General features: G+C 47.2%; 3 protein-coding genes across 4 annotated transcripts; 1 reads left to right on the top strand and 2 right to left on the bottom strand.

Moving 5' to 3' along the window:
• Positions 1 to 43294: 43294 nt before the first annotated feature.
• ctsl.1 (cathepsin L.1) lies at positions 43295 to 45820 on the bottom strand. Of its 2 annotated transcripts, XM_076017998.1 has the most exons (9): positions 45688 to 45820; positions 45312 to 45412; positions 44951 to 45093; positions 44644 to 44841; positions 44355 to 44546; positions 44065 to 44230; positions 43849 to 43954; positions 43574 to 43677; positions 43295 to 43463 (listed from the first exon to the last, which is right to left on the bottom strand). In XM_076017998.1, exons 2-8 carry the CDS (start codon positions 45409 to 45411, stop codon positions 43578 to 43580), a joined length of 1005 nt encoding a protein of 334 aa, XP_075874113.1. In that variant the 5' UTR covers position 45412; positions 45688 to 45820; the 3' UTR covers positions 43295 to 43463; positions 43574 to 43577. The 2 variants fall into 2 exon arrangements, with proteins under 2 accessions (XP_075874113.1, XP_075874112.1); XM_076017997.1 differs by lacking the exon at positions 45688 to 45820 and having other exon boundaries at positions 45312 to 45495.
• A 4125-nt stretch (positions 45821 to 49945) lies between these two features.
• Positions 49946 to 55710, bottom strand: vgll2b (vestigial-like family member 2b). The gene is made up of 4 exons (XM_076017996.1): positions 55388 to 55710; positions 54568 to 54919; positions 51979 to 52413; positions 49946 to 50944 (listed from the first exon to the last, which is right to left on the bottom strand). Exons 1-4 carry the CDS (start codon positions 55472 to 55474, stop codon positions 50901 to 50903), a joined length of 918 nt encoding a protein of 305 aa, XP_075874111.1. The 5' UTR covers positions 55475 to 55710; the 3' UTR covers positions 49946 to 50900.
• Positions 55711 to 61277: 5567 nt separating this feature from the next.
• ythdf2 (YTH N6-methyladenosine RNA binding protein F2) lies at positions 61278 to 69292 on the top strand. Its single transcript, XM_076018006.1, has 6 exons — positions 61278 to 61455; positions 61683 to 61707; positions 62805 to 62884; positions 63242 to 64930; positions 67100 to 67165; positions 67668 to 69292. Exons 1-6 carry the CDS (start codon positions 61429 to 61431, stop codon positions 67689 to 67691), a joined length of 1911 nt encoding a protein of 636 aa, XP_075874121.1. The 5' UTR covers positions 61278 to 61428; the 3' UTR covers positions 67692 to 69292.
• The last annotated feature ends 1012 nt before the right edge of the window (positions 69293 to 70304 follow it).

Genomic DNA, 70304 nt, shown 5'->3' with positions numbered 1-70304 from the left:
TTTCCTTCTCATCTCATTGGCTGTTTGAGAAAAGAACAAGCAGATGACATTTGGGGAATATTTTCTTTCTCCCCTTCCTTTTCTTTTCACTTTAGCTGGTTGGGGGTTGGAGGGGCGTGGGGGGGTCTGAAAAATCCACGTCAAGGTAAAAACAGAGAATTCATCACGAGTCGACAGGGGAGCTTGACCCCCTTAGAACAAAACCACCACCGCAGGTCCCAAGATTAGTCACTTTCAGCAGGATCTGGGTGGTGGGGGGCAGGTGGGGCGGGGAGGGGGGTGGGGTTGGGGGGCAGTACATGTTTCAATCGATGGAAATGTCATCGGGGACAAAGCTATTTTCCTCTGCTCTGTTGTAGATAAATATTGTCCAATCCAGCTCTGTCAATCCCCTTCTGCCGTCAAATTGAGACCCCACCAATCCCATATACCCTGTCTCTTCCCCACACATGGATGCACTGACGCGCACACACACACACACACACACACACACACACACACACACACACACACACACACACACACACAAATCGCATCTTAGATTTCATCGCGGGGTGAAACACAAAAATCCCGGCAAAAAAGGTGTCGCTGCCGGTGATGGAGAGTTTGTGTCAGATATGGATTTGTCAAGTGATGATGAATTACATGTTTTGATGCGATAACCCCTATCAATCTTCTCTGTCGCGCATTTGGCGAATGCAACAGACCCGACGCACGCTGAAGGGCCCGAAATCGATAACACGAAACTCAGACAGGCGCACGCGCACACACACACACACACACACACCAAACACACCCCAGAATGATGGTGACAAAATGGATATAAAGAAGGAGGCAGATATGGCTTGTAATAGCTGCCTAACCCTGTACAGCAACTTATCTTGTAATAACTGTAATCGGTTCCAGTTTCTTCTCCGGCGTCCGCGCTGCCAAGCCACCTGCTGGGGGCGGGGAAAATACAGGCACTTATCTTCTCCTTTTTGGTTGTGCCGAGGAAGCACAATTTCCTCTTTGTCTTCGTAAATATTTGGTCCTTTTGTGGCGGCCAGCTGCAGGAGCGCTCCACCAAGAGTCGCTGGCCCGACGGACGTCGGAAGCAAAAGGGGAAGAGAGAGAAGTGGAAAATGAAGACGCTTCCCCTTTAAGCGTTGCTGTGGAAACTGATAAATTTGAGGCATGTCAAATGAGCTTCAATCAACTGGGCTTTCAGAGTTTCCACTGTCAGATTTATTGGAATAAGTTGGCCTGTGCGGGCTATTAACTCTGTGTGTGTTCCAGCGTGCGTGTGTGTGTGTGTGTGTGTGTGATTGAGTTATTTTGATTTGGACGCCATTGTGATGATGCTCATCTGTCCCTCCAGTGCTGTACAATGACATAAATGCGGGGTCTCAGCTGGAGATGCCCAGTGGTCCCGTGTATCACTCAGGCTGGTGTGATAGCGCAGCGTGCTGTATGTGTGTGTGCGTCGGTTGACACTCAATGCATTGGTGTTCTGTGTTTGTGAGTGAACTGGGCAGGTGGCCATCGCTGGCAGAGCCCCTCTCCGAGGATGTGTCTGAATACAGAGGGCCGTTGTTAATAGAGGGTCTGTCTCTCTGTTTTCCACATCTGAGGGTCCATACAGACCTCCACAGGGCTCCCGCTTCACAGCACGCTGGCAAGACATCCAGTCCCACCACACTGGGACTCTCTTCCTGTCGAACACCGGGGTGTCGTCGTTTTTCTCGGCACAGATCAGAGTCCAAGCCAAGAGGAAGAATGGGAGAGGGTCAGGCGGATGTGTAGAGGGAGGAAATGGTATCAGGATAATAGGCGCTTGTCTGAACAAAGACGGAAAAAAAAATCAGCCAACAAAAAAAAAAAAAATGTTGCACAAAAAATAAAACTGGGTTTGGGAGCAGGAGTGTAATACCAAGGGGGAAGCAAATTAGACGCTCGCACAATGACTGGGCTTTTGTGACGGCAAATGCATTGTCCATTGTTGGTGTAACGCGTTCATCTTTATCATTGTGAGCTGCTGGTCATTGCTGCTTAGAATCACCGTGCATTGTAACCGGTGCAGGGTTTTTTTTTTTTTCTGGCGCTTTAAAAATGAATCAAATTCGTTGACAGCCATTCAGCTATGAGCAATCGTGCTAAACCTTCTGAGAGGAATTTTCTTCTCTAAGGTTGCTACGAAGCACAACAATCAGCAGAGGGCTCCAATCACTGCCGATTCTTGGCAGAATGCTATTTTTGTCTGGGAATAGTTTTATGTCCACCGTGTTTAACTTTCTTCAGGACTGAGGCTGCTCTCTACCCAGCCTGGTTGGGATGAAGATGCGACGTTAGTTACTTACTCACTTAGTTAATTACTCACTTTGACACTTGGAAGGAACACGTGAAATAAATCCAGTTGTTTTTTTTTTTTTTGGGGGGGGTGGGTTTTCTTTAAGCATTACATCTAGTCTATCTGGCATTTTGGCAATGGGGTTGTTTGTTGATATTATCACACATCGCAGTAACACACTCAAAATGAGAAGTGCAGGCGCAATGTGTTAAATCGTTCAATCGATGAAAAGGAAAATAGACAAAAGGAGAACATGGAGCCAACTGGCCAGTGGACAATCACTAAATTCACACAGCTTCCTTCCTCCCTGCTGACACGCAGTGACTAGACTCGCTGAATCACCGTCGATGGGCAGCAATTGCTCAGGGTGAATCAAAACCGGCATTTTTCTGTATTACGATCACTCTGTGAGTCACCTGGACTTCACACCAGAATGTGCGAGAGCGCAAAAACCCAGCCTTGCTAATGATCTCCGTACTCCATCCCTCCGCTTCAGTGGGTTCACTTCATAGGCTCGCATCGCTTCCTGTTGCTCTGCAGGCGCAAGGCATCGTGTTCTCCGCGATACTGGCACCGTATTTAACGATTTTGTTTCAAGAATTCATAGCAAGGACCTAAATGAACGCGAGAGAAGCTCTGTGAGTTCCATATTTTAAACATTCACAACAATTCACACAGTGCACAGCAGGCATTCCGGCCAGGGGGGGAGTAAAGAGAGAAGTATTTGAATATTAACAATGGTACCTTTAATTTGTAAGCTTGTAGTGAGCTTCCCAGACCACACAAGAAAAAAAAAAAAAAGCTCTCTCAGGCCAGGTTTTTAATTAAGAAGCTAGCCAGAGGGGTTTTTGTTTCACCACGCTGCTGAAAACAAGTTGAAACTTTCCTGTGTTTTGCTCCAGTTATGCAGCTCTTTCAAACAAAAAGCAATGCAGTGATGACCCCCCCCAACCACCACCAAAAGTTGGGAGCGTCAAGGGGGGTCCACACGTAAGGATAATCGAGGTGTTTTTGTCCCGACTTTGCACCTTCCTGACCAAGGGCGGCAAACGCCAGATTACTTTAGGTTTTATAAGATTATCCTATAAGATTATCCTGAGGTGTGTGAAGAGTAAATTTGTTCCAATAATCTGCTCAGAAACCAAAAATCTTTGCGACGACTCCCCAGTCATGACTCCGTGAACGTGGAATGTCACGTAGCCAATCGAGAAGCGAGCTGACTGGGGAGCAGGAAAGCAGGCGGAGATTAAAACAAGCATGTTGGATTTATTTAGCTAAGTTAGGCCTGAGTCTGATTCTGCAACTAACGTCAGCCATTGGCTTAGTTTGAGAACCAACGCGTTTTTAGCTCACTCAGTAGACTGTGAAGTCTGTGTTGACGCTGTCTGGGATTTTTTTTGTTAGCATTAGTCCCAGACCACCGTCTCTTCTTCTCTGTCCTCTGCCATGTTTCCCACTTTGTTTAACAGTTGTTGAGGGTTGTTGCTACGTTTCTTCTCCTTAGTTTTTGTTAGATCACACAGTTTCCTCCTTGGTTTATTTCCTCCTCGTGGTGTGTTGTCCTGAGAATCTCAGAACAAACCAAGCACAGCATGATCAAAACTGAAACTGATATTTTCTTCCTTTTTTTTTTTACCTTCATGTGTGCAGTCTCTAACAGATTTATAAAATCCTTATGTGCGTGCCCTGTTTCAGGTTGAGCTCACAAATGTGCTGATAACCTATCAGCGGCATAATTAAAAATCAAATTATGGGCTGGGAGGATAATTGGGTCTGATTTGGTTATTCATCAGTGCTCTGAAGGACACTTTCAAACAAGTTCAAATCGAGCTCATAAAACTTAAAAAATCATAATTATAGATGTGCCTCTGTATTTACTGGGGTTAAACTCAGCACAGTGATTTTTTTTTTTTCACCGGGCCGTAAAGGCTTCGTGGCGCCGCCATCGTTCAGCGTCAGCTGTAATCTAAACTGTCCCTAATGCACAGAGAGCTGAGGTGCAGGGATTATTTGTCTCTGTGCTTTGACAGACCGGTTGCCACATCTGGCCCACAACGTGAAAGCTAATGCTAGCGGGGACTGTGTCCTTTGTGTCGGGAAATACGATGCGGGGCGCAGCGGTCGGCGTCTGCAGAAATACAAAACAAACAACAAAGGAAGGAAAGCAGCTGCTTCCAGGGCGGCGCTGGCACGCGGGAGGGATTGTAGTGCGTCGCCAGGCAAAAGGGGCCAGAATATCATCGTATGAGTACAAAGTATCTTCATCTTTTATCATGTGAAATGCAGCTTCTTTCCGCTGAGCAGAACATTAGTTGTTTATCAGAAAGTACAAGATTCTGGTACATTTTGCTTCAGTGCACCAAAAAAAAAAAAAAAAAAAAAAAATGCACCAACAGCATGTTTAGCCCATTGTTTACAGCCTCCAGCAACAACTCTGGTGTTTAGCTCCTTGCTACAGCTCTTGCTTTTTTTTCTACCTGAGGAAGAGGACAGAAGCAAGGTAAGCTTTAAGGAAATCTTAGATGGAGGGGACTGTTCTTCTGCGCACTTTGTGACATCACGGAGGGCTAGGCATTCGGAACTGTTCAGAGTAGCGGTGCGACTTACTTTAGAACCTTTAGAACTTTACAAGTTTGTTACATTGTAACAAGTTCCCAACACGCAATAATGTGTTTTATTGCGCTTTAATTGAGCCCTTTCCAGTGAGTCTCGTGCCCTCTCATCACCGCCTCCTGTGCTTCTGAGGCGCTTTGGATAAATTGGCCTTATGTTCTGCTAACTGCTAGTTATGCAGCTCTCTGACTGATCCCGGCGGCATTTTAATCAGGTTTATCAGTATTACGCAACACTCATCATGGAATTTAACTGGCACATTAATCAGAGGAATTCAGCGAACTGTGATCTTAATGCTAATAAGGGTCTGATGTGGCAGATCCCCGAATCTGCTATTAGATCACAGACAGCGCATCGTTATCGTTGCCTACCTGCTGCTGCTACCTGCACGTCTCAGAGCGGCGGAGCCTCCAAGAAACCGAAGCTTGGTAGAATGTGTGTAGCCGAGGCTCAGAGTTGTAAGGAGGTGGGTTGATCTGACGGGCTGTGAAGCTGAAGGGAGTCGGAGGGTGGAAGAAAAGTGTGATGGGGTTTGTTCCGTTCTTTTTTTCTTTCCTCTGTCCGTCCGTCCGTCGGCGTCAGCGGGCCATTTGTGACATCATTAGCGAGAGTCTTGGACACCTTCCGACCTTTCCACCTCCTAACGATCACACCCCGCATCATTTCCTGCACACTAGCAAGTTCAGTCAGGTCCCTGTGGCATGCCGCAAGTTCATTAGTAAGGTGATGTGGTCGCGCTGCAAATCACTTCTTTTTCTCCCTATATGGCTGCAAGGAACTCCCACACAATTCAACAGGGAAGATGCGCTTTCCTCAAAGACACCATATCAAACCAATTTTCACATCTATTTTTACTGGAGAGGAACAGCTTAGATATGTTCCGCTCACGAGACGAGACGACCCGGGTTCACGAGACAAACAAAACTTCAAACACTAAATATATGACTGAAAAAACAGACTGGTTTTCTTTTTTTTAATTTATTTATTTTGTTTTTGTATGATTTGATTTTTGTGTCACAGACAGACAACCAAAGATAGAGAATCTTATACCAGAACCGCTTGGGGGGCTTTTCCAATAGTGGGGCTGTCATTCTACTCATTGACAGAAAATCTATGAATAATCATTAATTATTCATCATTTTAAGCTGAAACACAAAGTCTAAGTGATGTATTTGAACGCTCTGATCTGCAAAGGTGTCTTTGACTGGTTGAAATATGATCCGACCAATGAGCATCCAGGATAAAACTGAGGATAAAAAAAAAACACTGTGGCATTCTGCACAGTGGCAGCTGCTGGAGAGATTAGCCTGCCAACAAGGGCCTGCGAGTCTTTAACTAAGCAACTGCTGCCCCTGCTGTTCCTGTCTTGTACTGCAGGTCCCTGTGTTGTCTTAAGGATCCCTACCTTTCCAGAGTAAAAAAAAATAAAAAATGAAGGATGCAGCTGTCACAAACACGACCGTTTTAGCCGAGCATCACTCCCCAACCTCACAAATACATTTAAACCCCATGAGATACAATTTTAGCCTCACAAGCCAGAATAGTGCTCAGGATATTAATGATAATACGCGGCTGACGGCATAGCCAACAATGCACCCGGCTATTACTGCCGTGTTTGGCGGTGTCACGGTGAGACGGGAGCTTTTAGCCGCGGCGCAGCGAGCGCAGCCGCGCCATGCCTCAGTCACAGTGCATTAGAACGTGATTCATCCTTGTTTTCATGGCTCTCCGCAAGCGGCAGAATAATCCTTTGCATATGTCACATCGCTGGCTCGCCCGTCACAAATTGACAGTCTTGCGGTCTCGTGTTTGCACTGATCATCTCGCCTCTCCAGAGGACTGGCGCCCTGCCTGCTGGTGAACTTCCGTGCCCGGCAGAAATGCCCCGATCAATTGATAGATTGTCGGCTTATGCAGCTGCGGCGACGTTCCAGCCCCCGCCCCCTCCCGCTGCCTCCCCCCCACCCCCCCACCCCCCCAGATTGCGTGAAAGCAGGCTGTCGGTCCATGGCGACGTTACTGTGTTAATAGGCCATGTGCACAAACAAATGCAGTGTTAGGCGTCGGCCTTAGGCTCACTGTGCACGCATGGTTGACTCATTGATGGCACAGAGAGGTTTGTCATGGACGTCGACCGTTGAGGCCGTCATTGGCCGCTGATGAAGAGCAACATTTAAAGCCGAGGAAGAGATCCATGAGGACTTTAACACCCAATTTATACCCATTATTGAGTCAACAACAGCAAATTTACACTATTATTTATTCAATGTTTGTGAAATGATGGATTTCAAATTCTAATTTGATGCCAAAAGTCAATTAGTTGGAACAATTTGTGCTGTGCAAACAACGGCGGTATTAATTATTCCTGAGGTCACAGCAATGAAAAAAAAAAAAAACTTTCCCATGCGAACGAACCCCAGGTCAGAAATGATAAACCAGAAATGGTAAAAGAATATCGGCTAAAAAAATCCTCATCATGCCTACCTAAGAAGTAATTCAGAATAGATATGTCTGGATTGCGTCAGTGGGCGGGGCCAAAAAACTGCCTCTGAGCGGACTTGGATAGACCAGAGGAGCGAAATCCCTCTGTCTGGTTGAACGCTGGCTGACATAATGCCATGCAAGTCTACGGGGTCAAAAGTCAACTTTGTCCTAGAGACATGGGGCCACTTGCAGGTTCATCGGGATCCCTCAAGACGCAGCCACGTCAAATTTGGGGCTTCTATAGCCCATGAGGAACCCCGAAACCCTAACCCTAGTTCCAGCAGTAACCCCAACCCAAACCCTAACTCCAGAAACCGGGGCGTGACAGAGAAAGTTTGAGAACCACTGACATAAGCAAGACGTGTGTGTTAATTATGTTGGTCATACTTAATGAGTCATTAGCCCCCAAAGCCTGACGCTCAACATGAGATGCAAAGCATGAGGCGTCTGCACACATCTGGTCAATTTTAATTTCTGCGGCCATTATGACGACGGTCGGTGGCAATACAATCCATCCAACCTGTTTGCTTTCCATGACCGTCATATCCTTCACAGAGGGTCGCGTGGGTGCAAACAACCGTTCGCACTCACGCTGATAGACAGTTGCCAAGTATTCTAATGGGAAGGCAGTTGTTTTCCTAATTTGAAAATGTTCATTCATGGAAAATAATGCTTTAGTTTTGAAAACAACAGGACCATTTAGCTCTTTCACTTTGCACAAAACCTTAATTAATTCTGCCAGAATCAGGACAATGCAAAAGCAGCAGTAAATTGTGAGGTGAAAAATTACTGGAGTTTCGTGTAACCCAGTGTCGCATATCTGACGTTGCCTCCTTATGACCAAAAGAAAACATAGTTCTCATGCCAGTAGCATCTGCTGGCGCTGTGCCAGTTGTGTTTAATAGCAACTTCCTTCGTCTGAGACAGCGAGCGAGACGCAGAGACCGTCAGACAGTCTGCGAGGCAACATGTAAACAACATTCACAGCCCCGACGGCTTCCGCTGCTGGCCTGACTGTCTCGTTCAGTAGTGATGGGGGGAAAAAGTGCACAGCTATGAAGTGGCGCGTACACTGGGACATAACTGTAGGTGCTTTAATTAAGAACTAAATAATGAAACGGAATGGCCAAGTGAGCCCGAAGCGGAGGGGAAGGACTGGTGGCCAGACTGAGGGCTGGAAGAATGTTTCTTAATCACAGCTTTGTGCCTTGGAGCATGGTAAGTTTTAATGAATGATTGAAAATCAATCATAAATGGTGCTACATTAATACTGCAGGAGTCCAGATGACCTTTCCCTCTGAACCGCGTGAAAAATGACATTCCAGCTGAAAACTTTGATGATTATTTTTTTCCCTCCTCCCCCCCTTACCTATACTATAGCATGTTTCTCCCCTTCTGACTCAGCTGGCCAATCCCTTTAGAGATTTCAATTAAATTGTCCCGGCTGAGTTCTTCACTTAGTTTCCCTAATCTCCCTCTCTCTCTCTCTCTCTCTCTCTCTCTCTCTCCATCTCTCTCTCTCTCTCTCTCTCTCTCTCTCTTGGCTTGTGGCAAAATGTGATTTTGTTTTTTTACCCCGATGTCATTTCCAATTTAATAGAAGTGCATTTTTGTCCGCCTGTGTTATGAATTAAAATGGGCTCCTTTTACGGGCGGAGGTGCGCGGCGCCATGGTTGAGCACCCTTTCATTCAGGCTCTCTCTACCTTGAAGGTGAATAGTGTGGTGCCTGTGTGAACTCCATAAATTGACTTGTGAGAGTTCTCCTCCTGGCGCTGGTGAAGGTGAGGCTGCAGACTCGCCCTTGAGGCGGCGGTTTCGCCGGGTCAGTTGTCCAAGCAGCCGGTCAGGAGGAGCTGGTGGATGTTTTCTGAGGAGGCATCGGGCACTTTGTGATGAAGATAATGGCCATATGGGGGACGTTTATGTGATTCATTACTGTCCAAATGAACAAAACAGCACAATAATTAATTTTGTGTCACTGATTCATGACTTGTGACAGCTGACGGATCCAGAAGTCTTCTCAGCGAGGCAGTTCACAGTTCTGGGCACTAGATTGCACGGCCCCTAACGAGGACAGCCCCACAGAGCAGTTCTGAAGCCATCGGCTCGTCTCTGAAAAACATGAAAAGACAGAGGAAGGCACCCCGGTAGAAATGATGAGGCTTTTTGTGCTCTCAAGGCGTCTTTGGAATGACCCAACTTTGTCAGATCAAAAGAAAATTACTTTTTGTTCGTGATGCCTTTTAAAATTGCGCTGAGGTGGCTGAGACATTGATTTCGTCTTTGGGAAATTTTGGCGCTGGTGTTGACTCGACCCGGTGGAGGAAGGGAAAAGAAAAAAAAAAGAGAAAAGCTAATGAGTGCATGGCATTGGACCGCTGGAGCCCTTGGGTGTTCTCAGCTCACTGTCTGAACGCGGGGATGCACGCGGGCATCATTAGTGTCCTGAATTAGAACATGCGTCTGTCAGTCTTTAGGCCTGTGCTGATGGCTTGTCATTCATGGCTGGTTGATCAGGGGCTGGTCATTCAGTTCTCACCGCTTGCAGCCACATCAGCCAATGGCCAACAAGTCGTCACCCTCAACAACGCAGCGGCCGTCACGAGATGACGACATGCTAATTAATGCAAAGGCTAAGCCCCGCCCACCTGAGCCTGAGTCTCACGCGTCGTCTTTCCATTTTCAAGGGTGAGAAAACTCACAGTGAACACTTACAGGCGTCTCGAGCGTGCCAGTTGTGATCGCATTACACCCCCCCGAGTTTTACATGACAGCGAATAAGAATCAACTTCCTGTTTGCGGACTATATCACTGGTTTTAACTCTACTGCAGCTCGTGCGTATGGATCGGAACGAGGAGTAACGACTGGTGGGACAGAGTGGTGACGACTTTATTTTCGGATCAACGGTGGCTGGCAAATTTGGGATGCAACGTCGCACATTTAATCACATATGTGGGGAAAGTGCGACCGCTGCTCCGCAGACAAAATACGCTAATGCGGAATGAAATGTATTAGCATGCTAATAAACGAGTCTAACAAAAATGATTTGTTTTGGCTTCTTGTTTGTAACTTTATAATGACGACGCAGGGAGGTGGGGCGCTGACCAAGTACGTACACGGGAGAGGTGAGTGGAGTAGGCGGTCCTTAATGTGGTCTGAGCTGCATTCTGTTCGCACGTCCGTGACAAATGCGTTTTCATGCGATGCGACCACCAAAACCACCACTGTTTGCACTTGGTTACTTCGTGTGTTTTTTGCCGATCGGAATACGAAAAACGCACAAAATGACCAAGTGCAAACAGGGCCACAGACTCAAAGTAATTTAAAAGTCGAGAGAAAGTCTTTGTTATAATTATTAATCAGTAACCATGGCAAAATCACCTGTAAATGCTTGATTAACTTTCTCGAAACTAGAAGCACTCTCCTCAAGAGAGTTTAGTCTGCGTGTGTGTGTGTGTGTGTGTGTGTGTGTGTGTGAGTGTGAGTGTGTGAGTGTAGGGGATGTCCCTACCTAATCCAAAGCATTTTAGAAGAAACAAACAAAGTCTGTGTTTCCTCCTGTGTTGAAGTTGAGTCTGACAATTCCCCCATGAAGCTCCAAATAATGCCATTTCCCTTTGCCAACATTTATTTTGCAAGCATTTCCACTTTTCCCTGCCTCGCAAAGTTGCTTCACTTTGTCAGAAGAGATTTTACCCTGTCTTGACCCAAGTATATATATTTTGTGGAAAGATTAACATCCACTCTCGGGGGCCCTGAGTGCCGCTACCACTTTGCAAAGAGCTGTATGTTTTATTCCTTTGCCGGGTCTCCTGCAGAATATTTCCGCCAAAATGGGTCGTTCCGGGTCGCAATGCTGCTAGAACTGTAGTTAGATAACAGAAAGCTAAAACAGCCTGTATGTTTTTGGGGCTAGATTTATCCACAGCAGTTTCCAAAGCACCTCCAAGACGGACTATTTACACAATCTTTGCATTCCTCAAAATGATAAACTAACCGCTGAAGCTAAAGGATGCATCTTTAATACCCGCGCACCAATTAGACGCTCGCCTCTCGAATATTGAAATATTGCATTTCTGACTGTTTCCCCACACAGCTCTCACTCTGCGTGCTCTTTCCCTATATGTCTCCCTGCAACCGGTGCTTTTATTAGATGAGCCTCGATCCCTGCGGAGCAAATTGCAATTTGAAACCTGTGCCAAAGTTACACAAACCAGCGGGTGATGATATCGCGCCGCGGCAAAACACGGCGGATTAGATTCACAAAAGTATCAGCCGAAAGCAAATCTAGCGGGAGAGTTTGTGACACGCATACATCACAGATGGCGAGCCATGTCAGGTGATCCTTCCTCCTCTGCTCTTTTCTTCTTTTCTTTTTTTTTTTTTGGTAATGACTACAGATGGAGGCGTGAAATAAAGTGAATTTGCTCCGTGCGAATCGCAGGGAATAACAGTGGGGCCGGAAAGGAGAGCGGAGGCGCGGCGGGAGAGATCAGGACGTTGCGTCGAAACTGCGGGAGATTAGCGTCATCGCGGGCAGGAGGCAGGTAGCGGGGCGGAAAAATCGTGTGGGGAGATATGGCGCGGTGCTGAAATTACATCGCCAACTCCCAGGTCACAGCGATGGGCCGACCTTCTGCCACGCGGGCGCTGTTTTTTTTTTTTTTTCCCGCTCCCGCGGCGCCGCCGCTCTGACTTTGTCTCTGGGAAGCACGGCGGCGGCGGCTGCGGCTGCGGTGGCGTGAGGTGGCGAGGTCACGGCTTGTGACTGGAAGTGGTAGGAGAGGATTAGCGGCGCCGGCGGAGGGAGAGCGCGGCCTCCCCGCGGTGGAGAAGCAGCTGGTCATCAGGCTCGGCCAGCCCCGGTTCCATCTGCCGGTCATCTGCTGCTCTCCCCGCTTGCGCAGCTCTGCTAAATCTCTCCGTCTCCTGGAGCTCGTGGAGAGATTATGTCATTCGGTTTCGCCCGTCGCTTCTCCCGCGGCCGCAGATCTGTTGTAGAGTTGTTTAAAAGAAAAAAAACACATTGAAAATGCTGCAGACAGAGAAAATCTCATTATTTTAAAGTGTTCCCATGAACAACACCGATCTGACACAGCGGCACTGGCAGCTCGAGGTGACATCACACGTCTAAATCGAGTTATTGTCAGATTAAAAGACACAGTGTCATTCACTTCCAGCGGAGGGTGAGTGATGGGCGTGAGCTCGGCAGCCCGGCTCCTCCGTTGTGGCCGTGGAACCACGACAGAGTCCTGGCACCTGTCAAAACCCCAATTATTTCAGGGAGACAACAAACGCTGCGATCAATATATAAATACATGAACTTTATTGCTTGTGTGGGATTTAGGGCTTCGCTGGTGCGACTGAAAATTTCGCAGCAAACAAATGTTCCTGGAGTCTAGTTACAGCTTCTCTAAATCACGTCACGATTTGTCCTTCTGAGCTTTGGGCGCTTTGGCAGGAACAAAACTAGAGATTTGAAAATAATGTGGAAATGTTGAGAGAAAATGTTTTATCCAAGCAGGACGCAGCCGCTACGTGTGGCTGGTTAGTCAAGAATGAGCATTAGAAAAGACTGTGTTGCATTATGATGACCTCAACCCTGTGTCATGTACAAACATAGAAGTGCAAGTCATGGAAGTAAAAGCTCCCCAGGGTCCCTGGGGATGGACGGTGAGTGTTTGATGGCTGCTGTGAGATCACAACATGCGAGGTAAGACATGTGGTACATTTAGTGGTTTCTATTTTATTTATTTTTTTGCTGTTTGTTGTTGTTTGGATTTTGGCTGTTGATGGATGGTGGCCCTTGACACGTCTTCTAATCCAGGTAACAGTGCTGGAGGTTCACAAAGGGAAACAATTCATGACAATTACAAAGAACGTACTGTACTGTAATGCAAAAAGAGAAAAAAAACGCGACGCATCTCCATGCTGCCCCTGCTGTCCGAAGATTCAGAAGTCCAATTTGTCAGTCCAGAACTGGCAACCCAGCATTTAACCTCCTTGACTAAGAGCTGTGTCCATGTGGCTTCCATAAGCATGGTTTTGTCTGACATTTATGTTTGAACGCATGATTACTGTGGACCTGCATTGAATACGAAATGGGTTTAAAAAAAATAAAAAATCCTTCCTTGAAACTCCAGAATGATTATGCAGATTAGAAAATGCCTCCATCGAAATGGTAAAGAGTGACAAAATGTGTGAATTTTCACTTCAGGATAAAATAGCCCCTTGATCACCCACAAACAAGAAGGCATCCAACACAATTTTGGGCTCCTTTGGTGAAAGTGCCTCGTGACGTAGACTTCAGCCCCAATCAGCAGCATGTCGCCGTCGTTTGGCATCCAGCCAGCAGCTTTTGTCAAAAGCCTGGAATGCGCGTTGGGGGAAGTGTTCGGCAGAGAGCGCCGCTCTTCCCTCAAACTTTGAAGACTTCCCAAGAATTGTTATTTTCCCAAGCCTTCAATCACCCCAGTTCTGTCACCGCTACTGTTCCCTGCCTCATCCGTACCCAAGACAGGTACAGAGGGAGGGGAGAGAAACAAAAAAAATGAGGAAAAAAAATTCCTCTCCCTATTCAAAACAATAGTGCGTTTTGTTTTGAAAGCTGAATACCTCTGACAGCTGTGGGTTCCGGGCTGCGTTGTTTCATTTCCTCCTCAGTCGCTGTCACGATAACCGGGTAAGAAAACCGGGAGCGGGGAGAAGAAAAAAGGGAAGAGCTGTGGAAAAGGCGTTGGCCCGAGAGAGCCGGCAGAGACTCGGCTGCTGGGGGAGGTTAAAATTTATGCCGTGATCCTCAGCATTGTTTTCGCCTACGTCTGATAGACGTGCAGGGAGATATTAAAAAACAAAAACAAAAAAACACAAAAAAAAAACAGAAAAACAACAAAATTCCACGACGTGTTCAGAGTCGGAGCGGGGACTTCCAGTAACAACTCGGTTTTGCCTTTCTGTGCCGGCAACTCCAGCCAACACACACACACCCAACAATTACACATGTCAAAATGGTGTTCTCCGAAAAGTTTATAACTGCGGCGTGCTTACCGCGGCCATCGTAGCAGAAAGCCAATTGTGTTTGATTGACTGTGACTGTGATTGGCAGAAACTTGGCTCCATTGTTTGGCCACTCGTGTTATCACGTCTGAGGAGCCTCCGCAAGCCGGCAGCAGGGAGAAAGAGGCGAGAGAATAAAAAAAAAAAAAAAAAAAAAAAAAAGAGGCACGAGGAGGATATTGGCTCCTGAGTATTTGGCGTGGAGCCTCTTTCAGGCTGCAGACAGCCAATTCCACTGCAGCAATTGTCTGGTTTAATTGCTCCAAAAAAGAAAGGCAGAAAAGGCGGTGAAATTAACAAGCTGTCGACAGAATCAGTGATTTACAGGCGCTGCGTTGTAAAAAAAAAAAAAAGCTAAACAAATTTTTGTTATGCGGCCCCTCCTCCCTCCCTCCCTCCCTCCCTCCCTTCCTCTTGTCTTTCAGCAATGCTGTATTCTGTAATATTCAAAAGGCTGGATTATGGGTCGCATAATTCTCACTTGTGATTTCCATGATTAAAAAAAAAAAAAAAAAAAAAGATAGATGCAGGCTGATGCAGGCTCTCGGACTGTCTTTACCTTGTGAGAAGGACGTTTTAATGCAGCCGTGCGTCGGTGTTGAGCACATGCCAGAGCCACGTTTCTGCATGAGGTTGAAAAAGTGTCAATGCATTTTGCGCCTTTTTATTAGCCGTGTATGAGAACGTTGGCGTGAATCAGCGACCAGGTCGCTCGTCCACGTCGTCGGCGATGGTTTGCTGAAAAGTCAAGAGTCAAACTAGAGTTACTGGTTCTTCTGATGTAGGCGTTTTGTGTTGTGATTATGCATTTTTGGGGCAAGACTTTTCACTTCAGCCTGTGACATATGCGAACGTATTACTTTCGTTTTGCAACCCCATGGGATGCGTTCAGCGCCAATTCAACCAGTGGTGGTAGTAGTGGGGTCTCCAGCTTCCCCCCACAGTCCCAAAGACACACGCGGCGGGTTTACTGGTGACTTTAACTGTGGACGTCAGTGTTGATGTTGATGGTCGTCTCTCTCTGTGTGGCTCTGCGATGAACTGCCGACTTGCCCAGAATGTAACCCAGACACCCTGAGGGCAGGATAGGCATCGACCCGACGTGGATTGATGGATGGAATAGTGTGACTGTGAGCTTTCAGAATATTTGTGCAAATATTCTCAGTTCTAGCAGGAGGTTTTTGAATGAGGGGGGGGAAAAAACGCTGCCCTGCTATATCCACAGTAACACCAGCAGCAGCAGCAGCAGCAGCAGCATAATATCCTAATCTATCCTAACATACTATCCAAAACATTCCCTTCCTACATAAACGCTGTCATTTCGTGAGCCGTTTCGCTTTGTGCTTTTATTATGAGGGAGCTAGAGGCTCTATTTTTGTGTATTTTGTTTTTTTTTTTTGTTTTTTTTTGCAGTCCGAAAGGCAGCCGCTGCAGACTGACAGTCTGACATTTTGAGGTAATTTCGAGTAAAGCGCTACACGGATCTGAGCTGTACATAACCTACATTACGGAGGCAGACGGGGAGCAGGCACCGGGGTGTCAGCCAAATGAAACACGAGCCTTTGATCCCACCACAAATATGCCCTTCCCATCTATTGTAGTCAGAGAGAGAGAGAGAGAGAGAGCTTTGTTCCAACACGGCGCCATTGATTGTTTTACAGCGAATTAATGACCTATGAAAAATAGGATTCCGAGTCGCGGTGGCGGCGAGCGCCGAGAATACCGAAACAGGTTAAGAGCAAAACATGTAGAGTGCCGCTGGATCCCAGACACAAATGCATCGGGGGAAAAGAAAATATTGAGTAGTCGTGCCGGGGCACATTTATGCACACTTTTGAAGCCGAGCAGATGGAAATGGACATTAAGAGGCACCGACACATTCTCAGAAACAAAGTCGTGTGTGTGTGTGTGTGTGTGTAAACCATGGCCTATTCGTCTCCCCTCTGCAGCAGCCTCCATCCATATTCATAACCTCCTACAGCGATGGGGGAGGAAGAGAGGGGGGAGAGAAGGGAGGAAAGGGAAATTTCAGTGTGTACCAGTTAAAAGGAGAAAAATAAGGAGCAGTAGAGTGAGCGTGTGTGTGTGTGCGTGCGTGTGTGTGTGTGTGTGCGTGTGTGTGCGTGTGTGTGAGTTGGTCATAACGAGTATTATCTTCTTCCTCCTCTTCCTCCTCCTCCTTCATCCTGGACAGCAATGGTTCCAAAAGCAAAAATGTGTCCGTAAAGCCGAAGCAATAAACAAGAGAAAGCCCGTTGCCGCAATTATTATCAATCTTTTAAACGCACCGATTGCCGAGCGCTTTATGGACTCTGCAACACAATGCAGGGCGATTTAGCAGGGGGGGAAAGGAACATTTAGTAGTTCACAACCATTAGCGACACAATTAAACGCAAATGGATGTAGAGGCTTATGTAGATATGCTAAGGAGGTTTTGTTTTTGGTCAATTGAACGCACCGTGTATTATGTGAATGAGTGATTTGTGTTGTTGTGTGGCTTATGTCAAATTTTACAGGTCCCACGTTATGAAAAATCCACTTTCCCAATGTTTTCTTACAATAAGTGTCCCCAGCCTTTAAACCAGCGGCTTCAATATTAATTTTTCACGTGTGCTGAAACTGACTTTTCAAGCTAATTGTCCCCTTGTGACATCAAAAAGGCTCCTGATACATCTCTCAGGTGAGTGCTGAGGTTAGCCTGGGCCAGGTGTCTCAATCTCCTAATAAGGCAGCATAGTTTTTCTTCTCCTGCTATTGTTCTTGCAAGAAGCTAAGACAGCTTTTTTTTTTTTCTTTGAAGTTTCATGGAAAATCAATCCAAGGAGACTACTCCACTGTAGCCTGGGAAAAATAACGAAAGAAAAAGGAAGATCTGAATATATACCGACAGAATATGGGACCTCTCAAGTTCAGCACGTTTGAGGTTCTGAAAATAAAGCACGCAAATATTAAATCTAGGCAAATTAAGAACAAAATCATTATTTTATAGATCAAACAGGCCGATACAGTTGCCAGTTGACTGTTTTTAGATTATAAAAAACACCTATTTCAACTGTTGCACTCCAAGGAAATTGGCCAACTTACTATTATGATGGCTGACTAACCTTTGAGTCTTAAGTGCTTTTTTTGAAAGACCGCAAAAAGAAAAACCAAAGGTCTGGTTTAATAAGTCCTGACAATGCTGCTTCGTTTACCTTGCGCACGCCTAAGCTCCCTTAACCATTTTTTTTTACTTGCCTGAAAATTTCACTTACTTACTTACAATAACACTTAAGACCTGCAAAATAAGGCTCGTCGTTAACTCTGTGTGAAGCCCTTCAGTTGAAACGGCAACCCAGGTTTCGCGTTGGTTCGACATTGATTGCTCCGCGCAGACTTCAACGATTCTTTTATGTTTGATTTTGACTGACTTGGACATAATGTGATTCATAGCATGGCGCTCAATTTGCACACACGCACTCGGACACCCGCGCGCGCAGACTTGAATGTACGATCCCACTGGACCACTTGTTGGGGTTTATAATGTGTTTTCACGTTCAAAGCATTGTATAGTCGACGTCCTGGGGGCGGGGGGGTGGGGGGTTTCTGCAATTCCAGCCGGTTTGATCATCCACTCAAGACTTTGAGAAGCTTTAGTGAGCGCGACAAGCCCACACATCCTCTGTCTCGCCCTGACGGCTGAGGCCCGCCTGCTACGGAGGGACCAGGGTGCTGAAAAACATGGTTACTTTTGGAGAAAAAAAAGTGATGCTGTCTTGTTGTCAGACTTCCAAGGAGGTTCTGAAACGGTGAGGGATTGCGTGTGACCTGCTAGCATTCTGAAATATTAGAGATGCTGCTGCTGCTACAACTAAGAAGAGTAATGTTAAAATGCACGGCTTGATTATTAAAGGAGCTGTATTCAAAATCATATTGCTGGTATCTGTTACATTCATGCGGTACCAAAACAAACCGGTGCAGGAACAAATTGTGTTTGGGATGCAAAGGACAGAACATTAATGATTAAGTTTATATTTTCAGGCTGTTTTTATATATACATATATATATATATATATTTGGAGAAAACACTGAATGTGAACCATGTGGTATTTGTGTACAACAAAACAAATCAGGTCCCTGCATATCCTCAGCAGTTACAGAGCAAACAAGAATATATATAGGGAAGGGGTGGAAGGCCAATAGTGTGCTGACAGCGAAATAAATGCTCAGCGAGCCGAGCCAGAAGACATGAGCAGCAGAACGACGTTACACGACTTGCATGATGATATACAACTGGAGAAAAAGATGTGACCGCCACAGAAAATGACCCGCAATGAGATTCAACCTCAGGACCCCATGGCTGCAAAGCAGTAACGGAAGTTCTGGGTTTTGGGTTTTTTTTTTCTACTCTTTCTTCATTTTGGCTCTTTTGTTCATTTTGTTCACTGCGGCTACACGACAGCTGTGCTCCATGCTGAGGTGCAACAAAAGTGTCATTTCCATTGCACTGCCAAATGAACCTGAGTAAAGCGAATAGAGACACTATCTAATTAGTGCATTTCTGCAGCTGACACTTGGAGTCAAATGCCTTCAATCACTTCAGGGTGGAAAATGTGTGTGCGTGTGCGTGTGTGTGTGTGTGTGTGTGTGTGTGTGTGTGTCCCCTCCACATGCTATTAGCCACCTCCGCTTGCCTAATTACTGCCATTCATTCTTTATCAATAAGAAGTGGTGGGAAGTGGCTTCTGCCAAGAGGCTGCGTTCTCATATGCAGGCGAATACACACGCTCTCAATCACACATACACACACACACCGATAAACATACACTTCATCAGTGTTACCAGTCAGCTGGTAAAACATTACTTTGGGCAACTGACGTCATGCAGAGCCACAGGCCTTCCAGGCGAGAAGTGTAGATGTCACAGGCTGCAGTAACATGAAGTGGGAGGAGGGTGGTTATAGTTCCAGTTATAGCTATGGTTAATTTTGGCTCACACAGGCCTGTCATCACTTAGAAGAAGGGAGAAAGTGGCAGCCACTGCAAGTAGTGGGGGACAACAGAGTGGCAAAGCCCAGGAAACCTGCTCTGTTTGTGCATTGACATAAAATATCAAGCAAATTTAGAGCAAACTTACTCTCTTAATTGACTTTAAAAAAATCTGTGGAAAAAATACAAACACTATTTTACATAAAGACACGATTAAACAGTGAACACTCAATTCTGACAAAACAGTGACCTTTTTCTTTAACTCTCGCTCTTTGTGTTAAAATTGTAGGCTAGCTTTGACGCAAACAGCAGATCAAACTGAAGTTAAGCTGTTGTGTACATTTGGTTGTCACCTCACTCGTGGTCGACGCGACCTTGCAGTTCTCCCGTGCTGGAAGGTCGCTGTTGCTCCGGAACCGCTCCCCTGCGCAGAGGAACTCCCGGGTACGGCCACTTGGCGGACTGACAGAAGTGTTTCATGATAATTGTTGACAGCACTTTCCTAAGTCACTATTGATTTAATCTTCAACGTCATTGCAACTTTTGCACGTTTTTGACATTGTGTCTTCAAGAAGGCGTGGGTGCGAGTTTGTGTGTGTGTGTGTGTGTGTGTGTGTGTATGTGTGCGTGTGTGACACACTGAGGTGGTGCCATGTGCTATTAGCTCATGCTAAGGGACCGACACAAATCTCACGTGAGAACTCAGCTGTGACACTGTGACTCCTGAGCCTCTCTGTTTCCACACACCTGCTCCCCCCCCTCCACATATATCCACATCTCAATCCCCTGCTGTTGCTGCCCCCACCACCACCACCACCACCACCACCACCATCCTACTCTCCGCCCCTCAACCTCTCGTGGCGTCGCCGGCAACGGTGGCCCCGTTATCTGCCCGCCACATTGTGCCTTCCTTTTTCGCGAGTCCGCCCCCGTTCATGACAAGTGGCTAATTAGGTGTCACTGAAAGGCAAGCGGACGGCGGATTCGGCAAAGCCATAGAGCTGTCATCCTCCCCCTCCCTCTTTCCGGCTTTTGGCAAGTGAGACGCGGAGGTTGGGGGGGCGGAGCGGCGGAAGGAGAGATGAGGCAGATTAGACGCAGGGGTCGGGAGAAGAGTGAAGGGCGACGGACGGGCGAAGGGATTGGGGGAGGAATTAGGGGGCTGTGAGGACTGAAAGTAGATAAACGCAGGTGAGAGGAAAAAGATGAGAAAGAAGTGAAGTGCTCCGAGAGTCCCGGGAGGAGAGAAGGCAAAGAAGGGACGCGAGAGGCAAAAGGCCACCGCCGCCTCGCGGCTGCCGCTAAAACACTTTGGTCGGAACTCTTGAGCGGGTACAAAGGCACACGAAAGCGCGCGCACGCACAAGCGCAAGTACACAACGCAAACAAAGGGCAGGTGGACTTCCTGATCGATTGAGCCGCGCTCCGCTCTGACGCCTCGGCGGGCCTCAAGATGAATGAGTTGACCTATGGAGGGAAGGAGGAAGACGAGGGAAGAAAGGAGGGAGCAGGTTTTTCTGGTCTCCCAGAGGTCGGTGTCGCGTCGGTCGAAGGTCGGAGCAGGTGTCGCCCAAGTCGTCGTCTCCCCCGTCGCGAGCGGGCAGGTGTGAAACGTTTTGACGAGAAACGTTTCTGACCGACGAGTCCGCCTGTTCGGCCGAGACTCACACCTGCGAGAAAAATGAGGGAAAAGGTCAGGGAACGTGTTCCTCTCCGCATGCGGACGCACAAACAATACAATTGTGAACTTGGGAGAGTGTGATTTTAAAGGTCCTCCGTTGTATCCAATTTCAGATGTTTGTCTGCGGCGCAGAGGTGTTGCACTTTCTTATTGTTCAAATAAAATCTCTGTAAAACTCTGAAAACAGTATATTTAGCCCTGTGTTTACAGCCTGTCACACAATATGCTCTACTTTAGCTTGCCGCTGAAATTGACGCTGTACTGTGAAAAATGTTCTTCCTCCAAGGTGGGGCGTGACAGAGAAAGTACGAGAACCACTGGGATAATCTATCATTCTGTGCTGCTGCTGACGGAGGATCCACGTCTATGCAAGTTGTTGCTTGCAGGAAAAAAATAAAACTTGCCATTGCAAGTCTTTGAATCAAATCAAAAACCATTTCAGTGTGTCCAATCTTGTCTGTAGAAAATCCTTGCACACAAAATTGAAAGAGGGGAGGCTGCAGTACTGAGAGTGACTCCACCTAGCGATGACCCAACCCGGGACAGGGTTGTGGACAAGTGGACCCACCGGTCTGACTCTGCACTCTCAGTTCGTCACTCTCATTCTGAGAAAGGCAACGGCGGAGGAAAATAAAAGACTTGGATTGCAGTCGTCCTTCATCCCGTCATGTTGTTTAGCAAGAAACAAAATGCTACACTTGCGCCACCCCTCTGTTTGCGGCCCTGCTGTAAATCCTCTGATGCGACACATTTGAGCTGTTGCTGTTCCTCTCGGCACCTCGGAGAAATCCATCACCTCGGAGGTGTGATGGTCTGACTCTGGCCCAGCCTGTCGCTGCCACTCAGACGGGGCGACGCTCAGGCGAGGAGAAAGTCGGGAGAAAGAAAAAAGCTGCTGCTGCTGCTGCTGCTACTACTGCTGTGCGCTGAAAAGGGCACATCGACTTATAATTGCAACGGTGCCAACGGTCAGCTCCAGGCTAATTAGCCGGCTAGCGCCAAAAAAGTGTGACCTCCATGCTAATAAAGGAAAACGCTGTTCGCGGCTCCCCCGTCCTCGGCAGGTAGCTGCTGGCTATTTGCATATCCTCCGACAGCGTCCCGAAGCGTTAGCACGTTATCGCTCTCGCAAATATCCAGCGACGGTATTAATTCTTCATTAAGGCAATTAGAAATGAGAGCGTCCAATCAATCAGTCTTATTAGCTTCTCTGTCGAGTATTCCGCCTGCCTTCCCCGCCCGGCGTACTGTATTTATGGCGGCGATGTTCATTAAAGCGTCAGCACTTATCGAAGCCGCTCACAGCTGGCTTCATATTTTGTTCCATATAGAACGTATAAATGAGAATATTAGTCAGGGACATGATGATGACTACATTGTTTTTCTGTTTGTGTGTGTGTGCGTGTGTGCGGGTGCGTGCACTTGTGCATGACTGTAATTTACCTTGCGCTGTAACAGTGTCCCAATGTGATTTGTTGTGAGCAGCAAGTACTATGGCTGCAGCAGTGTTTATCTCTTCATTGCAAACAAACACGCGCGCACACACACACAGACGCACGCACTCCATAAGCGGGAAGAGGTTCGAGAAATACAGCAACAAATAGAAATACACAAATATAAATGTATAAATTTACGCCTAACAAAATACAGTCATTATCAGCCCATAATCTTTGGGCTGGTTTGTTCGCATTTGTTTCGTATTTTCTGCCCTAAATGGTGCAATTAAAACATAATTATTTAAATCAACTGGCTAAGTGATGAGTGATTAATATCTTTCCCAACTTGTCCAACACAGAGAAATCAACTGGATAATTGCAGAGTTAATAAAAATGAAAGCCCTTTCTATGCAACGATCATGAAAAGGCCACAAAGACACATGCCAGACAATTAATTTGCAAAATTGATGAGAAGCGCCACAAAGTGTTGCAGCCGTTGCTCTGAAATGCGGCCGTTTATCCCTCCATGCTGCCAAAGACCAGAGCCGCCGGGCCAACCAGCTCCTCAGGTGGGAATACAGCAGCTACAGTGGTTACATGCTAAATGCAGAGAACTTTGTGAATTCATTTGTTCGTCCATGTAGCCGTCAAAAGTGAGCATTCATTATATTGGGAATATGTCCAAAAAAAATTCCTTCAAAAATGATGTTGTATTCTTTTCCAAAGAAACAAACAAAAAACTTCTTCCCCGTCATGCAAAGAGTGGTAGTTCTATCTGGTAGGAAAAACGGCTTTTACTTTTAGTTCTTTTCTGCAATGGGATCATTTCCAACTGCTCCTGAAGGTTGTGCCTTCATGCTGGGCACCAGGTTTCACCTACGCAAGCGGTGTTTGTCTCTTTAAGTTCGCTCAGTCTGTTAAACAGAGACTGGAGGTCCCTTGGTAAGTGCTTCAGCCTTCCGAAGAAAAAGAACACGATTATTCACTGCATTCACATTGAGGTCTCTCCAGCCTCAACAAATTACGACAAATGAGAATCGTATGGGTTCAGCTTCATCAGACATTATGAAGTAACTCAATCCTATTATCATATTTCTGATTGCAAAAAAAAAAAAAAAAAAGTGACACTAGTCGAGTTTTCCTAAAACTTGAGGGTTTTACTAGCTCTCAGGAAAAAAAAAAGGAAAATAAAATTTGACAGAACTTTCTCTATCCAACACTTTGTGAATAGTCCCAAAAACACCTCAAGCAACTGTGCAGCAATATTATTTGTGACTGAGGAGAATGTTTTAGATTTTTTAATTTTGCAGTTTCCATAAAATTTCTAAGTTGATTTTCATCAAAGCGCCCATTAAAAGGCTTTACAATATAGGATAAGATTATACTTTCTTGATCCCCGATGGGGAAATTTCAAGAGGCACAGCGGTACAAGACTAGAGAATAGGGGGCAAAAAGACATTAAAAAGACAGAAAGACGATAAAATCAAAAAGTTGCTACATAAAAGAATAAGGGGCCAAAAGTTGCACATAAAGTGTCCATTAATAAAGTGACACAAAAGTGCCACATAGACCAGATGCGAGATCCGAGGCTTCAAAACTCCAACTGTTTGCATAATAGAAAACAACACAAAACTCAAGCACCTTCCTCAACACCCGATCCAATAAGCTGGCAACGGAACGAATGATCGCAACCTCAATTTTTTTTTTCTTCCTGGCTTCCGTCTTCATACGGCGCTGGTTGAGAAGATCCGTCGGCAGGTTTTCGCTTCTGTCAGACCGCTGACGAGAGGCGAGGAAATATCATAAAGCGTTGCGAAACCCAACTCCAGGGGCGCTCGACAGATTTGTGATTCAAAGTTTACTTTTTCTTCGAGAGCCGCCACGGTGACGCCAAAAAAAAAAAAAAAAATCCAATATGAGGGGTGTCGGAGCGGCGCTCCAAGCGTGCGCCGCTATCTCCTAATAAGGTTTATTACCGGGAGCACTCGGAGGCAGGCAGTCGCCACAGATTATCGGCACTCATCGGGCAGCTCTCGCCGTCCTCGAGCACCTCTGGACAACTTTAAATTTACACCTGCCATTCCGAGGTTTGCGCTGATGGCCACACTACACACACACACACACACACACACACACACACACACACTTTTCGCAAGCTTAAGTTTCTCACACGCACGAGCTCCTACGTGCCCGTATCCTCAGGAGAACATCACTCAAACTGGGGGCGGGACGATTACCGCGCCGCGTTGGCCTCCTTGTGCCTCCCGTAATGGAGCCGACCGCCTCGGCTGTCTGTTGACTCGATGCTCTTAAGAGCTTTAATGGACTGGCGAGCGGGCAGCTAAGAGGCATTTGGCCAACCGCTAACACGACGTGGGCCAACAACATAGCCGGCGAGAAGAGGGGTGGGATTCCTCGCAGATGGACGGCGGGGTTAGCGTGGCTCCCCGCCGGCCCCTCGTGTGTTTATGTACTTGAGCGTTGACGCCTTGCTGAAGCACAAAACATTGAATTTAGGGGTTGTTTGAGTGTTTTTTTTTGTCAATGTACCATAAAAGTCCCTTTCACAAGGAGCAGTGTTCAGAAACGTTGTCTGTTAGCTCCGTCAGTTGTTTTTCTTTTAATCAAACGGTTACACACATCCATGATGTATTAGCTGGTCGATCAAGCTAATCAAGCTAAAGACGTCGGGTCAGCTTGTTGTGAAGTTAGCAGGACAGCACTGCCGTTTCCGGCCTGACAATGTGGAGTCATAAAACAAAAATTTGAGCTTGTGTAATCACCATCCCCTGAATACGACCATACAAAACAAAAAAAAATCAGACCCCAGAGCTGCCGGGGACAGAGCTACAAGGCCATGACGCCGCATAGCTCATTTCCCACCTTGCAACCAGGGATCCGTGCCGGCAGAAAGCTGAGTTAATTAGCAACAGAGGCTACGTTCACCCTCCAGCTCCTCCCAGCTGCAGCTCTGCTGTTTGCTGTGTCATTAGAATTAGTGACTGAATACTGAATGGTGGAGGCGACCGGTTCACTTTCCTCCTTTCCTCCACTGTATTTTCTCAAGGCTTGCAGGTTTTCCGACTGTATTGTCCGATACAGCGGCTCCTCTGACGCAGGACAACAACAAAAAAAAGAAATGTGATTACAAACAGATTCCTCAGTTCTTCCTTTTTACTTTTACGCTCACCATGTTTGACTTCCTGAAATGAATAGGATTCATTTTCTTTGCCGCTTCTGCCTGCCTGCCATGCCACGCTCCCGCCTTGTGTAGTCTAGCAGCTTCAATATTGATGGAGTGAATCGATGGGAGGATGCCGCCGCCACCGCCACCGCTGCCGCACTCCCCTTCCCGTCGCAGTAGCTCCTGAATAATCCATGTCTCATCCAATATTCCCATACAAGCAATAAACGTCCACAGTTAGACATCCTTCCTTTTTTCACGTCATCTGACCAAAGAATTCTGAAGGCGAAGGGATGCAGTCATTCAATAGTCTTTGAGCCTCGACTTTGTTGTGTGTGGGTGCGTGCGTCTGGCAGAATGTTTGGGTGGTTCTCCACGCAGGGGTTTGTTATACAGCTGACTCACAGGTGGAAGCGCTCACTGCTTACTGCAGTACTGTGACACAAACGTGATGTAACAGTTTGTGGAAGAATTGGAGAGATGTTAAAGGGTTACGTGTGTAATATTTGGAGATTTTGAAGTAGCTGAGCTTGCCAGTGAGCTACAGTGGCCTGCGTACCCAGACCTGGACAGCTCATCTACCTTCTTCAGAGTTGGGTTACTGAAGGACACGAGCAGACACCCTAATTACCAAACGTGTTGTCAGGCCGGCTGGATTGTCCATTCCTGGCTTCCTTAAAAATATGGCAGTGCAAAATGGTGACAAACTGGGAGCAAGGTTTTGGTCTATGTATCTGAGAACTGTTCTAAGGGTAGGAAAACCACATTACTTTCATTTTCATGTGATTATGTACTCTTACTAATGTATTCATGGGCAGTATATTAAGCTTTTACCGATATGAAAATCATAAATCAGGCCAGATGTTACACACTGGACCTTTAAAGCAACAAATCTGGTTTGAATTCACATCAGTGAATTGAACGTCATGACCCTTAAATTTGCTGCATGACTCAGTGTCGTTGAGGAACCGCTCAATAAAGAACTTTTCTTTTTTTTTAAATGCCTTCCAACATCATTCCTGTCCACTTACTCTACTTCTGTGACGAGCACCTGATTCTCTTCTGAACTCTTATTAAATTCCAACCCTCCGAGGCACTCTCCGCAGGCACGATCTTTTTCGCCGGAGCACTTTGAGTAATCGCAGAGGGACGACGTCGGGGCGACTGTTGCCCTAATATGTAGCAATATCAATATCGTGCTTTGCAGAACATCTGTCTCAACTCAAATCTAACTAGGTACACGGTGCTCCGCCGATTGCTTTTTGCCTCCGAGACGCTAAACTCAGTTACGTTTTTAATCTCGAGGTCGGCTCGCGTGCTCTCTGATTTACTGTGGCTTGATCAAATGACTCAGGAGGCTCCTGCAAAAAAAAAAAAAAAAAAAAAGATCTGGCGGAGGAGTGATTGTGGGAAGCAAAGTGGTACTTGGTGTGCTGATTTTTTTTTTTTTCCCTTTCTTGACTGGGTATTATGCAACGTAATTACGGCACAAACACGGCGGCGTCCTGAGAGCTGCGGGGCAGCGGGGCTGCGGGGCGGCAACAAATTGGTGGCACGGCTCACGAGCCACAGCTGAAGATCACCGTCGGTTTCACCGTCGCTGCTCCGGAGGGACGGAAGCCAAACTTGACCGTGGTGGTGCCTTCTTTGTTTTCCTTTAATTTTGTTTTTCTCTGTGCCAGAGGCTATCGGAGATAATTACGAAATTGAATATAATGCCGTAATTGCCAGGAAGGTTGTCTTGTTTGCACTTGTTAATCTGGCTGTTTTTGTGTGATAATCTTCTGACAACAAGCCAGCAACGATGGCAACAGCAAGCAGGTGATTTTGTGAAATTTGGCAGTAAAGAACTCTGTACTCTGCCACTCTGTGGTTTTCCTGCTTTAAGACGATCGCTTTGAAGTTAGTTCTGTGATTCTTTGAGTATAGCACCACTGCTAGCACAATTTTTGTTCTTATACTGGGCCATAGGTGGCGCTTTGTGACGGGCGGGGACGCATTTTGTGTTGTCAGTGAGCTGTGAAATGAGCTGCAATCTGCGTTGTGTTGCTCTAAGTTTGATTGTTGTGTCCTGCAGCGGCAAACAGCCAAAGAAACACTGCGCACCTTTAGCAAACATTTGAATAATGATTTTAAAAAAGGATTTCTGTATCTTATGTTTGCCCTTACTTTTACACTTGGACATGGTTTCACAGCCAGTACAGATCATCATTTTCTGAATATACAATCTACTTAGATATCGATCCACAACATAGTGTTTTTGCATTGAATGACGCAGGTCAGGACTCAGACTTTGACATCAGGTTTGCACGATGGAGGTTTTCCATGGGCTGGAAGCGCAGCACACAGACAGAAGAATCCCACCCATGTCCTCTGGATCCACTTCCCGCGAGGGCGTTGAGTGGCACAGGACTACACAGACCCAGTCGTACATCTGTCTGTCAATATTCATAAATAAATGAATAAATAAAAATGGGAGGAGTTGAAATAGACGCATGCCACCGCTCGTCTTTGTCCTGATATTGCAATAATGGAAAACATGCGGAGGAGTGATGCGGGCACGCACACACACACACGCACTCTAAAACACTCACTTGCTTAAACACACACTTGTGTTTCCAGCGCGGCCTGCAGAGGTCTCCCTGACAGCAGCGCGTGCGATGATGGATGTGCTCTATCTACTTCCCTCCAGACAGCTGCTCTGCAGTGTGGACAGAGGGAGAGACGAGGCCATCGGTCAACACACACTTTACCCCCCCCATCTCAGCTCAGCGTGCAACGCCCGCCCGCGCGCGCGTGCGTGCGCGTGCGAGTGCGCACGTGCGCTCGGATCAGCTTGTTGTCCCGCCTCCAACCGAGGTTCCACCGGCGGAAAAACTCCGGGCCACATCCTCCCTTCCCATCTGCCCCGGCGCCGCCTCGGCCTCCCCCGGCTTGGCCGTCCTGACAGGCGGAGTTGCGGCCGTGATGGATGACCGCGCGCTCGCTTTCTGTGTCAGAGTCCTGCACCTCTGTTACCTGCCGTGTGGGTCCCTGTCAAAGACTTCCTGTCGGGTCAGCTCTGCACCCCCCCCGTCCCCCTTCCGCAAGCCACCGTTTTCCATGCCCCATCTTTCTGTTTTTTTTATTCCCAGCCACCACCACCCCCCCCACCCCCACACACACACACACACAACGTCCCCCGTCTTCATCTCGCAGCTCCCTCGGCTTTCCTTTATTTAGCCGACCGCTGGGGCCTCCTTCCGAAGTCGGAGCCGAGCGGTAAATTTCCCAGAAATAGGTAGTCGGCCACCGCCGCGCGCCCTTTGAGGAACAGCTGAACAAAGCCGCTGATTAAAAATAATCTCCGGCGTCGCACACAGCGGCGTTTTCATTTAAAGCTGTTCTCTTTAATCAGGGCGATTGATAGAGCCCAGATACAAAGCTTTTTTTTTTTTCCTTTTTTTTTAATGAAGGCCTTTTTTTCCACTTAATGAGCTGCACAATGATTGAAAAAATTCTCTTTTCTTTGGCGGCTAACACACATGTGTTCAGACGGTCGGCGTGCCACGGCATGAGCGCACCTTGCTTCCGTGTGTTCATTAACGTCGAGCTTCCTCACAAGTTGACCCCTGCATTTTTCAACCGGACGTTTTTTTTAAGGAAAAAATAAAGAGGCGGCTGGTTAATATGAGCTCCATGAGCGGCGGCGCTCGCCAGCTTTTTCTTTGAATATAATTAGCCAATTAGTCCGTTCTTTATTAGAGACTAGCCGCAGCCATGCGTCTCTCTGCTACCAGGGACTAGTTAGTGTGTTCTAATGAGCCTTTAGCTGCACAACCAGAGGCCCTGTCAAGCATTAATAATAAAGAGGCTATTTGCACAGGCCTGCAGTTTAAACACTGTTGATACTAAAGAGCCGTGCTTATTAAGATTTATCTACGGGCTTTCAGAGTGCAACCAGAGCGAAAGAAAGTTGAAAAAGACTAATTTAACCCAAATTGTAATTTTCTTTTTTTTTTTCAAACATTTATATTCCCTGTTTCAAATCTTCCCAATGTGTTTTCTTCAACACCCGTGTCTATTTTCCTGCTGTGCCCACGCCTGCCACATCGATTGACTCACGCTATTCAACTGTCAGTGGTGACAACACAGAGACAACAAAGACGGTCAAAAAAAAAAAAAACTGCTTAATTTTTATGTGACAAAACGCAAGAACATATTTTAGGCTCAGTTGTACATTCCGGAGTTGCTCTGTGAAAAGAACAGACTCAATGTAATGACGGTTTAAAAAGAAATGACATGCTGGTTTTCAAGTAGCTCGTGCAGGATTTCTCTGAAGCGATCAAAGCAACACTGGATGAAAAGAGAGACAGAAACCCGCCGTCAGAAGGCTGAAATGTTCAGCTTTGACCGACATGTGTAGCACCAGCGCGAAGTCACGTCTTGTAATGTCTCAGGACTGGATGCTTAAATGTCTTTGAAACCGAAACATCAACATTTTTCTGAAAAATCCTTTGATAAGCTCATCACAGGGGGTAGAAAAGCAAAACAAAACATCGCAGTCCCGCACGCCAAACCCTTGAGAGGGACATCTAGAGACATGTCGGAGTACTGCTGTTGATCTTGTTGAAATGTCGTAACAGTGACACGATAGGCAGGAATTCAATTCAATTCAAGCACCTTAGAAAGACAAAGACTGATAAATGCAGTTGGAGAAGCCAACTTGCACTTGCGGTACTAAAAAATGTGAAATACAAATCAACCGAATCAGCCGAATTCCATCAGTCCAGTTTCGCCATTTTGCTCCTCTTGTTTGAAAGCACCGGTCCAGGGGCCATATACCCACATTCAGGTGCATTCCGGCTCCTGCCACTTTAAAGATAGTGCTTTTTCCTCCCGGTTCTAAATATTCTAGTGGGGTAATTGTTGCCGCAATGACACGCTTCATCGCAGGCCTTGCAGTATGGATGAACCTGCCCTCGCCTCCCCACTGAATGTGAAACCACTCCAGCCGTGCATCACGGCAACTGTATGGAAATTGTGCCCGGCGGCGAGCCGAGACCCCTCGGCTTATCTCAGACTCACAACTGTGTAAACCCACCTGGGACTCTTTTTCTTTTTTTTTTTCTTTTTTTTTCAGTCTGAAATGTGACTGCTGCCTCTCATTTCCTCATCCCTTCCCCCTCCCCCCCCCACCCCCCCCAACCCGCTTCCCGCGACGCAGCGATGAGTGATGGCGCCTCTGCTTCGTCTCTGACTGGCAGAGTAAACACTGTAACCGCAACGGCAAATGCTGGGAGACAAAATATGAGCGGCGGCGGAGGTAGACAGACGCACCACAACTGTGACAGCGTGCGGGCGGGAGAGATAAAGCCGCCGCTGCGTTTGGGGGAGGTGGAGTGGGGGGGGGGGGGGGTGGAGCGGGAGGGGTGGGGGGGATGAAAGCGACACGAGCCCAGTGATGATAACGGAGTTGGGAGGCAGATGCACAAGCGCAGTGCAGCGACGGAGAGAGAGGCGCGCAATATGCCGAGCTATATGAATACATAAACCTACACGTGGAGGCGTGGGCTGAGGAACTTCAAAAGGCGGACGGCAAAGGTGGACTTTGAACGTGGCGCTAACTAGCGCGACCCTGCCGCTCTTTTTTTGTTTAATAAGGAGAGGCGGAGGCTGGCGGGCACAAATTCATATTGTGTTCTGAATGAACAAAACAACAAATGTCTAAAACCAAAGCAGCATTTTTTTTTGTGTGTGTGTGAGTCTCACCTTAAATCCTTGTTGCCTGTAATTAAGGCTCGGAGAAAAAGAAAAGTGAGATTGAGACACAAAGGGAACACCGCAGGCAAAGTTAAAATAACAAATCTACAAGTGCTGTAAAGGATACCGCTAACAAGTAGGGATGCACTGATACCAGTGTCGGGTATCGGTACTGATACTGGGGGGCACGAAACACCGGGCGGGAGGGAGACAGGTCGCCCGGGGGAACTCATGTTTTCACGTCGGAACTTTTTCCACGGCGGAACAATTAAAAAAAAGTGTTCAGTAGGTTGTAGTTGAGATAAACGCTGGTCAGGTACACAGGATGGACAAATATTTGACAGGGACGAAAAGAAGAATTCAGGAGTCCGGCGGTGGCCAGTGTTCTTTGTTGTTGGCCACTTGAAGCGGGGTGCAGCGATCGTTTCAGCGTCTGGTCTATGAAATTTTTTCTTCCTCCAAAGTGGGGCATGACAGAGAAAGTTTGTTCTAATAGCAGAACATATGTGGAAGATCCAAGTAATTCTATAACGCGTAAATGGTCTTATTAAGTATTCTTTGACTTCTGAGTGAGTACTGAAAAGCAAGTACTCGTACTCCAGTCGTTCTGTAAAAAAGTGATATCGGTGCAATCCAACTAACAAGGATTGGCTTTAAAAGAAAAGAAAAAGTCAAATGGAGACAAGCCAGTGCATTGGGACAGGAAGTGAGGCAGCAAGGGGCAGAAAGATAGCAGCGGACCGACGGGTCTGAGGGGAGGCCGAGGGAAACGTGCACAGCGCCGGGCCGATATTGTCATTCCGTGCTGCAGCCCAGCACCATCGTGCTGATTATGAGAGCATCATTTGAGACTGACAACCTTGTTCCTCCGGTACAGCATGCCAAACAAATTCCCAGCCGCCTCCTCCTCCTCGTTCTCCATCACCTCCTCCACCTCCCCCATGCGCCGCGCCTCGCCACTCCCCGGGGCCTCGCACAATAGCCGCCTGATGGGGGAGCCGAATGATTGGAGGGGGCGAGGACGGAAATATGCGCACTCGGAGCGCCTGCCGATGCAGAGAGTTGCACGAGGAGTGGGTAAACGGAAAAAAAAAAAAAAAAAAGCAAAAGCGAGAGGGAGGGGAGAACGCGGGGGGCCTGGTGCAGCTGCAATTAAGGAAGTGAAATTTGTGCCAGAGAAGATGTTAATTCCTCCTTTGTGTGAGCAGCTGATTGGCCGTCTCGTGGTGCGCGCCAGGCGGCTGCGATTTTGGACTCTCCCGGCCTGGCGCGGGGGTCCGTCACCGGCCTCGCCGTGAGCGTCGCCGTTGCACTCAGCCGTGCCGGAATGGGGGCTGGAAAGAGATGCGGCGGCGGAAGCTATCGGGCTAAATTAGTGGTAGTGGCGGAGAATCTCCGCCAGTATCTTGCTCAATTAGCGAGCTTCAGAAACGCAGGAGCCGAGCAAAGGTACTTCATTAATAGTCAGGCGTGACCTTTCTGTGGATGAACCGAGGCTCCATGCACGGAGGACTGCTTGTAATTTCCCGACCCTGGGGGAAGGCGGCGGTGCGGTGAAGAGCCGAGGCCGCACGTGAGGAAACCAGCTGCACTGGGAGTGAAGCGCTAACTTCACCTCTGTCGAAACCATCCAGTTATTCATTCTATTATCTATCAGCACTTATCCCCCTCAGACCTGCAGAAGACTCAAGACGGCCATGGCTTGGACCTGGCAATAACCCCGTAACAGAACGATAGATAGATAGATAGATAGATAGATAGATAGATAGATAGATAGATAGATAGATAGTGGGATTTGATTAAAAAATGTATCAAATTAATTATGGCCTTTGTAATTGATTAACCGTAATCAACCGTGTTTTAATCGCATATCAATATTTGAGTTGGCGACACAGGTGAGAAGCAACTAAGTACAAATACTTTGTTACTATACTTTACTGTACTATACTAGGTTTTTCAGGTATCTGTGTATTTTATACGTTAATTAGCGAGGTCCTAACATAAATGTGTATATGCGTGTGTGGGCCCGTGTGTGTATGTGTGTGTTTGTGAAACAATGCATTTTACAATCATAATTGTCTGCAGTCATTATATGAAACCACGGCAGTGAACGTGTTAAGCCCTTCGCTGTCTCTAGTGGTGATGTCATGGAACAGCGGGGCGTAGTGACCGGCTCCATCGCCATCTGGTCCCCAGGAGGAGAAGAAGGCACAGCGAGCCTCTCCCGCCACGTTACCCCACCCACACACACTTAGCTCTACAATGCCCCCCCACCTCCTACCTCCTCCACCAAACACACACACACACGCACGCACACGCACACACTTTACACTAAAGCAAAGCCAAGTTCCTGCAGTAGCACCTACGTAAACACACCCAAGCCAACACACATGCTGGCGCCAATAGGAGCATTCGCACACCCGCTCGCACACACACAGACACGCACGCACGCACACACACACACACACACACACACTCAGGGACGTGCAGACTTTACCACCCACTCGTTCCACAACGTGTGGTCCATCTGCTCACTGTACCAGTGGCTCTATGCAGGAAGATGGCCGAGTCCAAATCGCAATGCGACTGATCAGCTCGCTGTGTGCCTCACAGTTTTTGGAACACTTGTGAAATCATTTGGGCCTCAGCAGCGCAATTTCAGAGCTACATGAAATGGTCACAAATATTATTTTTCTCTACTTCTCCTCTAAAATAAGTCACACTAACCATTAAAAAAGTCTGGCAGATCCATTTTCAAAGTACCCCCATTTGAAAAGTTGTCAGACAGTCAGGATATGACCAGGCCTGTCGGCGTGTTTTCAGAAGAATCAAGTGGGAGGGGTTACACTTTTGCTAAACTTGGCCATTGGTAGTAGAGAAATCTGATTGGCCTGTTCCAGATGTCAGACAGACCGAGTGGTCATCCAATCCCCTGGCAAGGTTTTTGTTGTTCATTTTATAAGGTGCTTTTTCGTATTCCAAATTTTTTCTATGTTCTCTTCTTCCAGTTGGAATATGAAATATGTCCCATGGATACATAAAAAAATCCTCCAGTGTATTAGGCTAACTAAGCAAGTTGAGCAGCTCCATTTCATTAACGAAAGAAATATCTGACATATATTGGCACAAGCATCAGACTCGGACAGCTTTTATCAGTTTGGCACGGCACAAATTACTGAAAACACACACTCCAGAGGTTAATACATCTATTCTCCAGGAAGCGGCAGCCTCCGCGTAAGGTCATAAAAATGCCTGGAGGCATTTAAGATAACATACAAAGATCCATGAATAAAATATGCTCCTCCACTCTGCACGGTACCTGAGGCACAGACAGTTATATCTACACCAGTGTAAACATCACTCAGGAAAGAAAATATGCCAATAAATTAATGCTGAATGAAGGATAGTCACATGCGCAAACATGCGGTGGGGGGTGGAGGCTTTTGGGGCGGAGGGGGCGTGAGGGAGGGGGCTGCTCGTGCATTCCCACCACAACTTAATGAAAGGAGTCGAAACCAAAGTGAGCCCGACTGCCGATGGGGAGCAGACTCCAAAGATCAGGCCACGGTGCAAAAGCTCTGAGCGCTCAGGTTTCGCTGGCCGCGGCTTAAAACATCACTGATGGCTGTTTCACCCTCTGACTCACTAAATTAACTCCAAATCCATTTACCAGCGTTTGCAGCTTAAGCCTTTCCAGTTTGCTTCTCTGGTCTTCAGCGGTTTCTTCTAATTGAGTTTCTACTAATTACCACAAAGCTAATGCATTGTAAGTGCCTTCTAAATCAGGGGTAAAGATTTTGCCTCAGCCCCACAAGTGCCTGTAGCGATCGTACGCACGCAGCAGCGGGACACGTCGGAAGCCGCGGGGTGTTTGCGTGCGTGGAGGTGGATGGGGGGAATGGGGGAGATCGGGAGGGTGGCACCTCGTGGATCCCTCCAGACCTTCATGACTGGCGGCCTCACGTCCCAGGGAGAGGATGATTGTCTGTCGCGGAGGCCTCGGTCTCCCACCTCCCCCTCTTATTCGCTTAATCCCTGTTTTTGATTCCGGGCGCCAGGCAGAGGTAACCTGGCTGACACGCCGCGCTGAGCCCTTTGATCTGCGCCGGCAAATTTGACAACAATGACTGGGCTGACGGCCGTCGGATAAATATACTCATGGCTGAACAAATTGGCTAGTTACCTTGCATTACCTTTGCGCCGCACTTCCACACTGAGGCAGAAGTACGCAGAAGACTTGTGGCGGCGTCGAGTTTACAGTTTGCCTGGTCTTTCATGATCATTATTTTTTCTTAGTGTTGTAGCATTCGAGATTCGTCTTGGTCCCAAGACTCGGCCTCGTCTCGGACTCGGAGGCATTTTTACTCGGTCTTGGTCTGGTCTCAGTCTCGATGCTCTCCAGGAGACTCTCTTGTCTTGGTCTCGGTTGGTACGGTCTTGACTACGACACTGTTTTTTCTTCTAACTTACTCGGCGTTGTGTTGGTTGAGGAGATACCGAGTAAACACACCGCTTCCTTACCCTCATGAAGTTGCCTGGGACCTTCACTCTCTCTGAAGACTCCTTTAATTAGGCTTTAATTGCCTTATTAGCTCTGGCTATCGATGGAGGAGGATGGGCGGCGAGGAAAAAGGTCAGGGGAGCCAGAGAAGAAACAGCCTAACGGGGGCAAACAAACAAGTCTGCAAGAAAGGGGGAGCCGGCGGAGGACGGAAGAGGCAGGCGGGAAGCGCGCAGACAGATACATGCTGGCGGATGTGCGCGGCGAGCGTGCCGCTGGAGGCGAGCGTCGGGCCACGTGGGAGGGAGATGTCAGCCTGTATGAGAGAACAAAGATAGGACACGGCTGCCTCGGCAAGAACAGGCTTGGCAATTGACCCCTCACCCCGTGGTAGTGGTGTGGTGGTGGTGCGGGTGGGGGGGGGGGGGGGGCGAGCAGGAGAAAGTGAGCGAGGACAGGAGGAACGATGACTGAGAGGAAGAGGAGGCTCAGCAAAGACAGGGAGGGCGGATCTGCTGATGGTGTGACTCCTGGCAGGTGTTTTGAACCCTTTTAATTGTCCTAGTTTCTGCACCATAAAGCTCAACATAAATACTGTTGAGGATACTGAGCAGAATATGTGAAAATCATTGTGTTGCAGAAAAAGAAGAAGAAAAATAAACTAAATCCAGTGTGTTTGCTATTCTGCTGCTACTGTGCAGAGCGGCGCTCTCCCTGCACAGCCTGCCCCTCAGAATTCACAGACTAAAAACAGCTTTGACTGCTAATTTTGTTTGTTTGGTTTTTTGGTCTATTTCTGTTTGGTTTGATTGTGATTTCATGAGCGTCCTCGCTGGCTTTTTTGTTTCGTTTTTTGTTTTTTTGTTTTTCTTCCCCCTCTTAGGCCGTGCCTACTGACATCCATTTCAATGTTGACTCTGCCAAGGCGGAGAATGAAAGAATCTTTGAGGGTTGCGAAGCTTTAGCGGGTGCCGAGGTGCGGCGAGCGACGTAGCTACGGAGGAAAGGAAGAAAACTCCCTAACATCTGTTCAGCCCAGAAAGAATACCAGCTGACATTTTTCTTTTTTTTTCTTCCTATCACTGCTGTAGGCTTTGCCAATCCATCTGTTGCTATATCGAACCGCATTTCCTGGAGTGATACTATTAAAGGGTGCTAGTGGGAGTGAAGCTTTTCGCATACGCACACATCTACAGAGGCAATACAGCAACGTTACCTCTCCACCGGCTCCCCTTCATCTGCCGCCCACTGCACACACTCACAGCTTCGCGCAGCAGCAGCAGAACTAACTTGTAACCCCACAAAGATAGAAGTCGTGCAAGTGTCGATTCCTTTTCTTTTCTTTTTTTTTTTTGCGTGCGCGTTTGTACCTGCAATGTTGTCTGCCTACGTGAGCGCACGGGCAAATCAATTCCCTTCCCCTGCACGTGCTTCCCCAGCCTCATTAGAACCCATTCAGTCAATCAAGCATGAATCCCTAACACAATAACATGCAAAGTGCTTTGTCTGGGTGTAATTGGCCTTGCCAGGACTGTTTTCCTCACAGACGGCGGCTCGCTCCTCTCGCCTCCTCCCAGGCCGCAGCCCAGGAGCCCGGTCCAAGAAACGCAGCTGGCTGAAGGGAGGGACGGAGAGATGAAAGCAGGGCAAAGAGTGGATTTACGATTAAGAGGAGGAAAAACGAGGAGGCCAGAATGGATTAGCGGTCTTCCCCCTTGGTTCGACGCACACGTGTATGGTATTTATAAATGTAAAAAAAAAAACACACATTCGTGTTCTACGCTTGCTGAGACACCATGCTTTACTGCCTGCATTAGGCCAACAAGTGTGGCGCATGCGGTCACCCAGAACTCCTCGTCTGTCACAATCACACAAGCTCCACATTACCATGACAAGCCAGTTGACCCGCCCACCTTCCACGAGCACGCGTAAGCGCAGGCGCTCGCCCAGGAACGCATGATCGGAGATGGACATGCATCATCCATGGGTGCATAAAATGCGCGCGCGCGCCGCAGTAGGGGAGACTGTTTGCTGTGATAGGCGTCACGGATGACTGACATTTTACCTCACAGCGACCCAACAGCCAATTTCCTGAGATTGTGCGGTTTTGTTGATTGAGCCGACGGTCAGCGCTCGCGCTTGTGTGCGCCGTCACGGTCTAATGGGTCCGCTGGCGCAGCGAGACACCGTCGAGGGCATGTGAGTCACGTAATATTTTGTTGGTACTGTACCGCGTGTCCGCCGTCAGGAGTGCATGCGAATGCAAGACTGAGAGAGAGAGAGAGAGAAACACATTTGATTTGAGCTGAGAGGCTGCGAAGGCCAGCAGCGGCCCAAAACTTTCAAAGTGAAGTACTGCCACCTAGTGGCTGGAACTGGGAGTGAGCGGAGAAGCAACTTTTAAAGACAAAAATGTGTCTGAAGGTGGTCAACCTAAATGTGAAGACATATTTTCGGCACTTACAGGCCTTTAAATGCCTAAACTTGCGCTGAACCTGAAGCAATTGTGTTTCTATTAAATAGATGCACGCAGCGGGACCGCTTTTGTTTTCATTAACAGGATCCAAATTCACGAATCACACTTCTTTCTCATTATTCCCCACGGTCCCTCAACCCCTCACAGATCAATAGCTTTGCTTGTTCCAGCAACACCTCCCAGTGTTTTCACTTGTCCGTCTCTGCATGAAGCCAATTGGATGTCCTCTCCTCTGCGGTGGTTATGCTGTGAATAAAAAAAAAAAAAAGAAAAAGCCAAATTAAATTGCCTAATTGGTTTCCTTGGAAAAGGGTAAAACGGATTTGAATTGATTACCGGTAATGGCCTTTTGTGGAACCACATTGGTATCTGCTGTTTGAGGAGGATTTAGCAAAACCAATTAATTTGGATCACCTCTTGTGCGCCGTCCTTCTGTTTCCCTTTGTCTACATCTGGGGAGCCTTTCCGTCTTTGCTTTCCTCCAGCCGCTAATGCCGTCCTTCATACCTGCTAAAATATGACGATAACGCCACTGGATAACAATCCTCCAAGCCTAATAGGCCTGCACGCTGCTATGGCGCGGTGCCGATAAAGACAGAGGCGTGTGTGTTTTCCAGGTCTGCTGCAGCGAGACTTGTCTGACAAAAGATAATATGAATCTCCCTTTCAATTAGGCCGCCTGTGCCTGTTTTGCCTGGGCTAGGCAGCTCTCAGCCGAGGGAGGGGGGGAGGGGGGGGGGGGGTGAGTAAGATGTCAAGGTCACGCAGGCTGATTAAATTCCCTAATATGTTCTCACCCTGTCTGCGAACCTGCTTTATTGTTTCCCACCTCCCATTAAACAATATCACAACCACACCTAATGTGACATTTGGAATGGAGAAAATTACAATCACTTAATATGATTTCATTAATTAAATTGAGGCGACTATTGTGTGTGATTAGAACAAATGGCGTCCGCCCCACCGAGAGAGAACAATTATCTTACAACCAGCGTTTGTTTTTGGAATATTTGAATTTGCGCGAGAGAAGCAGTTGCTTGTGTGTGTGTGTGTGTGTGTGGGTGTGTGTGGGTGTGTGTGTGTGTGTGTGTGTGTGTGTGTGAGTGAACAAAGTCACATCTGAGCGACGACTTCTTCGGCTTGATGGCGGAGCAGTAAAATTTTAACGCAGTTGTTCCAAATAGCCCGTGACATTGATGCGTTCGAGGCTCGTCGTTGTGTTTGTAGCTGGCCTTTATGGAGAGCAGGTCAGTGGAGCAACACTCGGGGTTCAGTAAAGATAATGACAGTAATGACCGAAGTGCTTATGTTGCACTGGATTACACACAAAACCCTTAAGTATCACAAAGCGCTGGTGATGGATGGCTGCCCTCTATAATGCTGACAAATGTTGGACGAAGTATGTGTCGTAGAAATGAGCTAAAACACTTGAAACGCAAGACAGGTTCAGACCTGTCTGGAGCAGTGTGAAGCATTTAAAGTGACCTGTGGGGATAAAATTAAATATGAACTACGTACAGTATGTCGCAGTAGTTACATGAGGGGGGAAACAGAACCATTCTCTTTCTGTGATATTGATAATCTTTATGTATGTAAGGATTTAACAAAAGTGCTTTCATGATTTTGACATCATGTGACAACATCACCATAGGCAAAATGCTGTATGTGACACATATACTATACTACCACTAGATGTCACTAAACAGTACAGCCTGGCCCTTCAGTTTTTGGTGGAAGAAAGAAAAAAGCAAAACTAATAAACTCATTGCTGTTATGCGTGATAAAGTTACAAAAATATAGTTCCTTACATAAATGTAAGGAGTATTTATTATTTTCTTAATTAACTGTTCTAGGCCAGAGAGAGAGAGAGAGAAATAATAAAGAAAATATCAAATTTTCTGTGAGAATTTAAATGGTTTAAATTAAATGGAATGCAATCGATGAGTATTGGACAAGCCGAGCGTTGTATGATCTCGTCTCATGTTTCAGGAGAAAAAGCATCTTTAGGGGGGAAATATTGACTGAAATAAAGGTCAAAACATAATCTTCAGAGATATTTCTCCAAAAGCCCATTGCCGTTTTATCTCCGACGGGACCAAACCGCAGAAGTGTTTGATTTCGCCCATTATTCAGAAGCTCAGCCACGCTGCCGCTGTCACTGCGTCCTCACATTTCACTCAGATCGCTTTTCATTTCACCTTCCTTCCCCGCATGTGGAAATTTTTGTTAACCAACCACAGAGACTGGCAGAAGAGACAAGAAAATATGATCCAAGCAAAAAAAAAAAAAAAATCAGCAGAAGACACAAATAGGACATTTCGTTTTACCGAAGACAGATTTTTCCATACCGATGTTTTGGCTTGCAAACCTCAGGCCACAGCAGCGGCGGGTATCAGAGGAAGAATCTGACTCGAAAGATCAAAAACGGCTGTTTGAATTCATAATTTATGTCTTTTTGACGCTTGTTTTTGGATGTGCAGCAAGATATATGACAACAACATCCGCTTAGAGAAGTCAAGTTGGTCTTCGAGCTAAATTTGCAGACAACTTAAAAGGGATAAACATATTGATGGTTTCTGAAAACCTGCGAACCAAGAAACTGACTCTGTTTGATATCCTGTAAATGTGTCATAAAGCAGCACTGTGATAGGCATTTCTGCTCGCCACTGGTCACTAGTAAAGATGCCTGCAGAAAATAACCACTTCAAATAGCCAAGATCTCTTGCCAGAAGCAGTCATTCAAAAAAAAAAAAAGGAAATGCACACCTGCAGGTGCAGCACTTATCCTGTTGGCGGATAAGTGCCAGGATGAAGCTGCTGTTGGTTGCCAGCATTGCAAACTGGCGTTACTCCAGCATATCTTCAACAACTGCTGGCTGCTTAAGTTCTACTGTAGTTCCCAATTGTACACACTGCTCTGCTGCGTGGCTGTGTGTGTTCCGATTCTGTGACATGTGTCCACAAGGTGGCAGTGTTTGGCATCACGTCTACAGAGAATCGTTTTGTTCAAACTGCAGTTTGTTCAGTCGGTTTGTTCGCTGAAACCTTGGTGTTCATCTCTTCAGTGGCCTGTAGCTTCCAGAAGATGGACATTGTTGCGATAATTACAACAGGACACTCAGACAAACCAGTCTCTCTGTGGTTTTCCCGGTGTAAATATCTGTGAGGAGAATCTTCTCTGCTCTTTAAGTACAGTTCAAAATAATTGCCCGCCCCCACCACAGACTCACTAAACTAGTATTTCCAGACATGGAACTCTGTTTCCTCCAGAGTTATCCTGGCAGCGGCAGCAGCAACCGACAGCAGCTTCTTCCTGGCGCAGTGGAGCCGACAGATCCAGTGTGACTTGCAGGAAACCACACGGCCTGAAATCTTTCACTCCGGCTTGCAGGAGTTGTGTCTCGTGTGGGAGGTGACGTGCAAGTTCGAGGATCAGCGCTGTCGGCTCCATTTGCTCAGCTCTTTGTCACGAAGTCATGGGCCAGTTGCCGGTTTCAGTTTGTGCCACCATTCCGGAAAGCTGTGGTTTCAAAAGCTTTAATACTTCTGTCATTTCAAAGGTGTAAACTTAATACCGTGAGGCTTTGATCATTTTGTCATTTGATCATTTCGAATCTCATGCCCGACCATGTTTGTCCCTGTCATTGCATGTCCTCGTTGCTTCGTTCTGCTACCAGAGCACATTGAGTTTCTGCTTTCATGGTTCAGTCCTGTTGTCTTCTCCAGTTAAAACCATTTGCTAGCTTTCCAGAATTACAGGACGTTGGCTGAGATCATTCTAATCGCATATATATATACGTTCGTCATCCTACTGCTTTTGTTACCTATGACGGTTTCAGTCAGTTGTTATTCAGTAATGTGACAACTGGGGGAGGAGCAGGAAATAGAAGTCAATAGTAAAGTGGAAAGCAGAAAGTTCAGCAAAAACAGGGTGTGGGGGAGTGGGGTGGAAAACACTCATGACTGCTGAGTGTTTACCACTTACAGGAGTGATCATGTGCAAAGCAATGAAGAAACAGTGCTGAATCACATGCATTTTCAGACTTTTTTTTTTTTTTTTTAGGACGCCAGTGGAGCATCCTTGCACAATCAAAAAAATAATGAAAAAAGAAAGAAAAGAAAAGAAAAGAAAGAAAAATCCTCATAGCATATTTAGCTATCCGTTTACAGTGTGGTGGGCTAAATGCCATGCAAGTCTATGGGGTCAAAAGTCACCTTTGTCCTAGAGACATGGGACCACTTGCAGGTTCATCGGGATCCCTCAAGACACAGCCACGTCAAATATGGGGCTTCTAGCCCATGAGGAACCCCGAAACCCTAACCCTAATTCCAGCAGTAACCCTAACCCAAACCCTAATTCCAGCCTTATCGCTAACCCTAATGCCATGCAAGTCTATGGGGTCAAAAGTCAACTTTGTCCTAGAGATATGGGGCCACTTGCAGGTTCATCGGGATGCCTCAAGACACAGCCACGTCAAAGAAAGAAAGTTTGAGAACCACTGGGCTAAAGTGACATGGTCATTGGCAAAATACTATGCTTTTTCACAATATACTTTTGTACCACTAGATGTTGCTAAATCTTACAAACTGGGCCTTTATAACACGTCAACCTAGTGATAGTATGTGGATTGAAGTTTTGAGACCATATTCTGTGGGCACTATTAATGTGTAAAATTAACAGCCAGCCTAAAAGTTGCTGCAACACAGTAAATTAGGTTTTATCATAAGCTCAAACTACTGAGCAGAGCAACACTGCTAATTCAAAACTGACTAAACCAGATTCCCACTGATGCCAATGCAAAAAAGAAACAATTCCATCAAGTTTTTCTTCAAATGTTTTTCATTTATTATCATTTTATTATTCACATTTACAACATATGAAAATTTTTAATTGCTAAAGTGCTTGATGACACAGTACAGAGATGTTCCCAGAATTTACAGAAATCAAGAGCTTCAATATTCGTTTTCCTTATCGTTCAGGAGTCCTGTACCTGCAAGTCAAACAAACATAAATGAAAAAAAAACAACCACAAATAACAACTAGGCAGACGGTTGATTACTGAGTGTAGATGGAGAGATAGAGGGAAAGTGCCGTCCTCACCTGTTCAGACCAGGGGGTAGCTGGCGGCAGTAGCAACTCCACACTGGTTGTGCTTGTTCCTGCTCATCCTGATGTATCCATTGTCACCCCAGCCTACGCCCCAGCTGCAGGAAGACACAGTTCACACATTTAGCTCTCTTTGGTAGAAAATCAGTCCTCATTGTTAACAAGGTTGCTCCACGCGACTCTCAGTCAAAAAAAAAATAAAGTACCATCTCTACAACAGCAGCAGGCTTTAATTTAAAAAATCAAGTGACTTAAAAAAAAAAAATTACCTGTTTTTGACCAGCCAGTAGTCGTTTCCATTGTCACTGCCGTAGCCCACAACCAGCACACCATGGTCCAACTCTGTGCTGCTGCAGCTTGGCTCATCATACACACCTAGAAATGCACCAAGCACGGGCAAACTTATGGTCCAGGGTCAAAAGTACGAATCTCATTCAAACCTAGATTTTTGGGGCTGTTTTTAAAGAAACAAAAATGAGGATCACCTGACGAATAGAGCTGGAAGGAACTTTGAGAAGCATCGATGCCGATGGAGACGGGTCCGATGGTGGCCACGGCCTCCTTCAGGGCGTCCTCGTCGAACTGAGTCACGTCGACAAAGCCGGTGCATTTCGCTCCGACGCTCGCGGGATTGTAGCGGCAGGTGCCATCCTGATCGACAGAGGTGAGACGAATAGTTTGTGATCATTCATTTGTGGTGCAGGGGTGGACGAATTCTCGTAAGACGGCAGGAAACTGTTTTGTTTTGGTTTTGGTTTTTGTATTTTTTTCTCACCTCAGCCTCATAAGGGTAGGACTCCTCGGTGTCGATGCCTCCGTTGGTCTGGACGTACTTGAAGGCGTTGTCCATCAGGCCTCCGTTGCAGCCGTAGTTGCCGTAACTGCCGGAGCAGTCCACCAGCTGCTGCTCGCTCAGGGACACCAGCTTGCTGGTCTTCTTGAAGGTCTGACCCTCCAGGGCGCCGGTCTAAAATAAAAAAATAAAAAAATAAAAGAAAGATGACTCGGAACCATCGAGTTTTCTGCAGCAGCGAGTAGGAAGAGGAGGCTAGTGATGAACGTACAGCACTGAAGGCCCAGCAGGAGCCACACTGCTTCTGATCCTTCACAGGGGTGACGTATCCCTTGTCCCTCCAGTCGACGGTGGTGGGCAGTTGATTTCCCTCTGGCAGCCTGAAGAAAGTGGAGCCCTGTCGGGGGTTGGAGGCGTCGAAGCGACCGAGGCAGCCCTGAGAGATCACCTGCTGGTACTCCTCGTTTGGCTGGAGAGAGGGCGCGGAGCAACGGAAGCGGGTTTTTCAAAAACCGAGAGGAAACTGTGACTCACACGACGACGGCGGCAAAGGAGAGGCGAGATCCGTCCCTGCTTACCATGTCAGCAAATTCGGTCATGCCCATGCGGTAGGACTTAATGCCCTGGTCGGCCAGGATGTTGTGAACCAGCACCACCTGACGGTTGTCCAGCCAGATCTCCTTGCGGCGAGCCTCCTCCACGGGAGAGCTGTAGCCCTTTGCTGTCAACCAGAAGAGAAAAAGATCAAAATAGGAAGAAAGAGTTACAACTCTCCTGAGAGCTCCACTATAACTTTCACTTCATCTTAATTCTCAGAATGCACAGGGCACTGCACGAAACCTTGCCCGCTCGGTGACGCGGAAAGTAGGTCAGCGCGGGAGTCTTATCTGCTCTGTGACGGCAATTTGAAGCAGTTATTCTCTGTTACGACAGACTCACAGAACTTGAGTTTCCAGGCGTGGAACTCCATGTCCTCAAGCGATATTCTGGCGCAACTGGCCACGGCCAGGACTGCGGCGGCAACCAACAGCAGCTTCATACTGGCAGGGAAGAGCAGATGGTGACAGTGTGACACGCAGGTCGAATCTGAATTCTTCCGCTGTGGCTGCCAAGTGTTTTGTCTGGTGGCGTTGAGGTGTGGCGTGCAGCGTCAGCCACCACCGCGTCCAAATCTCTTTCATTTCTTCTTTGAGCTCTTTTTCCCGTTTCTGTGATGTCAGTTCTTGTCAGTGGCTGTGTTTGTTTTTTTTTCTGTGTGTGTGTGTGTGTTCGTGTTTGTGTTTGTGTGTGTGTGTGTGAGTGTACTGTTACTCACCTTTCTCTGCCTGGTTTTGTGGTGAAGGCTCAGGTGAAATCCCTCCCAAGGCTCTCTGGAGCAGGTGCTGGACTACGGCTGAGGTTCATTCTTATATATCCTGCTGCGACTATGACCCATAACACGTTAAGTCAGGTGTTAGTCAGCTGTTCATAAAACCGCTGGGGGAGGAGCGAGGAGGGAGCAGGAGGTTAATCATTAAAAAAAGAAAACATTTTTTTTGCCGTCGAGAGACGTGTTTTTTTTTTACTTCAACCCAAAAAAAAGGAACAGGAGTGTCCTTCTCACTGGATTTCCAAGGCAATTTTCAATGAGCTGGAAGACAACACGCAACACCAGAAACTCTGGTGGTTTCAGTCCAAGCACAGAGGGGGATTATTACAGTAAAACCAAGCCAAAGAACACTGACAGTAATAGATGCCTGAGGTCACATGTCAAGCCTTTATCGAAAACATGAAACAAGAATACCCATCCTGGATGCGTGAGTGACGCCGACAGAAGCTCTTTCAGAAACTCCCACTGGCTGAAAGGCTTTTGGAAACACCACAAACATAACGGCGACAACACAAACGCTTTGATACTGTTTTTGCCGTGCCGAAGAAAGTCGCGCTTCGGTTGTGACACATGCGCGCTTCCTGTTTTCAGTTAGTCACAGTTTCCAATTTTTGTCAGGAACCCGAGGACCCGAGGCTTAAGTAAACTAGACTCATCTATCTATCTATCTATCTATCTATCTATCTATCTATCTATCTATCTATCTATCTATCTATCTATCTGTCTGTCTATCTGTCTATCTGTATGTCTGTCTGTCTGTCTGTGTATATATGTATAGAAATATAGTTTGTAGATAGATTCTAGACTGTTTTTTTTCCCCAAGGGGATGACAACACAGGTAGATCTCTTCTATTTTGCTTGATTTAAACTGATTGCCTATACCTTCTGAGAACATTCAACTTTGACATGTTGTTTTTTTTCTGTTAAAATGCGTCAGATGGACGTTCATAGTCATTTTATGATGCGTGTCAAGCAGTTGTTGATGTTGCATGATTTGTTTGTCCATCACAAGGCCTCGTGTTGGGACGACAACAATTAAGGTCAAGGAGATTCTCTGCAGTGAGCAAAAAAAGCGTGTCGTTAAACTCAATTACTGAGGTAATATTGTGTGTTTCTGCTTATGTCCAATAGGAGTGCAGTGGGGTTTTTTGGGTTGTTTTTTTTTAGTGTCTGCATGTGTTTTGGTTGCTTCCCGTAAAAAATATGAATTGCAAGGGGATGACAACGCATATTCTGTGTCCCGGCCATGTGAGCAAAAAAAAAAAAAAGAAAAAAGAAAAAAAAACATACGCAACAATTTTAGTTAAGTTTAAGTCACACTTTAAATCAAAATGCTGAAGGAAGAAGGTCTTTCCCCCTTTTAAAAACATTTGCATAGTTTCCGAACTGGTTGTCGAGAAAATGCTCCAACGTTCTTCAAACTAAAGCAGAGAAAAAGATTTTCTCACCGCTCGCTCCAAACTGAAAAACGAGGAACGCCTCACAGATTCTTCATGCTGTCAAATACCCGAGTGTAACATAAGAATTTGTAAATAACCAATATTTGCAGAAGAAAATGATGAATATTTTTGTCATTGGAGAGGAAACTAGAGAGTGTTTATTTTTGGAAAGTAAGATCGCAGCTCATAGTTTCATATTAGAGCGTTTTAGACCAGCGTCAGTTTCTTCTTTCAACATTTTGAAGCCATTGAGAAAATAGATAAAATATCACGTGCCATATCATCATCTTGTCACTTGCAATTTTATTTGGAAGGAAAATTTCACAGCTAAAATTTCAGAGTTTTTTTGTTTCTGTGTTGAGTGCTTAAGGCTCACGGCACAGATCCAAAACTATCTGGCCAAACAAGACCCAGCTCGCTGCAGAGAAGATTTCCACCTTCACCTTTTCGAATCATGTACTTGGGTTTTAATTGCCTCCCCGCCGTCACATGGCGGTAGCAATAGTCGGTTTACAGAGTCACAAATGAAACATTAACCACCTGACGTCACATGATGTATGTTATGCAAAGTGTCCCTGACCACTGCCGTGTTGTGACTGGAAAATAATGAGATTGCATTTTTTTTTCTTTTTTTTTTTTAAGATTTGTGCATATTATGTTGACTTTAAATGCTTGTCAAAGGTGTTTGGAGAGTAATTACCATGTCACCTGAGCGAATCATCTGTCCTCTAAAATTGCAGGTTAAAGTGCTTCACAGTGACTGACACACAGATGTAGCCTGAGAAGAAGAAATTGTTGTTTTTGGTTTGTTTGCATCCTATTTAATAAATCTCTTTTTAACTTTTGTGCTAACACGGTTAAAAGTGGGTTGGCAGTGTCTAGTCTAGCACCGACTGACTGAAATAAAACTAATGCAAAATTATAGAAAACTTGAAGACTCTCATCAGTGAGAAGTTTATTTTTCAGTTGTGTTTCCCATGCATATTTCTATTTCTTCTCCTCTTGTTCTGTTTTTTTTTCTGTCCTCCTTGTCCTCTCCTCCACATGAATGGAACTTGAAGGATGAAAGTCGTAGAAAATCACCAGATGTAGATGTAGAAGTATTCCGTAGTTGGCCCAGATAGGTCAAGCAACAATTTGTATGGTAAAATTCTGTTTTCTGTTTCTGTTTGGTTTTTTTTTTTTTTTTTTTTCAGTTAAGGCTGGTTTATTTTTTTAGTTTTATTTTTTCCCTTTATTCCCTTGCAAATCTAGACCATATCAAAAGTATTGCACAGATTAGATTAGGTTTATGGAAATTTATGGTCTTTGGTCTGTCAGCCACTTGCAGGCCGCAGCGCCGTAAAGCGCCATTGTCCCCTTGTGGCAAGAAACAAACAATTGTTATTAAATTAAAGCTACAACACAGCAACAAAGCAAGTATTCACTTTTTCCTCAGACTTCCAATACGGCTATTTATGAGAGATGAACTTTATGAAATTGTGTGTTTAGAGGTAAAGCTAAAGCTTGCAGTCTGTGAATTGACCAGAGGAGGGCAGCACTTCATCAGAGTTTGTGGCTACTTTGCGCCTGGGCTCAGTTTTTCACCTACATTCGCGTTTACAATTAAAAATATATATATATATTTCCGCTGAAATAATTAATAAGCTAGCTTGTTTCTCTAAAGCTAAAGCTAAAGCTCTTCATCCAAATTCAATAATTTGCACGGATTAGGTCTGTCTTCATACATATATATATATACATGTTTTTTTTAAAGGGTTGGTTATTGTGAGTTTGCTCTGCCTAAGTTTGATGGCAACTGAGACTCAATAACTTGTGATGATGTGTGCTCATTGACAGTTGAAGTCACAAAAAAGGCTCCCGTGGATGCACAGAATGAGGGGTTGATCTGTGGGGACTTTCACATCCAGCGAAGGCAGCGGCGTGAGAATGGAGTGAGATGTTTGACGGGGCAGAGCTGAGAGCGACGCCATCTTCTAATGTCACGACTCAATCCGTTTAACCAGTCGCATCTCTAAAGAGGGGTCGTCCTGCATACCGGACCCTTAAATTGTGACAGCGCCCCCAGTTTGGCATACCTCGGCACATAATCTGTGATTGTCGGATCAATAACACGGCAACATTTGGTGCATAGCTGGGATGGTTCTTTTCCTCTCTGGTTGCACATTGCTGGCATTCACCACTCATTCCCACTTTATAGGTGACAAAGTGTGAATGCAAGCAGGAATTCAAATGGAAGGCCTTTAAAATAAGTCAAATTGCCGAGCACTGCCTCCATCACATCTGGCTGCGCTGCTGTCTCCAGGACCTTCACTTGGTGTTTAAAGTCTTTTTAAAGGCTTGTGTGACAGCATTTTCCAACAGAGCCATGAGCTTTATTAAGAAGTTGCAATTAGTTCCAGCCATTCTCTAAAATGTTCTGAACACAGCATCCGCTGCTACCATAACTCTGTTCGTCTGTGTACCGTTCCTGACAAGAATTGGTTGTTTTGTTTCACTCCGCAGCGGTTTCGCTCCAAATTTGTCGGAGGTCCTCTGCTGAACTGATTGACATCCAGTTGGTGCACTTTTATAATTGTGTATAACTGATATCAGGGCAAGCAGAAATAAAGATATACAAGCTCTACTACTTTAGAGTAAAAAATATTTATTGAGATCAAAATCTTCCCGGACACAAAAAATGAGAAATTGACACGCAGAAGAGAGAGAGAGAGAGAGAGAGAGAGAGAGAGAGACAGAGAGAGAGAGACAGAGAGAGGGGGGGGGGAGAGCAAGAGAGAGAGAGAGAGAGAGAGAGAGACCAAAATATTTCAGAATGACCTCAAGTTCAACATTTGCAAGATGAGATTCCTGGTCTGTCAAACGCAAGCAGATAATCTGAACACTGTTTTGTTATTATTTTTTTAATACTGTTTCTTTTGAGGGAAATGACCTCATTGTGCACAAAAGGTAGATTCAGTAGAGAGAAAAAAAAATGTCATTGTCATGTCTGAGGCCTCCCTCTTGGGAAAAACACAAAACCCGACTCACGGCGACTCCTGAAAACACTGGCCTAGAGAGCAAACAATTTCAAAACGCACTTAAAACACCAAATAAATAGAACCACTTAACGTCAAAAGAAACGTCAAAAAAAAAAAAAAATGATGCAACAAACCAATAAGGCATCGCGAGGACGGCCGCGTGGCATTCGCCGCCGTTGTCCCTCCTCCTGCCTCTCTCGCCTTTTGCGCAGTGCAGATAAGTGGCCGGTGAAGGCCGCCGTGCCGACGAGGGAATCGAGGACGGGAGATAACCAGGGACGTTGGAGGGAATCCCTCCGCTCATCCCTGCGTCGCTCCCTCTGCGAAAGTCGGTGGCGAGCGCGCCTCTCCCCGGTCCAAACAGGCCCGCCGCGGCTCGCCACCTCTGCCAAGGGGCTGGGGAGGGGGTGGGGGTGGTATCGGGGGGGGTTGCAACCGCACAGATTACACACAGTCTCCCTCTCTCCTCGGCTTTATCTCCATGGTGCACACGCGTCGGCCTGGAAGGCTGTACACACACACTGGCAGGGGCGGAGGCCAGGAGCACAGGGAGAGAATGGGCTGCAGGGTGGGCGGGGGGGATCAGAGGGGGGGGCGGGGGGCGCGACATAAAGGGGGGACACGTGGCTTTTAATAGCGGCGCAGGTCCAGAGACTAATTGGATCTGGTAATGGCTGGTCAATGTGACTGAAGGGGCTCGTTAGAACCAGTAGAGCTCCTTGCCTTTCTTGTGCTGCTGGAGGCCTGAGGAGCAAATAAAGGACACGGAAATAATGAGCAGAACAACAACAACAACAGCAAAAAATCGACAGAACACAGGTTGTCATGGCGCCTGCTACTGCCAAACATCCTGTTACAGAGGGAGGGAGGGATGTGGGGGCTCTGATTATAAAGTATTGTGCTCGTGGTCATGCGTGCGACACCGTGGAAGGGGCTGCAGTTTGCACGCGTCCACACGTCGAGCGAGGGGCTATTGTGAGTGTGGTTTCGCCAAAGTGGGAAAACCTAATCGTTATCTTTGCAATTTGCCATTTGGTGATGCTATTGTGTTGTGCGCTGATTTCAACATAGCTGTGTTGTGCGAGATTGTGCGGTGCCCTTTTTGTCCTTACAAGGATCGCTGTGGGGTTTTTTTTTTTTTCTTTTTTAAAAACTAACTGTACAGTGATCCACGCTAAATGCTAATTCCCCTCACCATGTTAAATGAAAATGTGCTGATTAAGCTACCAGAATCTTAGATAAGCCTGTGTCACCATTAAGTAGTCTTGTTTGTGACGTTGCCTTGAAAGTGCAATACAACTTCCGGTCGTAGCGTTCCAATGTCCAAGATTAAGACTTTCTGCTATGTAGCAGAGACTAAAATTAGCTAGCAGGCTAATGTCACTGTGCCATTTCGCTGCGTTACCACTCGGTTGTTTATTGAGGGCATGATGTGTCCATTGCTACACAATTGTCAGACTGTTTTGGGTGAACAAATGGCAGGTGTCGCACTGTCAAAATCAAGTGCAGAGGTGTGTGATTTCTTTTTTTTTTTTGAACATACTTAAGGTTGCAGGCAAATAAACTAATAAGGTGACCATACCAGGCTAGAATGAAAACAACAATAAAACAATTGAAAAAAGTTGGCTGCACTTTGTTTGACTGTACAACCACAAAAAGCGCACTGTTGACCTGTTGGCAAGACACTATTGCTCCCTCAGAATGTGATAGTCACTTTACACCCTCGCTGATAATTGTACGGTATAGGACCAGTACAAGCCTGTAAGTTCCGCACCCACCTGGGTCCATGTTGAGCGCCAGCGTCTGGCCGACGTCTCCAGGCGGAAGCAGGCTGGGCCAGGAGGCGCCGGGCTCCAGTTTGCTCACTTCGTAGTGGCTCGGCAACGTGGGGAGGTGGGGCGGCCTCACCGTGGGCATGAGCAGCGGCCCGTAGTGCGGCTCCAAGGCGGACGGCGAGTACAGTTCGTGGAGAGGCCGCGGCGGCCCGTACGCCGGGGCCTGGGGGTACGCCCAGCCCTCGGGCGCGTGAGGGTGAGCGTGTGGGTGGGGATGACTGTGCGGGTGCTGCAGGCCCGGGTGCAAGCCCGACGCGTACGGGTCCATGGAATAGGAGGGGGGGCCCATGTCGCAGTGGGAGCGACTCTGGGGAGACGTGTAGTTGCTGTCCCAGAAGGAAGGCGGGAAGTTTCGCCGGCTGGTTGACGAGGGAGCGTCTGGGCGGGAGATGGAGGTGGAGAAGGGAGCAGATTTTAAACAGTTCATTTATGATTTTTTTTTTTAAGAAAATGGGGAAATGCCACCAGTTTTCCTGAATTCATTGTCTTTGTTTCCTGCATGTATCTATTTGTAAAGTGGAAGGTCTTTTAAAGAAAACTTGGAATGTGATTGAATGAACTCTGATCGATTCATGACTCTGACTGGCAGATTTTTTTTTCTGCCAGTTTGGCCAAGGAAGAGTTGCGAGGGCTGTCGTACCAACGTTAGAGCTCCATTCAGATTTTCCAACAGTTGAAGTAATTGCAAAACATCAACTCCACCAAGAGAGGCAGCTTCACTGCCGCTCTTTATTCACCCTTTCAGGTTCTGATAGAAAAAAACAACCGACAACTGCAACATTCATGCTGATCTCTTTAGCAGCAACTAGGTTCACAGTTGTTTCCTGTTCTTCTTTACTTTTCTTCTTCTATGGATTGAACGGCCAGCTCGCAACAGTTGGTCATACTCGGAGGAAAGCCGACTCATTAAGGGCGAACTGAGAGCACATTCAGCTCGACCATCTCTCCCGTCCGGCAGACACGCAACGCTACACCAAAGCTCGGAGTTGCGCCAACAACAAAAAAAAAAAAAGGAACAACACAGGCCAAAGCGTCGAAGTCACTCACATGACTGCGACACCCCGTGGCCCACATATCTTCCCGATTGGATCACAGCGTCACACTGCTCCAGACCCAACAAGACACAGAAATAAACAGATGGGGACCGACGGAGAGCGCGCCAGGCAAGGGAGTCATCCATTTAGTTCTATATAAGGCCGACGCCGTGACCCGCAGTCGGACAAGACTCACGGAGCCTTCAATCATCGCCTGTGATGACATCTCCCCCTCTTCTGCCGGCCCGGTGTTTCTAAAGGTTTCACACAAACACACACACACGCACATATTCTCAGACACGCAGCTCTGCGGTAGCACCGGCCGCCTCCTCTCCTCTCCTCTGCCTCCTGCACCCCCACCTGTTGTTTTCTCTGCTGCCTCCACCACCACCACCACCCCTCCTTTCCTCGCCCTTGACAGAATGTCAGCCGGCCCATTATACGTTTTGAGCGGTATACTTTTATATTTAGATATTCCTCTGAAAACAGACACCACGCAGCACCCCGAGAGCTAGTGTTTCCCCGCGCCCCCCCCCCCACCTATCACACAGAGCGAAGCATATATAAATCTGACGGGCCGGCGGGCGGGCGAGGCGAGGCGAGGCGGCACAGCGGGCAGCCAATGTGGGGCAAGAGCCCGAGGCGAGAGTCAGAATGGCAGCCGCCGAGACGTTTGAAGGGGATACGCCGGCGAGGCTGCGCGCTTACAGCCATGTATAAACATAGCATCTGTTGTGGGGCAGGAAGTGTGTATTGGTGCCGAAATGAAGACGTCCGGCTGAGCTGGGAAAGAGACGGTATCAGACAGAGAGCAAGAGGACTGAGACGGCAGGCCCTACATGGCTAGCCACAGGACGTCCGCAAGGGCTGCTGGGTAAAATAGATAAATGAATAAAATTGCCCACTTATCTTCGAAAAAACTTTTTTTTTTTCTAATCGGAAACAGAGCCTTTATTAATGACCGTTCAAACGCTATTTCAGTCTTTCCTATAACACAACTCAAAATACTATTATGGCAAAGCTGCACATGTCCCTGTTCTCAGCTCATCTCTCTTTACAGAAGGCAAACTAATTGTGCAAGTTTTCTCCCGCTTCCCCCGCCCCCTTTTAAACCAGAGTCAAAGGGTCCCTCGGGACGACCAACAGCTCTTTGCCTTCATGACCCCTGAGCCCTGATCCCTGACCTCCCGAGGGACAACAGTCCCACTCAGCGGCCCTTAAGTCCTGTCACCTGATCGCTTCACCTGTCCGATTCTCTGCTGTGCTCTGCGGAATTGTCGACTCACCCTGTGTGGCCCCAAACAGCGCAGACAAACCCAACACCTGTGCTCACATAAATAAAACTGAAACTGTGAAGCCGTGCCGATATGGCGCGGCAAGTCCAAAAGAAACGTGAAATCATTGTGGAGCGCAAATTTGGACTTTGTGTTTTTTTTCTGTTTTCGGACCCCTGCATGTAATCGGATGGACTTATTTCGGAGCGGTCAGCGCTGGATACCTGTGCCCGGTTGTTCTGACGCCCGCCGTTTGCCGTCTCCATCCAGGTAGGTGCTCAGAGCCCTGGAGAAGTGCTCGTCCACCACGCTGCTGATGTCCCCCTGGTAGTAGGTGAAGAGGACGCAGCGGGAGGACAGGTACTCGGCCTCGGGGGCCTCCTGCTTCTCCTTGGGGCCCTCCTCCGGCCTCAGATGTGGGTAGGAGGAGGAGGTAGACGATGAGGAAGAGGTGGATGAAGATGAGGAGGAAGCTGATCCTCCGGTGCCCGGGCCCCCAGACATCCCCTCGGGACCCCTGGGAGTGTCCATAAAATCCCGGCAGTGAGAGGAAGTTCTGCTCAGAGCAGTGTGAGCCTGGAGGAGTCGGGCGAAGATGAGTTGACAGGGTGCGGAGAGAAGGTCAGGACAGGTGTTAAAAGATCCACTATGACACATTCTGACATCGTGTTTTTTCGCTAAACGCAGCGGAACGGCGCGCGTAAATTTGCGCCTTGTGAGCAGAGTACGAGCGCAGATGGACAGCTGTGGGAAAGCTCGGCATAGCTGAAATTACATTCGCGGTGAAATATGATTTAAAAAAAAAAAAAAATACAATCAATACAAGTCGCCCAAGAGAAACGTATTTGGCGACGGGCGACACAATCAGCAGTTCGAGCGCAAGTTGCGACAAAGTGGCCGAAAAAGTTGCACCAACCGTCACCTCGGCAAACTTTCTCTTCGTCCCGCTAAATTATAATAAAAGAATGTACATATTTAAATTAAAAAAAAAAAAAAAAAATCACACAAGAAATCTGTCATAGATGCATTTCTGTCCCGACCCACCTGCAGGCTGTTGATAAAAACTGGAGCAGTCGGCGCGTACGGTGCGTAATGTCCATAAGCTGGGTGCATAACATCCAAACAGCTCATCGTAAATGAGCGGCGTCTTCACTCTTCCCCCTGAAGCGACCTTCCTGCTCGGCGGAGTGAGACCATTCTACGGTGTCTGTCACGGAAAGAGGAGCGGAGCCGCTGTTCAGCGTGAAACCGGACTTGACATGGTCCCCCCTCCCCGGACGCGGCAACCCCTCTCCCGCTCGGCGCGCGGGCTACAACAGCTGCAGCGGCAAAAAACGCAGTGAGGTTTATGGAGGCGGCATGACAGAGCCCTGTCCTGTACATCTCTGTGTCAACCCCTCCCACCTTCACCAGGCGAGCCCCCCCCCCCCTCACTACCACCAACCCACCAACCCCCACCCCACCTTGCCAACAGTGTCACTGTAACACATCCCTGGCAAATCATTAATTGCTTATCAATGATAAACAGAAACAAACCCGGGCGTCGAGATGAGATGGTGAGGTTTCAGTGAATCACGCTGGAGACATTTCAATGCGGGAAAATGTTGGGTCTGAAACACGATCCGTGGCACGAATCGTCTCGGATTTGGCATTTGAGCTTTATAATCTGTCAAAGCAATGAACACTTGTTGAATGCAATTCTGTGGATTTTCTTCCCGTGTAGTGTGGCCACTTGAAAACGTTGAGCCCGGTCCAGGCTGAAAGTGTATCCATAGTCTTAAAACAGCCGTCGGTTGCCAAGTAAACCCTCGAGTCATCTGAAGTATTTAGTGTCTTCCCAGAATGACACATAGGTGTCAACTATAGGTTGCATACGCCGGCCATGCCGACATGGCGGGGAAAGGGACTCTGCTGCACAAATCTGTGGCGAGTTATCGCCCGCCGGCGGCGCAAAGACAAAAAAGATTGTTTCCGCGCGGAAGGCACGCTGGGTGGCAATATTTGACGGCCGCTGGAACACAGAGGTCACCGCGCCGGCACGCCGAGGTGACGAGATAAGACAAGCTGAGCTGAGCTCTCCCGGAAAAGTGCCTTTTGGTTGCCTTGTTTCAGGGAGTGTGTCTGGTGCCAGTCTTTTTGACAGGCACTTGCGTATGTGCCTGGGAGAATAGTGTGGAAAATTTGCAGAATTCCATGGACGAGTGTCAGATGAGGTGGAATGTCTCTGATGTATGCGAGCGGACGGGCTCCCTGGGGAAGTTGCGTCGTCCCTCCGCGAGACGCGGGGCCGCGACCAACACCTCGCCATGTCAATCTGTGGATATCCACTCGCAGGTAACATCTCTCATCTCATTTCTTCTCCTTTTTCTATAAGCTGCCACGCAAAGGCTCAGACGCGACGTGTGAGCCTTCGTTGGAGGCAAAGCCAACTTCTGTAGCACAGGTCCGTTAATTGCACAGCATTGGATACAATAAAAAATAATCAAAAGAGTGTTATGACTTCAAAAAAAAATGAAAAGTTTCTCCTCATGCGGCCGCTTTGCGGTGTGTGTGTGTGTGTGTGTGTGTGTGTGTGTGTGTGTGCTGTGCGATATGTGCTACTAGATCACACGCCGGCTAATGCGGGACAGACGAGGAGTCATGAGAGGGGGGTGATGCAATGCTAGAAAGCTTACGGTTACATCAGTGTGATCAACAGCTGCAGCTGACCAAGGAGAGGAGAGGCCCCCCCATTAGTATCAGTGGCCATGACTGAATGTCTCTGTGTCCCACCGGCCTTCCCTGTAGTGACAGACACGCAGGGTTTTTTTTCTTCACCACTAATCTCGGTCGCACTGCGCTCTCCCTGTGCAGCCATCTTCTCCTGTCAAATACGCGTGCGGCTGTGCGATGAGTGCGAGTGCGAGCGCGAGCGGGGCGCAACGCTCCGGTCTTCAAGTGAGCAAAAGAAGGAAGACGGGGTGAAAAAAAACAGGAAACAGGCAGCTTGCAGAAGCAAAGTTCAAAAGTGAGTCAGTCAGCACATTTTTCGCGTTTGTCGGGCCTGCACAACCGACTGAAATGTTGTTGTCTGCAAAGAACAGTATGTTCAAGAGGGCACAGTTGCTCGTGTGTGTGTGTGTGTGTGTGTGTCTGTCTGTCTGTCTGTCTGTCTGTCTGTCTGCCTGTGCGTGTGTGTCTGGTGTCTCTGTGTCGCCACATTTACGTGTATATGCTGAAAATAAACACAGGTTACATCACTCCTTGTGACCCTGCAGCTCATCAAAGCCCCGCCCCCCCCGGCTGAGAGAGGTCTGTCCAGGAAGCGGCCGCCATTGGCCGAGATGTTGCGGAGCCAGTTGAGGTAGTAATGGCAACCTGGTTTTTATTTAGACCCACTATTCACGTTGCAACACCGCCATTAATAGTTTATACGCCGCACTATAAATAACGAGGAGCATTAGAGAATGGACGCATACCGCTGCGGAAGTCGTATATTGTGGTGCGCTTGGGCGACACAGTTTTGCCGCGGCGCGGTCAGCGAGCATGTGGTTGTCGTCAGTTCTATGGAGCTTTTTAGGATATGAACCTGAAACCCTCCGAGCTCCCTCCTGAAACAACAAGGCCTTTATTAAGGGCTCATTCTGGCTCAGTCCCAAAGGGTCAGACCTCAAGATTCCACTGTTGTTTATGTGCCCGCGTGTGTGTGTGTGTGTGTGTGTGTGTGTGTGTGTGTGTGTGTGTGTGTGTGTGTGTCCACGACAGAGATGTACAGCTGCCCCGTTGTCCAGTTCCACACAAACTCATCTCAGCTGTTCAAAAGCATCAGTGAGTGTCATCGGACACACAAGCACGACCCCAAACCCTCAAACACATGCACACACACACACACACCACACACCACACACCACACACCACACACACACACACACACACACACAGACGGACCACATATAGGCAGGTTTGGCTCCTTCATCCTGCTACACAAATGTTGGTGATAAATCTGCTGTGATAGAATGTACAAGTGTGCGGCTAATTTCTCGCCATAAAACAACTCCTGATTGTGAACACGGGCTACCAGGTGCACATGTCAGTGACACTGATCCACAAGTTGGACACTTTGTCAGAAACTCTTGGTTTAAAATTTTTTATAAATTTAAAAGAAAACATATGTTTATATCAATATGTGTTACCATGTGTTTGTGTCCTCTGACAAAAAGGAAAGGTTAAACCAAAACTAGGTAGCAATTGTTTGGTACATAAGATATTTCCAAAGTAGAGTAGCAAAATGGTTTAGAACCTCTTTTTAAGGTGAAATCTTGCACGCTGCCATTGACCACTTACGCCCTTAAGCTATGAGCCACAAACGTGTCATTTATTCCAATGTAATGCATGCTGAAGAGTATGTTTTGGAATTAATTTAGGATTTTACAGGGCCTGAATCCATGGATGATTCTTTATTTATCATTCATGAATGAACTTTATATTTCAAACAAGTCTCTCATCATTTTCATCCATTACTATAAATGTTGAACAATCAAAAGTAAATGTAGATATTAAAACATTAGTTTAATCACAGTTAAAGGAACAATGCATGCGTTGTTCCTTTAACTGTTTATATTTTTAAATTCCCTCTCCCTCCATACAAACTGGTAATAGAGAAATAAAGAAAACTGAGAAAAAAATTGAACCTTACAACCCTAAGTGTGATTGTTTCCTTTGTGGTTGCGATTTCCAAGCCAGCGCTTTTGTCTTGCGGATTTCACCAGCTGTAAACGGGGCGGCAGCACGCCGACGGAGCCTCAAACGTCAAAAGCACCGCCAGCAATTTGCTCGCACTTGCTCGTATGTTCAGGGATGTTCACAATTTATTAAAAGCTAACCCCGTGAAATGGACAGAATGCGAATTAGAGACATCCTTAGGGAAGCTGACAAGTGCTACATTCCAGACATCCCATTACGGAGGGGGGTGCCCTGCCGCCGCATTGCCACACGGGTCACCCGAGTTATGCACACACAATCACAAATTCACACGTTGGATACAAAAATACGGCGTGCATGCGTGTGGGAGGCGCACAAGGTGCGCCGAGAAAACACTGATCCGACCATGTGAGATTGTCACCATTCCTGGCTCACGGTGCCAGATGGCGCTGAAGTTAGAAGGGCACGATGGGTGGCAGAGGGTGGAGGGAGAGGGACATGCGGTGGGTGAACGGAGGGCAGAATCACAAATGTGGCGTGTCACATGGTCAAACAGAGGAGATTTACGACTGATCGGGTTCCACATCGGCAGCATGGTGTCGGGGCCTCAGAATGCCAGGTATGGGGGTGAGATCAGCCTCCGCCTTTAGTTTGTGCACCCTTTCTGGCATGCGCGGCCCGGTGCGACTGGCCGAGGGCAGTTTGGCGTCGGGCATGTGTTCTTTTTTTTTTTTTTATTGTCTGCTCTTTTAACGTCTTCCTGCTTGCGCCGACTGACACGCTTCTGAATTTGCAGACGTGACGAAAACACATGCAGGACATGACGGGTCGAACGGGTGGCGGCGCAGGTCAAGTACAGGAGTGAAAGCAAGAGGGCAACCGGAGGGGAGAGGAGGGGAGAAGGCAACGCGGTGCCAAATTAGCTTCAAATAACACCCCCATGCAGACAGACGGGAAACAAGACACGCTTTTAAAATAAAAGAGCTTCTTTATCCTTCACCTATCATATCCTCCCTCCATATTCAGGTGCTGTGATTTACTCAGCAGTGACATCATGGAGACCACAGCTATTTTTATTGGCTGGTAAGGGGCCAGCCACTGTTCGTGCTATGCTCCCCGGCCAATCAGCACCAGTCAACAACCCCGGGGGAAAGGCAGTCAAGCACCCAAAAAATGATAGAGAGTTGAAAGGCAGAATATGATACTCGCATGTCATGCTACTGTCCCAGGCATGTCACACGAGTCAAGTTTCTCCTTTCGTCCCTGCCACCGTTTTTACTTCCCATGGTTAGTGTTGTTTTACGCACTTTGGTGTGTTTTTCCAAAGGTTTGACCTGCTGTGCAGTTTTTTGTGTTGTAAACACTATTTCAAACACATCCAAGTCGAGATACATGACGTAGTTCCCCCTGCGTCACTCAATCGTGTTGGTTTTTGACATGCATTTCTATTTTCACACACCATCACGTCTCTAAGACCGTGACAAATAGTCTTAAGCAGGCACTTAACAGGAATTAAAGGGGATTTAGAGTTAAATAATTGTTATTTTCATACAACTCAATGAAGTATCGTGTGCAACAAAGATTATATTGATCATATGTGGAAGGGGCAACACATTCCAGATTTAAAAGAAGTGACCTTGTGTTGTTGACCGACTGAAAAGCTTTTTACTGCAATTTGAGAGACTGGAATTGCTCAATTACAGCCTCATTAAATGGAAGAGTGACTGATGACTGTTCCCGTATATGCATGACACGCTTAAGCACGATACAGCCAAACCGTCCCTGGAATTCTAAACTGCAACTATGAGTCCTCCTTGTGGCCGAGGTACTTAATTGCACCTTGCTTTCTGTTAACAGCGTATTATATTGACTTGTTTATTTAACTGAAGTCTGTTGATATTTTTCCCTGTGTGGGTGCCTATGTGTACTTCTGTTGCGTTTCTACAATAAAATCAGTACCATTCTGGATTATGTGGGGAAATCCTGGTTAAACGAAATAAATCATTGTGCCGTTTCTCTGGAGAACTGTAGAGTTTGAGGGGGGTGGGGGGGTAACATCGTGCTACTGTTATCCCGATGTCCGAGGTGAAAATCAAAAATAAGAAAAAGGGGAAAAATGATATAATATTGCTCCACGGTTTGACTGGCCTATGCATACTCCAGGCCAGTGGGTGGCGGTAATGCGCTGGTGAGCCCGTTGCCAACCGCCGTAAAACAAGAAAAGGGCCGCTCAGCCATGTTGAGGATTCTGTCAAGCAAAGTGCTGCCCGCCATTGTGTAGTAACTAGGCTCAGTAGGGAGGTAGGGGTGCTTGGCTGAAACTCTACAATAGTTAGACTAAATCTACACCCTGCCGCTGTTATTTAGAAATAAATACAATTACGCAGATTCCGGGGTGGGAAGACATGTCAGCCAGCAGCCTTCTTGAACAGGTAAAGAGAGGTATTTGCTGAACATTTACGAGGGCCATATTTCTCAGCATCGCGACGGCGGCTAGCGGGAATAGCTTAGCTCAGAGGCAGCGGCTGTGGCTCAGTAGTGCAGTAGGCCTGACCACCTGCTAAAGGAACTGACTGCTGAAAAATATCTCTTCATCTATTTTTCCCCTTCCTCTCTTCTCATAAATCAAACCTTCATGAATCACCTGGACCCAATCCAGAGACCGAAAGGCCAAGCTAATAAAGGTAAGAAAACGTACTGGCTACAGAAGTTGACCGGGGTTCGCGTGAATTGCATATCTTTTGACGGTTTACGTACGGTACACTTTGAAAATGTTGCGGGCGCTGACGCGATAGCTCGAGCCGTAGCAGTTGGCCCAGCGGCCTCGTAGCATTGATGTGCTTTTGTTATTTTTTATGTTTTATCATCGACACTGGTGAATGTGTGTTGTTCTGTTTGGGCCGTCACAATTCGTAAACGGCACTTGTTACGGCTCCTCAATTAGCATTAGCTACCAGAAGACTCGCTAACGTTAAATGGCAGCGCGACACAGCATCGTTTTCCTGGTGTGCCTGGAAACAAGTCAACTGAACGGACACCCGGGAGAAGAGTAATAATACGCCGTCCACACTCTTTGCTATTCAGCAAGTTTCCCGCGCAACACTTGTCCCTCTGTCACAGGCGTGACTCTGCCTATGTTGGCTGAATTGGTCATATTGAAAAGGGCTCTTGGCGCTCGTCAACATGGAGCCGTAGCGCAGCGCACACAGCTAATCACGCTGCTAGCGCGCTAAATGTTAGCGGTTGCTAAGTTAACCCAAAATGACACGTCTTCCGACATGGTTTTCCACTATTCCGGTTAGCCTCGCACTCACCACGCTGGACTCAATACTCACGTACGCAACCTTAAACAACCCCTACGTGTTTGTTTTTTTTCCTAAGATTTAATATTGGGCCGAGTCTTATCCATTGGAAATGTTAGCTTTAGCTGAGCGCCTTTAGAAACGTGTGAAAACGGCACAACAGACAACATCCTGTCGCGAAGGCGTCATGTTGTTTGTTATTATAGCTATTTAAACGTGATAGTTCTACGGCTAACTAGTGTCCGTGGCATTTATTACATAACTGGGTTCCATTTATCAGACCACAGAAGTGTGTTTCCTGAAACGCAATGAGTTGTTGTACTTGGAGTGCTACGGTAGTACCTAACAGTGTTATGTACTGTGACTTTGTCCCGATATTCTTGAAGAAGTCAATGCTGTGCAATTGTGATGATAGTGTGAAATGACCAGATGAAATGCTACCCTATCTGCATCTAAGTGTATGTTCTCTTATTCTCCAGTGCAAAACGGAGCTGTGACCCAAAAGGATACTTTGAATGATGATGAGTTTGAGCCTTACCTGAATACTCAGGCCAGACAGGTAAGAAATATCCACTGTTTGTTGAGAGATACCGATTGTCATCTTATTTTTGAAAACTTTAGAACGTAATACTGTAGAAACTGCACTGTGGTTTCTGATCCAAATTTTACTTTAGCAGAAAGAACATTAAGTCAAAACAAAGTACATACATGTTAGTGAAAATTATTTTCCTATGGAATGATGCAATATGCACGTGTATTCAGTAACAATGTGGTAGAAACAGTTTTTGTCTCAAGAGCATCAATTTCTTCCTTGTACCTTCTCTGTTGTATTTTTTTTAGGAGTACTGTGCTTGGGTTTAGCACAGAAAATTAACTTTCATTGTTGCTAAAACATGCAATCCTTTCTTTGTTTCAGAGCAATGCCTATACGGCCATGTCGGACTCGTACATGCCTAGCTACTACAGTCCCTCCATAGGATTTTCATACTCCCTGAATGAGGCAGCATGGTCCACTGGTGGGGACCCTCCTATGCCTTACCTGGCCTCCTATGGACAGCTGAGCAATGGGGAACCCCACTTCCTTCCGGACGCTATGTTTGGCCAGCCAGGCCCCCTCGGGAGCAACCCCTTCCTGGGCCAACATGGGTTCAACTTTTTCCCCAGTGGCATCGACTTCTCGGCGTGGGGCAATAGCAGCTCTCAGGGACAGTCGGGGACACCGCAGAGCTCTGGCTACAGCAGCAGCTACACCTATGCTCCCAGCTCGCTCGGGGGCGCCATGATCGACGGACAGTCCCCATTTGCACCTGCTGCCAACGAGCCCCTCAACAAGGCGCCTGGGATGAACAGCCTCGACCAGGGCATGGCTGGGCTAAAGATTGGCGGCGGCGCTCCTGGAGGCAACGGGGATATGGCTCCTAAGGTCATTGGCTCCGGTTTGCCGGGTGGAGGCCCCCTCGGTCCCGTATCGTCCGTGGGACCTCCCAACATGCCGCCTGTCTCCATTGCCGCTGCCAAGCCGGCCTCCTGGGCCGACATCGCCAGCAAACCGGCCAAGCCTCAACCCAAGCTGAAAACCAAGGGCGGCATGGCCGGTGCCAACCTGCCTCCTCCGCCCATTAAACATAACATGGACATCGGCACTTGGGACAACAAGGGCACCATGCCTAAGGCTTCGGCTCCCCAGCAGGTGCCCCCGATTCCGACCAATGGGCAGCCACCCAATCAAGCGTCCCCGCAGCCGGGAACCCCTGTGGTAGGAAACCCACAAATGCCCCTCAGCAATGGACAGATGGTATCAACTGTTTCCCAGATGGGGCAGCATCAGCTCCCACCTGGGCAGCCAGGTATGGCCCAGATGCCTCAGACTTCTCTCTCCCAGGGTCCCCCTCCCCCGAGCCAACAGCAGCCCTCCCAGCCCACTCGCTGGGTGCCGCCGCGGAACCGGGCCAACGGATTTGGAGACGTTGGTGGGGGCGGGGCTGGCCAGTCCCCTCCCGCGTCCTCCGGCGTCGGCGTCGTTCCCGGGGTCCCCTCCGAGCCTCACCCAGTCTTAGAGAAGCTGCGCATGGTCAACAACTACAACCCCAAGGACTTTGACTGGAGTCCCAAGCAGGGCAGGGTGTTCATCATCAAGAGCTACTCCGAGGACGACATCCACCGCTCCATAAAGTACAACATCTGGTGCAGCACGGAACACGGCAACAAGAGGCTGGACGCGGCGTACCGCTCGCTGTCCGGCAAGGGGCCGCTCTTCCTCCTCTTCAGCGTCAACGGCAGCGGCCACTTCTGCGGCGTGGCCGAGATGCGCTCGCCCGTGGACTACAACACGTCTGCCGGCGTGTGGTCGCAGGACAAGTGGAAGGGTCGCTTTGACGTGCGCTGGATCTTTGTGAAGGACGTTCCCAACAGCCAGCTGAGGCACATTCGGCTGGAGAACAACGAGAACAAGCCGGTGACCAACTCACGGGACACACAGGAGGTACCGCTGGACAAGGCCCGGCAGGTGCTAAAGATCATCGCAGGATACAAACACACCACTTCCATCTTCGATGACTTTTCTCACTATGAAAAACGTCAGGAGGAGGAGGAGTGTGTGAAAAAGGTAACACGATCACTGTCGAATCAAAGCACACTGGGCAGAAGTGATTAAAAAATAATAACGCACATGTTCAACAGAACCCATTCTGTTCAAGTGGTTTGGATGTACATGTGTTCAGCACAGCCGTCTTCTTTTGCTACTGAAGGATGTGGAAATGGCTTTTAAGGGAGTTGGCTTGAAGGTGTGATTATCTTTACGGGAGCTCTCGCACTCCCGCACAAACCCACTAGCTGCTGTGGAACTGCTCAACAAAAAAATTAATTCATGTTTCTTTTTTTTTCTTTTTTTTCTGCCTGAAGTTATTAGTGGCTTTTAGCATTACATTGAATAATCCCGGCCGTTGTCGACCCCTGCGCCTTGCAAACCCGCTGCTAATATTTCAGAAGTGTGCGTAGGACATTAAGCCTTTTCTCTGCAGGGACTCTCACACATGTCCCCTTCTGTTCATCGCTGACAAAATGAGCTTTGCCTCTCATTGTTGCCACCCCCTCGAGTCACAACCAATCATGCTTTTCTTCAGGTTGCTTATCAGGTTTGAAAACTGATCGCTTATTGGTCACACCACTGCTGTAAGTGGAAGCAAGGCTTCTGTTATGAAGCAGAGTGTATGCAGAAGCCAGACTGGTCGCGGTATGATCTCACAAACCAGCACAACCCCCTGTTTATTTCGGTGTCTGTGTAGAATTGCAGAGAGCAAGAATCCTTGTCACATTGTAATTGTAGACTTGTATTTGTTCCCTTCAGTTATTGTTGCAACATGTATAACGAGTGGACAACTGAGCGCTTCTTTTGATAGAAGCTTTGGGAATGCAAACGCTCAAAAAATGTGTGCGAGTGCAATATATTGTAATTATTGTTATGATGCCACTGTACCGGTGTTGGCAGGCGTTACGTCCTGCTGCTCCCAAACAGCCTCCGCTCTGTTTCCCTTTAGCGTTCTTATTGTTTTATCTGTTTACCACTCTGTTGTACGCCCCAGGTTTTTTATCACCCTTGATCAGTTTTGTTTGTGTCTAGATGCTCTTACAGGTTAGCAGATGTGTCTGTCAGTTGATGGAACGGTATGGTGGGGGGGGGGGTCTTTTTCTCTCTCTCTGTCTCTCGCGCATTCTTAATTTTGCTGCCCGAAAGATGTCTTGCGTAACGGGGACAGACGATGCGAAAGGTGCACAGAGGCAGGACACCGGTGACTTGTGCTCCTTTATGCAAACTCATACCAAGGTGCCGCCTATCTAATATCACACCCTCCTCCATTTGCATCGCTGCATTTGTAAATGATCGGATCACATCGTTCCAACGGCGGTTATCTCTCCGCCACTGCCGCTGCCGCCGCCGCCGCTCTTCACACAGCTTCCCTCTGGTTCGACCCTCTGGCCCACAGCTCCTCTGATAAACACCCTTCAGTTTGGGGAGGTTTTCATTGGATCCCACAAATCCGTAACGCTCGCATTAAAATTCATCCACAAGCGTCACCAGGACAGAACCTGAAACATGTTCTGTTAGTGGGCTTTTTTTTGTTTTGTTTTGTTTTTTTTAAAGTTCCCTCTGCTTTGTACCAGTGCACATTCAGGGGTTCTTGTTGTGAAAGTTTGGACTCTGTGTTAAGTCGGTTCTGAATTTGCGAACCGTTTTTTGTTGCGACTGTCTGGCCAGTGTGCATAGCGGGAAATCATCTCCTCTGGATGCTTCATGGATCACGGATGCCGTTTCGCTTCCCTTTGAAGATTAACGTCCTGGATGGTTTCTCCCAGTCTTTTCCAGCAGCTGCGCACTCGCCCTAAAATTCAAAGGCGTTTTTTTTTTTTTTTTTTAACAAAGCATCCGCAACATAATAAAAACGGTAACTGACCGTCGCAGACTTTTCGCAGAAATTCAAGAGTGCTCGCTTGTGATGGCACTCCTGGCCCTCGCTGGAGATAAATGTTGTGGTTTACAGTCATTTGCGCTGGAATCTAATTTAGAACGTTTGTGGACGGCTTCGTCCGCTTCGTTTTGCCCTTTTCATCATAAAAGCAGTGTCGGGAAGTCCGATTACAAACTTCCTGCGCCTTAAAGTCTCGACTGCTTTCCATAAACCTCAATCTGATTTAACGATGCGGTAGTGGTGGTGGTGTGTGTGTGTGTGTGTGTTTGTGTGTATTAACTGTTGCCTCACTGTTTTCTCTGTGCCAGGTGGAGGTCCAAGGCAGCGAGCCATATCCCAGCAACCCAAGCAACAGGAGTCATTACAGGTTTCAGGTAAATAGTTTGCACCTGTGATCGTCCGGGCCTCTTTTAAAATCAATACAGATTGTTTGTCTCGGCAAAGACATTTTAATCCATAACTTCTGCTCTCCGGTCGCTGGTCGCCATGGTTGCGACGGTAATGGAAATAGCCTTGCGGTCCCGCCTGAAGGGAGAGTTCACCAGAACTAAGCCCCTCGCGCGGCGCTTCTGGAGTTGCTTGAATGGAAAAAAAATCTACGGCAACGAAGTTGGTTTTGAGTCGCGAGCGCTGTTGCAGTCCCCGACTACGAGTGGATGTTATGTTATGGCTAACGCGCCGTGTAGAACGTGACTGTTTACAGACAAACTGTTCTAGTGGCTCCTCCAGACACTATAGAGGCACGGTAGACCTTCATCGGGGCAGAACTCTGTCCCCTCCCCTCCATCCATTCAATCTCAGTCTAAGTTTCCAGCTCGCTTGGATCTCGGCCGTGGTTTAACTTTGCTTTTCTCTCGTGTCGTTTTTGCTTCCCAGGAGCGCCAAGGACGAGTCAAGTAACAGTCGGTGCTTTGGTCAAGGGACTGCAAGCGGCCCACCTCCCACCCCAAAGCCCTGTCCCACCCCGCGGCATCATTACATCCTGATCTCTCCAAGTTCTAACTGGGGTGAAGAATTAACCAAGGACATGAAAAACGACGTCAACAAAAAAAAAACTAAATGAAGACTTTCTTGATTTCTTTTGACTTTAAAGACTTTCTTCGAACTTGTAGTAAAAACAGAAAAGGAAACGATTATTCATAGGACTACAACTAAATGCATAGCATCCTTAGGTGAAATCTTTTTTGTCCTACCCCCCCCCCCCCCTCCATCTCCACTACATATGCTTTCCCCTCTTGTATGCTGCTTTTTTTTTTTTTTCCTATTTTCATTTTTTTTAATGAAAGGATCATCCTCTGTTTTTAAGGTCCAAATGCAAAGTCTGTAATTCTCGCTAAAAAAAAAACACACAATAGAAATTTGTGGCGTTTACTTCTAATCGTAAAAAAAAAAAAAAAAAAAAAAAAAAAATGGGCTGTTTGTCTCATTTTCTTTGTAAACCTTCTCTCTTCTCCCCCCCGCCACCCCCTCACTGCCGTCTCCTTGCTCGTCATCTGAAGGAACTCACGCCCCCTGCCAGTAGCTGCTGTAGGGGCTTTCTGGCTTCTTCCCCCAGCGGATGTCAACATTGGGCCGGCGCGACCGGCGCCACTCCGCGGATCTGCCGATTCGCACTTGCCATTGTTTTCTAGTCGGGAGGACTGCGGACGACGAGATCGGCCCACTGTTTCGTTTTGTTTTTCCTGTCTTCTGCATGTGTTGGAATGTGTGCTGCTGGTGGTGGTGGCGGGTGGGTCTGGAGGAGCGGAAGGGGAAGAACGGGGACGGAGGCGCGAGCGCTCGAAAGCATAAGAAATGTTTAGTTGAGCTTTTGCTCGGTGTATGATTTTTTTTATAATGTCGGAGAGAAAAAAAAAATTGCCCCCCCCGCCCGGCCCCTCCCACATTGCCAACAGTTTTCATCGGACTCGATTCTTCCCCCTTGAACTTCCTCTTGGACAAGTTGATTCATTGATGCTTTGGGCTGCTTTTCTTGTTTGTTTGTTGTTTTGTTTTTTTTTGTTTCTTCCTCCCTCAGTTTTCTAAAGGCAGTGATGTGAGTGGCCTTGCCCCCACTCTTTCTATTAATCGGTTCAAAAGTAATAAACGTGGTATATTCAGCAGAACTTGTGTGCATTCCCCTTGTTTGAATGTTGAGCAGCAGGTTTTTTTTTCTGTCATGGTCTTGTCATTTGTTTCGCCTTTCTTTTTCTTTCTTTTTTTTTTTTGGTCTGTTTTTCTCTTTTTATACCAGCGGAGTGTATGAGAGTTTCATCGGTCACCGTCCACTCCTCCTCCTGATTTTTGAACTCACCACTTCAACCCTGCACCTCTTCCCTCTCCTGTCTGAACCCGCTCCCTGTCCCGCTCCACGCCTCCTCCTTCCTGACTGCTCATCGTCTGTCGATATGTGCTACATCCAAACGGCTTCCACCATTTTCACGATGTTGTTGAATCAATCGCAAGTTCCTCTTTCAAAACTACTGGCTTTTGTTTGTGGCATAATAAAAAATGCTCCACAACTTGGTGTCTGGCTTTTCTCTCCTCGTTAGCCTTGTGTTTGTCACACAGGTGGTCTGTTGTTCCCTCTCTTAGAAGCCCTTGCTGGTAGCTCTTTGCATATTGGTGTAAGCACTGCATTTCTATTTGATTCCAATTGTCTTGTTTTGACACACCGGGTTATTCTGTATATATCCTACATTGGCGTTTAACACAAAGTTAATCTGTATACTGTTGCGAGGTAAACTTCCTTCTAATCCGCCATTTTCTCTCCTCTGCAGTACAGTTGCATTGCTTGCTTCGGCCGCCAGAGGGAGACATATTACAAGTTTTTGCTGTTGAGTTTCCAGTCTTGACTACAGCATAGCTTCCCCCAACTAGGGCCCAAAAACAGAACCTCCGGCCTTCTGCAGGTTCATGTCTATTTACTTATTTTTTTTCTTTTCTTTATTCACTGTGTTATCAATGACGTAATAGCGCCGTGAATTATCGGTCGTAGATGGTCTGTGCTGTGGCCTCTCGGGTACAAAACTCCAATCTTTGCTTTGTGGACATATTTTTTTCGAAGGTTGGATTGCTATTGTGGACTGTAGCAGTGAGTCTAAAAAAATATATACTTTAACCTTTCAGGTCACCCGGGCCTTTAATATCGAATACTCAAATGAGTTTTTAAAAGACAAAATTGTGTGAAACTTGAATCCCTTCCTGCAATGGTGCAAAGCAAATAGTTGTGCATATACTGTGTTCTTAAGTTTAGCTAATGTTGTTCGCATCTATGAAGCCATGGCGGGGCACCGTAAATCAAAAGGCCTGTCTGCTGTATATTAAACAAACCCCCCCCCCCCCCCCCCCCCCCCCCAAAAAAAACATCTATTTTTATTTTTGATTTTATTATTTAAACTTGCATCATAAAATCACTAATCACATCGCTAAAATAATCATTTGATTAAATTTTTACATAAAGACTGACTTGCGAGGTGGTCACAGTAGTTTCTGCAGAAAGCCTGGAACTTGTATCTGCTGGGTTTTATATTG

Source organism: Nelusetta ayraudi, unplaced genomic scaffold, assembly GCF_046127955.1.
Source record: "Nelusetta ayraudi isolate G7.1 ecotype Tasmania unplaced genomic scaffold, CSIRO-AGI_Nayr_v1 ptg000007l, whole genome shotgun sequence".
Classification (NCBI taxonomy): Eukaryota; Metazoa; Chordata; class Actinopteri; order Tetraodontiformes; family Monacanthidae; genus Nelusetta; species Nelusetta ayraudi.
The sequence above is the reverse complement of the archived record's forward strand: the minus strand, read 5'-3'. Positions and strand labels throughout refer to the sequence as shown.

What these genes read in the sequence shown, in the direction of transcription:
- vgll2b (XM_076017996.1), bottom strand. Translation starts at nt 55,474, where the DNA reads ATGAGCTGTTTGGATGTTATGCACCCAGCTTATGGACATTACGCACCG. An exon ending in GTCAGAACAACCGGGCACAG is followed by an intron (nt 52,414 to 54,567) that starts GTATCCAGCGCT and finishes TCTCCCGCCCAG; the next exon opens with ACGCTCCCTCGTCAACCAGC. An exon ending in GGCGCTCAACATGGACCCAG is followed by an intron (nt 50,945 to 51,978) that starts GTGGGTGCGGAA and finishes TTTGCTCCTCAG; the next exon opens with GCCTCCAGCAGCACAAGAAA.
- ythdf2 (XM_076018006.1), top strand. Translation starts at nt 61,429, where the DNA reads ATGTCAGCCAGCAGCCTTCTTGAACAG. An exon ending in CCAGCAGCCTTCTTGAACAG is followed by an intron (nt 61,456 to 61,682) that starts GTAAAGAGAGGT and finishes GACCCAATCCAG; the next exon opens with AGACCGAAAGGCCAAGCTAA. An exon ending in AGGAGGAGTGTGTGAAAAAG is followed by an intron (nt 64,931 to 67,099) that starts GTAACACGATCA and finishes TCTCTGTGCCAG; the next exon opens with GTGGAGGTCCAAGGCAGCGA.
- ctsl.1 (XM_076017998.1), bottom strand. Translation starts at nt 45,411, where the DNA reads ATGAAGCTGCTGTTGGTTGCCGCCGCAGTCCTGGCCGTGGCCAGTTGC. An exon ending in TGACCGAATTTGCTGACATG is followed by an intron (nt 44,842 to 44,950) that starts GTAAGCAGGGAC and finishes CCCTCTCTCCAG; the next exon opens with CCAAACGAGGAGTACCAGCA. An exon ending in CCTACCCTTATGAGGCTGAG is followed by an intron (nt 44,231 to 44,354) that starts GTGAGAAAAAAA and finishes TCTGTCGATCAG; the next exon opens with GATGGCACCTGCCGCTACAA.